General features: G+C 45.3%; 1 protein-coding gene across 1 annotated transcript; it reads right to left on the bottom strand.

The window, feature by feature from the left end:
• Positions 1-24,548: 24,548 nt before the first annotated feature.
• LOC106598776 (dihydropyrimidine dehydrogenase [NADP(+)]) lies at positions 24,549-62,650 on the bottom strand. The gene is given in 7 exon segments (XM_082973060.1): positions 24,549-24,609; positions 26,103-26,296; positions 28,614-28,777; positions 29,185-29,270; positions 55,811-55,893; positions 62,195-62,348; positions 62,643-62,650. Coding segments are annotated over 7 exon segments (750 nt in total).
• Between the last annotated feature and the right edge of the window lie 9,439 nt (positions 62,651-72,089).

Here is a 72,089-nt window from a genome sequence, read left to right as displayed (position 1 = left end):
ACTCACGATAAACGTTCACAAAAAGCATAACAATTATTTTAAGAATTATAGATACAGAACTCCTCTATGCACTCGATATGTCCAATTTTAAAATAGCTTTTCGGTGAAAGCACAATTTGCAATATTCTAAGTAGATAGCCCGGCATCACAGGGCTAGCTATTTAGACACCCAGCAAGTTTAGCACTCACCAAAGTCAGATTTACTATAAGACAAATGTTATTACCTTTGGTGTTCTTCGTCAGAATGCACTCCCAGGACTTCTACTTCAATAACAAATGTTGGTTTGGTCCCAAATAATCCATAGTTATATCCAAATAGCGGCGTTTTGTACGTGCGTTCAAGACACTATCTGAAAGGGTAAATAAGGGTTACGCGCACGACGCATTTCGTGACAAAAAAATTCTAAATATTCCATTACCGTACTTCGAAGCATGTCAACCGCTGTTTAAAATCAATTTTTATGCCATTTTTCTCGTAAAAAAGCGATAATATTCCGACCGGGAATCTCTGTTTAGGTTCAGAGATGAACGAAAATAAAAACATGGGGTGGACTCGTGCACGCGCCTAAGCTACTGGGCAGAAGTAGTAACCAGATTAAATCGGGTACGTTTTTTATCCGGCCGTGTAAATACTGCCCCCTAGCCCTAACAGGTTAACCTGTTGGGGATAGGGGGCAGTACCCGATTTAATCTGGTTATTACCACTGCCCAGAAACTAGAATATGCATATAATTATTGGCTTTGGATAGAAAACACCCTAAAGTTTCTAAAACTGTTTGAATGGTGTCTGTGAGTATAACAGAACTCATATGGCAGGCAAAAACCTGAGAAGATTCTGTACAGGAAGTGCCCTCTCTGACCATTCCTTGGGCTTCTTGACTCTCTTTATTGAAAACTTAGGATCTTTGCTGTAACGTGACACTTCCTACGGCTCCCATAGGCTCTCAGAACCCGGGAAAAAGCTGGCTGGCTGAAAAACATTAGCGCCTTTGGTAAGTGGTCTATCAGAGGACAATGAGACTGAGGCGCGTGCACGAGGCAACCCCATGTTTTTATTTTCTCTCTCTTTGAACTAAAACACAGATTCCCGGTGGGAATATTATCGCTTTTTTATGAGAAAAATGGCATAAAAATTGATTTTAAACAGCGGTTGACATGCTTCGAAGTACGGTAATGGAATATTTAGAATTTTTTTGTCACAAAACGCGTCAGGCGCGTCACACTTCTTTACACTTCGGATAGTGTCTTGAATGCACAAACAAAACAGAGGATATTTGAACATAACTATGGATTATTTTGAACCAAACCAACATTTGTTATTGAAGTAGAAGTCCTGGCAGTGCATTCTGACGAAGAACAGCAAAGGTAATAACATTTTTCTTATAGTAAATCTGACTTTGGTGAGGGCTAAACTTGGTGGGTGTCTAAATAGCTAGCCCTGTGATGCCGGGCTATCTACTTAGAATATTGCAAAATGTGCTTTCACCAAAAAGCTATTTTAAAATCGGACATAGCGAGTGCATAGAGGAGTTCTGTATCTATAATTCTTAAAATAATTGTTATGTTTTTTGTGAATGTTTATAGTGAGTCATTTAGTAAATTCACCGGAAGTTTGCGGGGGGTATGCTAGTTCTGAACGTCACATGCTAATATAAAAAGCTGGTTTTTGATATAAATATGAACTTGATTGAACAAAACATGCATGTATTGTATAACATAATGTCCTAGGATTGTCATCTGATGAAGATCATCAAAGGTTAGTGCTGCATTTAGCTGTGGTTTGGGTTTATGTGACATTATATGCTAGCTTGAAAAATGGGTGTCTGATTATTTCTGGCTGGGTACTCTGCTGACATAATGTAATGTTTTGCTTTCGTTGTAAAGCCTTTTTGAAATCGGACAGTGTCTTTAGATTAACGAGTCTTGTCTTTAAAATGGTGTAAAATAGTAATATGTTTGAGAAATTGAAGTAATAGCATTTCTAAGGTATTTAAAGAACGCACCACAGGATTCCCCTGGCTGTTACGTAGGTGGGACGATTTCGTCCCACCTTCCCTAGAGAGGTTAATTTCTGTTTAGTACCTGACAGAACTGTTTGGCTGTCATTTTTTTGTTTAAAGTGTTCTATCTTTAATAAATTCATGATGAGCACTAACCACGTTGCGCCTTGGTCTACTCTCTTCAACGACGGCCGTTACAGAACTACCCACCACAAGACGACCAAGCAGTGGGGTAAGGAGCTGGAGAGGAGCTATCTAGAGTCCTGGACTTGGGAAGAGATACTGGACGGAAAGGGACCCTGGAGACAGGCTGGAGAATATCGCCGCCCGACGGAGGAGATAGAAGCAGCGAAGGCAGAACGGCGTTTCTGGGAGGATCGGCTGGCACGGCAAGAGGAGGTGAGGCAGCCCCAATATTTTTTTTTTGGGGGGGGGCACACGGGATGGTCGGCGGTGCCGAGGATGGAACTTGAGCCAGTCGGGGTGAAGTTAGTGGTGAGCGAAGGGAGCGAAGCAGAGACAGTGAAGGAGTTGATGGGGAGATTGGAGGAGAGAGATATGAGAGAGCTGCTGTGTTGCTGCATGAGGCACGACATTCGCCCACGACATTCGTCCTCGAATTGATGTCACCTGAGTCAGCTCTCCATACTCGTCCTGAGGTGCGTGCTAGCCGTCTGGTGAAGACTGTGCCAGCCCCACGCACCAGGCCTCCTGTGCGCCTCCCCAGCCCTGCACATCTTGTGCCTGCTCCCAGAGCCAGGCCTCCTGCATGTCTCCCCAGCCTGGTGAATCCTGTGCCAGCGCCCAGAGCCAGGCCTCCTGCATGTCTCCCCAGCCTGGTGAGTCCTGTGCCTGCGCCCAGAGCCAGGCCTCCTGCATGTCTCCCCAGCCTGGTGAGTCCTGTGCCTGCGCCCAGAGCCAGGCCTCCTGCATGTCTCCCCAGCCTGGTGAGTCCTGTGCCTGCTCCCAGAGCCAGGCCTCCTGCATGTCTCCCCAGCCTGGTGAGTCCTGTGCCTTTGCCCAGAGCCAGGCCTCCTGCATGTCTCCCCAGCCTGGTGAGTCCTGTGCCTGCGCCCAGAGCCAGGCCTACGGAAAGTCCCCGTCCAGAGCTTCCGACGACAGTTCCCCATCCAGAGCTTCCGGCGACAGTTCCCCGTCCAGAGCTTCCGGCGACAGTTCCCCGTCCAGAGCTTCCGGCGACAGTTCCCCGTCCAGAGCTTCCGGCGACAGTTCCCCGTCTAGAGATGACCCTCAGTCCGGAGCCTGCAGAGACGGCCCACAGTCCGGAGCCTGCAGAGACGGCCCACAGTCCGGAGCCTGCAGAGACGGCCCACAGTCCGGAGCCTGCAGAGACGGCCCACAGTCCAGAGCCTGCAGAGACGGCCCACAGTCCGGAGCCTGCAGAGACGGCCCACAGTCCGGAGCCTGCCGAGACGGCCCACAGTCCGGAGACGGCCCACAGTCCGGAGCCAGCCGAGACGGCCTACAGTCCTCCGGCGCAGCCAGAGTCGCCCGCCTGTCCTCCGGCGCAGCCAGAGTCGCCCGCCTGTCCTCCGGCGCAGCCAGAGTCGCCAGCCTGTCCTCCGGTGCCCGCGGTGAGGGACCTCGCTCTAGAGGTGCCACCAAAGTGGGGTGAGCCAGTGGTGGAGCGGGGTCTACGTCCCGCTCCAGAGCCGCCACCGCGAAGTAATGCCCACCCAGACCCTCCCTTATAGGTTCAGGTTTTGCGGCCGGAGTCCGCACCTTTGGGGGGGGTACTGTCACGCCCTGACCTGAGAGAGCCTTTTTTGTCTCTATTTAGGTTCGGTCAGGGTGTGATTTGGGTGGGCATTCTATGTCTGTTTTTCTATGCTTTGTATTTCTTTGTTTTGGCCTGGTATGGCTCTCAATCAGGGACAGCTGTACATCGTTGTCGCTGACTGGGAGTCATACTTAGGCAGCCTGTTTTCCTTTGGGGTTTGTGGGTAGTTAATTTCTGTTTATTACCTGACAGAACTGTTTGGCTGTCGTTTTTTTGTTTAAAGTGTTCTATCTTTAATAAATTCATGATGAGCACTAACCACGTTGCGCCTTGGTCTACTCTCTTCAACGACGGCCATTACATAAAAACCACCATTTGAATCAGTAAATAATTCCAGTGAAAGAGGTGAACAAGTAAATCAGTATTATAGACTCATAATCTCTCGGTTAATTCTTGTAAGCAACAAAGCATGAGGGGGTGTGGCATATGGCCAGTATATCACGGCTAAGAGATGTTCTTAACCACAACCCAACGCGGAGTGCCTGGATACAGCCCTTAGCCGTGGTATATTGGCCATATACCACAAACCCCTGAGGTGCCTTATTGCTATTAGAAACTGGTTACCAACGTAATTAGAGCAGTGAAAATAAAGGTTTTGTCATACCCGTGGTAAAAAAAAACGGTCTGATATACCATGGCTGTCAGCCAATCAGCATTCAGGGCTCGAACCACCCAGTTTTTAATATACTTTATACTCTACGTGATGTGTGCTCCACACATACTTTGGAGCAATCTCATTACTACTCTGTCATCACATTTTAGACAGAGTGCATTCTGGATGTTTGCCATGTACAACTGTCAGTGTACATTGTAAAGCGTCTATCATTGTCCAAAACGTGGTACACACAGCAGTGTTTTAGAATATTAGACCGTTCGTTTTCATACTTTTCGAATTCTCAGCGCAGCTCAAGCAATTTCTCCAACCTTTGTCACATTCAAATGAAAAGAGGATGCGTACCGGGAGCAGTGTTGGTTGGGAATTCTGGGGCGTTGCGCGATGGTGGTGTCAGAGCCACGTAGCTATGTCACAATGGGACGCTGGATTATCGTGTCTCTGCGTCTGAGGACTATGATCTATGCTTAAAACTCCAGCCTTAGGGCTACCAAGATGTATAATACCAAAGTCATATCACGATGATATACATACAGTAAGAATAAAAAAAAGATTTGATTGCACAATAGTGAATGGTATTTTACTTTACTGCTGGAATACGTTACCTCTAAGAAGTTAATAATCAAAGATAGGTGCAATCAAATTTGGTCCAATTTGCCCTTTCATAAAAAAAACGTAAAGTTTGGCCAATACACTGTCAATAGCTTATAGTTAAAGAGGTGTTGTGTTAACCCTATTGACTGTGTCAATTACTGGTTGATGAATAGTGATGAACAGTGACTGATGGGCCGTGAGTTATACAGAATAGCTTGAAGGTCAATCTGAATGATTACCTCAGACCCCAGAGCTATTCTACCTCCACCCTCATTTGGCACTACTGACTGCATGTGTTTGCTGTCATTTATAAGGTTAAAGGCTGCGAGGAACCAATCAGATCTCTTTATGTACATCTTCTTGTCTCATTCATTTCTTCAAATAAAATGGGCAGATTGGATAACCTTGGCAGGTCATTTTTAGATTGTAATGGTGTATTCCTCTGACTACTCTTTTATGTTATCTATCAAGGCTGCAAATGTTTTCTTTCCTTCATCGATTATTCATTAGCTGACCAACCTCTCTTTAATAAAAAAAGCTAAATGTTAAACCAAGATGCAATGAAATTCCATGCAGTAATCTTTAAAATGAAATGCGATAATCATATTGTATAAAATTAATCTGCAGTTATATACTCAATATACAGGATGTATAACATCTCAATATAATCAATATACGGGAAGTATTACATATTAATATACTCAATATACAGGAAGTATTACATCTCAATATATTCAATATACGGGAAGTATTACATCTCAATTTACTTTCCAGTAAAATCCCAATAATTCAAATACAGAACTGCACCTACTATGTATACTACCTACCTACTGTACTAGAGAACATAACACAGTGTGCCACTGCTAACTGTGCTTAACACTGAGCAAGATCCTCCAGTAGAGTAACAGCATGCTTACCTTCCTCTGTGTCGGCACTGACAGATGCTACGAGCTCACTCTGTTAGTTTTATACACCAGGGTCGCCATTTGTGTTCTGTGCAAAGATGTAAAATATGAATAAGGTTAACAAGGTGAAGGGGAAATAAATGCTATGAAGAGAATAAAAAAGTGTACTTTAACAATAACAGCCCGGACAATGACATCTACTCCATATTAATGCACTCTCATTTTTCAGGTGTGTGCATCCTATATGACTGGGGAAAGGTGCTTTGGCTCCAGAGCCGTGCGGAGAGACGCTAGGATAATTCATCATCGCAGGTGGCTTCACTCCCACTCTGACTCTCTCTCAATGCTCGGCCGGCTCGGCCTGGCCAGTCCTTGTGTATCACGCACCATCGACCACTGTGGCGTTGGCTGATGGTGAGTAGTGCTACTGTAACCAGTGCTTGACTTGGGCAGGAGCACACCGAAGCTGAGTATTGGCACCTCAAATGTTCTACTGCTTGAGCTCCTGCACCTCATAGAATAGTAGCAAAAAAGATTGTGGAGCTCCTGCACCCAGAATGAGTACCGGCACCTATTTCAGTCTAAGTCAAGCACTGAGTGTAAAGTTACTGTGATTTCTCTGTAAGAGTTATGTCAGGTTAAGTACCCATGGGTATTGGACAAGTCACTGACCTTAAACCAATGTGTAACTGTGAGTCAAATAGCAAGTCTTACAGCTGCTAAGTACTGTATGTTTTGTTACATTGAAAAACTACCCATGTTATGCTATGGGCTAAGTTTAGTAAGGAGAATCAGCCAGCATAATGTCTGTTTATAACCCAAGAAAACTCAGGAGGCTGAAGAAATTTGTCTTGGCTCCTAAGATCCTCACGAACTTATACATATGAACCATTGTAAGCAATCTGTCGGGCTGTTGACGCTCTATTGGTTACACGGACTCTTGGCCTCCCATCCTATTCTAACCACCTCTCGCCGGCATTGTATTCATGTTACCTGATGAAATTGCTGTACAATATGATCTTGTTGCCATCTAATGCACATTCAAATGTCATAAATCAACACCGCAGAGCTCTCCCTGTTCTCTGCCGTACCCTGATTGTATTACTGCTGACAATATCTGGAAATGTGCATGTACACCCTGGCCCATCTACTGTTGCTAGCCCCAATTCTGACTTGTCCTCTGCTATCTGCTTCACTGATTTCTGCTCTCGAAAAAGCCTGGGTTTTCGGCATGTTAACACAAGAAGCTTATTACCTAAAATGGATCAATTGAAAGTGTGGGTCCACAGCTCCAATCTAGATGTGTTGGTCAGTGCTGAGACGTGGTTAAGGAAGAGTGTTTTGAGTGTTATAACCTTTATCGGCAAGACAGATCTTCCAAAGGTGGTGGAGTGGCAATCTTTACCAAGGAACACCTTCAGTGCTCAGTTGTCTCCACCAAGTCTGTCCCCAAACAATTAGATCTTCTGGTTTGAAGCATTAAACTTTCAAATAGCTCTTTGTTGACTGTTGCTGCGTTTTACCGTCTTCCATCAGCACTGGCCTGTACCCTACCTGCCCTAAGCTCTCACCTGGACCCTTACACTAAGTCTGAATTTGTCCTGCTAGGTGACCTAAACTGGGACAGGCTTAAACCACCTGACCAAGTCCTAGAGCAATGGGACTCCCTAAATCGTTCTCAGATTATTACCAATCCCACAATATATGACTCTAAAACACCCAGAGAAGGCTACTCTCTTTGATGTTATCTTCACAAATAATCCTGATAGGTATCAGTCTGGTGTTTTCTGTAATGACCTTAGTGATCACATTTTTACAGCCTGTGTTCGTAATGGCTGCTCAGTGAAACGACCTGCCCTGATTTGTCATAGACACGTGGTAAAAAGCTTTAATGAGCAAGCCTTCCTTCATGACCTGGCCTCTGTAAATTGATATAGAACCAGCTCGATCCCCTCTGTCGAAGACGCTTGGACGTTATTTTTTTACATTTTCAGTGGTATTGTTAACAAAACACACTCCCATTAAGAAAATGGGAATTAAAAACAGGTTCAGCCGCTGGTTCGACTGTGATCTTGCAGTTACTCCACCTCAATAATTCCATTTGGCGAAAAGCTCGGCACACGCATACTCAGGCTTACTTGCTCTCATTCAATGACAAATAAGTGCACTCAGTCTATCCGGAAGGCCAAAGTTAGTTCCTTTAAGGAGCAGTTCTCTCTCTGTGGGTCTAACCCCAAGAAGTTCTGGAAAACTATTAAAGACCTGGAGAATAAACCCTCCTCCTCAAAGCTGCTCATGACCCTTAATGTTGATGATGTGCTTGTTACTGACAAGGAGCACATGGCTGAGCTCTTTAATCACCACTTCATTAAGTCAGGATTCCAATTTGACTCAGCCATGCCTCCACCTCTTCTAATGCGACTAGCTCTGATGCTCCTCCCTCTTTTTTCCCCCGTACAAAATTTCTCCCTGCAGGCGGTCACTGAGTCTGAGGTGCTAAAGGAGCTCCTTAAACTTGACCCCAAAAAAACATCTGGGTCAGATGGTTTAGACCCTTTATGCTTTAAGGTTACTGCCCCTATCATCGCCAAGCCTATCTCTGACCTCTCTGGGGAAGTTCTCATTGCTTGGAAGGCAGCCACGATGCATCTTTTATTTAAAGGGGGAGATCAAGATGATCCAAACTACTATAGGCCATTTTCTATTTTGCTCTGTTTATCAAAAGTGTTGGAAAAACTTGTCAATAGTCAACTGACTAGCTCTCTTGATGTCTATGGTATTCTGTCTGCTATGAGATCTAGTTTCCGCTTAGGTTATGGATGTGTCACTGCAACCTTAAAGGTTCTCAATGATGTCACCATTGACCTTGATTCTAAGCAATGTTGTGCTTCTATTTTTATTGACTTGGCCAAAGCTTTTGATACGGTAGACCATTCCATTCTTGTGGGCCGGCTAAGGACTATTGGTGTCTCTGAGGGATCTTTGGCCTGGTTTGCTAACTACCTCTCTTAAAGAGTACAGTGTATAAAGTCAGAACATCTGCTGTCTCAGCCACTGCCTGTCACCAAGGGTGTACCCCAAGGCTCGATCCTAGGCCCCACGGTCTTCTCAATTTACATCAACAACTCAGCTCAGGCAGTAGGAAGCTCTCTCATCCATTTATATGCAGATGATTCAGTCTTATACTCAGGTGGCCCCTCCCCGGATTTTGTGTTAAACGCTCTACAACAAAGCTTTCTTAGCGTCCAACAAGCTTTCTCTGCCCTTAACTTTGTTCTGAACATCTCCAAAACAAAGGTCATATGGTTTGGGAAGAAGAATGCACCTCTTCCCACAGGTGTGATTACTAGCACTGATGGTTTAGAGCTTGAGATAGTCACCTCATACAAGTACTTGGGAGTATGGCTAGACGGTACACTGTCTTTCTCTCAGCACATATCCAAGCTACAGTCTAAGGTTACATCTAGACTTGGTTTCCTCTATTGTAATCACTTCTCTTTCACCCCAGCTGCCAAACTATCCCTGATTCAGATGACCATCCTACCCATACTAGATTACGGAGACGTAATTTATAGATCGACAGGTAAGGGTGCTCTCGAGTGGCTAGATGTTCTTTACCATTCGGCCATCAGATTTTCCACCAATGTTCCTTATAGGACACATCACTGCACTCTATACTCCTCTGTAAACTGGTCATCTCTGTATACCCGTGGCAAGACCCACTGGTTGATGCTTATTTATAAAACCCACTTAGGCCTCATTTCCCTCTATCTGAGATACCTACTGCAGCCCTCATCCTCCACATATAACACCCGTTCTGCCAGTCACATTCTGTTAAAGGTCCCCAAAGCACACACATCCCTGGGTCGCTCCTCTTTTCAGTTCGCTGCAGCTAGCGACTGGAACGAGCTGCAACAAACACTCAAACTGGACAGTTTTATCTCCATCTCTTCATTCAAAGACTCAATCATGGACACTCTTACTGACAGTTGTGGCTGCTTCGCGTGATGTATTGTTGTCTCTACCTTCTTGCCCTTTGTGCCGCTGTCTGTGCCCAATTATGTTTGGATCATGTTTTGTGCTGCTGTCATGTTGGGATTCTGCCATGTTGTGTTGCTACTATGTTGTTGTCATGTTGTGTTGCTACTATGCTGTGTTGTCATGTATTGCTGCCATGCTATGTTGTTGTCTTAGGTCTCTCTTTATGTAGTGTTGTGGTGTCTCTCTTGTCGTGATGTGTGTTTTGTCCTATATTTTTATTTTACTTTTTAATCCCAGCCCCCGTCCACACAGGAGGCCTTTTGCCTTTTGGTAGGCCGTCATTGTAAATAAGAATTTGTTCTTAACTGATTTTTCAAGTTAAATAAAGGTTGAATAAAAATAAATCATAAAAAGTATCACTGCCTGGTATGGCAACTGCACCGCCAGCAACCGCAGGGCTCTCCAGAGGGTGGTGTGGTCAACCCAACACATCACCGAGGGCACACTGCTTGGCCTCCAGGACATCTACAGCACCCAGAGTCACAGGAAGACTCCGGGAAGACCTCATCCACCAAAGCCACGGCCTGTTCTCCCCACTACCATCTAAAAGGCGGAGACAGTATTGGTGCCTCAAAGCTGGGACCAAGAAAATTGAAAACAGCTTCTATCTTCAGGCCATCAGACTTTTAAATAATCACCACTAGCCGGCCTCCGCAAGGTACCATCCCCTACACCTTAGACACTGACACTAACTGACACGATACCACTCGGTACTCTACCCTGCACCTTAGAGACTGCCACCCTAGGTACGTAGAGTCATTGAACACTGGTCACTTTAATAATGTTTATTGTTCTGAAATAGTTTATGTAGTTAGATACAGATAAGAGTGGCATTCCTGCAACACAATTCCGTAGAAATTATATTTGATATCTGAGAAACTGATTACCCACTTTATATGTACAGTACATACTGTGTTCTCGACATAGCTCATCCTATATAACTACAGCTGTACATACCTTTTTCCTACTTAAAATATTGTCCACTCTGTCTATACACATCACATATTTATATTCTAGACTTTGACATCGCTCGTACTTATATTTCTTAATTTCTTCTTCTTTTCTCTTGGTTTTATTTGTGTATTTCACTGCACCTGCTTATCTGTGTACGCAACAAATAACCTTTGATTAGATTTTTTACTATGTTTTACAGCATACTTTTACATCAAACACAATATTTGTCAAAAATGCAGCCCTTTCCAAACCTGTTTGAAACCCGTTCAGTGGACCTTTTTTTTCACCAAAGGCTCTTTTTCTTCATTTGATGTCCTAAATGCACCTCTTTCATACAATTCCAGCCACAGCACGTCAGTGTACTTCCTTTCAACCTCACTGTTGGGAAGAGCTGCCATCAAAAGCTTGTTTTATGGAATATGACACTCGTTCCCACAAAGTAATATTGTGTGCATTGCAGAATTTGTAGTCTATACAACCTGCCTGACTTCATGCCTTTGATGGAAAGAAGCCATTCTTGAAAAGGCACCATCAGAAAAATAAGCTTGGGCTTTGAACAATTGGAACAAGAGAGTGACACAAAGATCCCACTGCTATAACCACAATCAGTAAGGACAGTCAGCAACACAACAACAGCGATAGGTACAAACCCTGCGTGTGTTAGCTAGTGCACTTAACTGCCCGAGAAATAACCCTTCTTGTCTATGCTCTTCAACCTGCTCTGAACAGTGGGAAACATATGCATGTCAATCTCAGCAGAGGGTTTGAATTTAGAAAAAAAAATACAGAACTGGTAAAAAAAAAATGAGACTCTTCATTTTCTTTCTGAAATCCAATTCCTTTGTGTTCTGCTGTGAGACAGAAAAAAAACAGAAAATACATCCCTGAATAGTTTGAAAGTAGCTCCATGCTCTAATTACCAAACCAGGCACCAACAGGTTCCAAACATAATAAATGCTACCCAGCTTCTTTTCATTACAATAAAGGAAAGTCACACACACACCACGCAGCTAGGCCTCCCACCAGGGGTATTTGAATTTCCTTAAATCAAATCAGTATAGGCATGGCAGGGTTTATTCACTTACATATCTAAATATAGACTTTCATTTGAAACCAAATTGCTTCAGTGTACCATCTCCCTTTACTTGTGTGAGTAAGAACAAGGTATTACATGAGCTAACGAGCGATACTGTTAACTATGGTCACCATAGGAAGAGAAGGAAAGTGACAGCTGCGATAGGAGACTATAGTATATATAGACATGAAAAATAAGCCCCTTGTTATACTCTACTGTAACGAGAATGAGAGAGAGAAAATGAGAAGAAGGAAAAAGGAAGAAGAGCAGAGGACTGGTGAGGCAGATAAATATATGAAGTAGACAAAGGAAGAAAGACTGCTAGTACAACAGTGGGTTTCACTACAGCATTCGTTACTACAGTAAGCACTGTGCGGTAGGTAGCTCTGTCTCACTTTGGTCCCATGAAAACCAAATGGAGCAGGCAGAAGAAGTCTGAAATGAGAAAGGTAGTGGTTGGAGGACACCTCCCTTTCTCCCAGACAGACCACCTCATCATGATTGCAATGGGGGACTGTGGCACAGAGCAGGACTAACCTAGCTGGCATACTGGAGATTTTATGAGTCTGTGGTGCCCTTAGTGTAAGTACAGTAGTCTTGTAGTCATGCATCCTATTGTACATACAAGAGGTCTTGTTCCGAAAACGATCTGAGGCTTTTCTCCCAAGACCCTAATATATATTTTTTTATATGGGCACCTGTCCGAATGGACCTGAGGACAACTAGACCCGTTCCCTTATAGACCCGGTCCATTCAGAGTATTAAGTAGCAGCCTACCTGTTGACTATTGGTCACTGTAGCCTATCCTTCTCATTTAACTTTTAATTGCATCATTTTAATTCCATCTTCCATTGATCTCCTAACTTGCTTGCTGTGGCACACACAGAGCCAGAGGCTAGTGCCGCTTTGATGACTTGTGATTGGCCGACAACAAAAAGCTACACACGCCACTCTCGTGAAAATCCTGTGCAGCAGTATAAAAGAGAAAAGTTTCTCTCTCTCTCTGTTGCAGAAGTCGCGGTCGTGTCTGTACGGGTCGTTACCGGCAAATCACTTATAATTACACATACTCGAGACCTGTGACAATCAAATCAGATCCAATTCGGATCCGAGGGTCAACTACAGAATTTCAGACCTGTCTGGCCTCCGTTATTTGGGTTCCGGTGGACCAATTAGACCTCTAGTACATACATCCGAGGGACGGGCATTTGACATTTTTTGACTCTTTGAGAACTCACATGATTTTTATTTGAGTACACGAGTACTGTAATGTATTTTTTTTCTTCTATTTTTAGAACATATGTGCTCATTTATCTATATGCCAACAGATTGCGACAATGCCTAATTTATCATAACCATTACAGATAACAAATCCTAGTTGCTAAATTGCCCCATATAAACTGAGTGTACAAAACATTAGGAACACCTCCTCTTCCATGACATAGACTGACCAGCAGGGATGTCACTAGACATTCAGAACATCCAGGACAGGGCCTCCCGAGTGGCGCAGTGGTCTAAGGCTGTGCCACTAGAGATCCTGGTTCGACTCCAGGCTCTGTCGCAGTTGGCCGAGACCGGGAGACCTCGGGTTAGGGGAGGGTTTGGCCAGCAGGGATATCTTTGTCCCATTGCGTTTTAGTGACTCCTGTGGCAGGCTGGGTGTATGCACACTGACTCGGTCGCCAGGTGTACGGTGTTTCCTCCGGCACATTGGTGTGGCTGGCATCCTGGGTAAGCAGGCATTGTGTCAATAAGCACTGCAGCTTGGCTTGGTTGGGTTGCGTTTTGGGGGAAACACAGCTCTCGACCTTCTCCTCTCCCGAGTCCGTACGGGAGTTGCAGCGATGAGACAAGACTGTAACTACCAATTGGATACCATGGAACTGGGGGTAAAATAAAATACATAAAAGAACATCCGGGGCTTAGCCCTGAAGACCTGGGGCTGACTCCAGGTGTTCCTAATGTTTTGTACACTCAGTGTCTATTCAGTCAATAAAAAAGCAAGTGCCATTTAAGATGCATTTATTGAAACCATCATTTCAGTTGATTATATTATGTTGTAGAACACAATCAGTAACCTCAGCAGTGGCGTTTGCTTGTAGAAGCTTATGGATGTGCAATGGCATAGCCTTGTTTTGTTTATTTAGCAGAAAAGATGCTCTTATTTCCAGAGCCCTTCTCACAGTCAAGACACATCTATTTTATAGTTAAAAAATATGACGTAGTATAACAAAATAAAATATAACACAATATTTTCCCAAATGAAAAAAAGTTACCAGTGCGAAGTGATGCGTATCTCGTGCCTGGAACAGTTATTCTCAAAGAGTGATCATTTCAGTGGCGTGTATTCATGGGGCTAAGGGAAGTCAGGCTTCCCCAAAAAATGTACCCCAACAAATAAAAAGAACTTTGGCATGACCCTGGACAACACGCTGTCGTTCTCTGCAAACATCAAAGCGGTGGCCCGCTCCTGCAGGTTCATACACTACAACATCCGTAGAGTACTACCTTACCTCACATAGGAAGCGGTGAGGGTCCTAATCCAGGCACTTGTCCTCTCCCGTCTGGACTACTGCAACTGTTGGGTGTGCTGTTGGGTGGGCTCTCCGATTGTTCCAACAAACCCCTGCAACTTATCCAGAACGCAGCAGCCCACCTTGTACTCAACCTTCCCAAGTTCTTTCATGCCACCCCGCTTATCCGCACACTCCACCGGCTTCCAGTCGAAGCTTGCATCCACTAAAAGACCATGGTGCTTACCTACGGAACAGCAAGAGGAACTTCCCTTCCCTACCTTCAGGTTATTCTCAAATCCTACGACCCAACCCGATCCCTCCGTTCTGCCACCTCAGGTCTCTAGGCCCTCCTACAGCTCCTGCTCAGACCAGTCCAAGCTCTTCTCTGTCCTAACACCCCAATGGTGGAACCAGCTCCCCCCTGAAGCTAGGACAGCAGAGTCCCTGCCCATCTTCCGAAAAACATCTAAAACCCTGCCTCTTCAAAAAGTATCTTAAATAATCCCCCTCCTCAACTCGACCAAAATAAAAATAAAAATAACACTTAACCAGCACTTGCACTTGACCCCCCCCAGCTCTGACTCTACTGATAGCTATGTTGATGATGAACAATTTACATTCTATGCTTGTGATGTGGTTGTCCCACCTAGCTATCTTAAGATGAATGCACTAACTGTAAGTAGCTCTGGATAAGTGTCTACTAAATGACTAAAAGTTCAATATGTAGCTAGATGTAGTAGGCTAATGTTAACTAGCTGGCCTGGTGCATCATTGCCCATGAAAGGAAGTTTGGCTAACGAGCAAGCATTTTAGCCAGGTAGCCTAGGACAACTAAAACTAAAAGTGTGTACTGTATGACAGAGTCATAGACCATTTAGGCAACATAAAGAGGAGGATGGCTTTGGCTTTTCTCTACAAGTAGTGTGAGTCAACATGTTTTTTTTCTACTTGCAAGCCCACACACACACACAGAAATCAGTGCCATGGACAGCCACATAATATTTATCTTACGTTGATTGGACTAAATAGTTTTTGGTGTATTTTAGTTGTCACTGTATTAGACTAAGCATAGGTTACTAGATAATGTTGAAATGTTGAAGTTGAAATGGTGCTGGATTAATGGAGCCAGCGCCTGTTTTCTTAGCGAGTTGCGGTAACTCTCTCTAGTTCTAAATCAATACTTGTTTAGTAGTCTGAAAATGTCAGAAAAAATAATTGCTTGACCATGCTGTAGGTTTGTTTGTTACATGCAATGTGTTTTGTGGACTCCACCGGACAGATGTTGCTCTCCGGTTTTGTGATGAAACAAAGGTGGGGTTGAATTTATTCTGCCACTGTCTTCTTATTGTCTCAGCCTTAGGCCTATATATCACAGTGTCAAGGCACATGAACTATGAGGTTATAGACCAAACAACGCAATTAACACAACACATAGGTTGTAATATGTTTTTTTTCTGGCTTGGCTTCCCCAGTGATTTTACCCACGCACCACTACTGGATTATCTGAAACGGGGCTCAATTTGGCGAGTTGAAAGAAAAATAAATCTGGGTTACAAACCAAAATCTGTCTTCTTTTCAATATTCAGATGTTCAATTTAGTGTATTCTGCTTGTTATTTGGACTTTTTTTAATGGATGAACAATTCCACATGGTGATAAATTACAGCCACGACATCTATTTGGTGAGCGTATGCTTAATGATTCTGATGAAAATATGGTCTTTGTCTTTATCAAACTAATGTTTTTGCATATTTAACGTTTGGAACCTGTCTATGTTTAGGGGCGTTATAGCCTAGGCTAACCAATTCTAAATGGCCCTAGCAGTTCACAAGTACACTACATAGCCAAAAGTATGTGGATACACCTTCAAATTAGTGGATTCAGCTATTTCAGACACACCTGTTGCTGACAGGTGTATAAAATCAAGCACATAGCCATGCAATCTCCATAGACAAACATTGGCAGTAGAATGGCCTTACTGAAGAGCTCAGTGACTTTCAATGTGGCACCCTCATAGGATGCCACCTTTCCAACAAGTCAGTTCGTCAAATTTCTGCCCTTCAAGAGCAGCCCCGGGTAACTGTAAGTGCTGTTATTGTGAAGTGGAAAGCTCTAGGAACAACAATGGCTCAGCCGTGAAGTGGTAGGCCACACAAGCTCACAGTACAGGACTGCCGAGTGCTGAAGCACGTAGAGCGCACAAATTGTCTGTCCTCGGTTGCAACACTCACTACTGAGTTCCAAACTGCCTCTGGAAGCAACGTCAGCACAATAGCTATTTGTCCATGCCCAATGCCAAGTGTTGGTTGGAGTGGTGGAAAGCTTGCCACCATTGGACTGTGGAGCAATGGAAACGCATTCTCTGGAGTAATGAATCATGCTTCACCATCTGGCAGTCCGATGGACGAATCTGGGTTTGGCAGAGGCCAGGAAAACGCTACCTGCTCCAATGCATAGTGCCAACTGTAAAGTTTGGTGGAGGAGGAATAATCTGGGGCTGTTTTTCATGGTTCACGCTAGGCCACTTAGTTCCAGAAAAGGGAAATCTTAATGCCACAGCATACAATGCCATTCAAGAGGATTCTGTGCTTCCAACTTTGTGGCAACAGTTTGGGGAAGGCCCTTTCCTGTTTCAGCATGACAATGCCCCCGTGCACAAAGCGAGGTCCATACAGAAATGGTTTGTCGAGATCGGTGTGGAAGAACTTCACTGGCCTGCACAGAGCCCTGACCTCAACCCCATCGAACACCTTTGGGATGAATTGGAACGCTGACTGCGAGCCATACCTAATCGCCCAACATCAGTACCCGACCTCACTAATGCTCTTGTGGCTGAATGGATGCAAGTCCCCGCAGCAATGTTCCAACATCTAGTGGAAAGCCTTCCCAGATGAGTGGTGGTTGTTATAGCAGCAAAGGGCGGACCAACTTCATATTATCGCCCATAATTTTGTAATGAGATGTTTGACGAGCATTATTATTCCTAAACTGCAGCTCGTTGTTGGAACACATATTATCCTACTTCAATTAACCAGTCCATTTTGAATTTGTGATAAAGCTGTCGTCATTTGGCAATTAATGTAGCTTGTTTATCCCATCAGTTAGATACATTTTTTAGGCTTTTATTTCTGTAGGCCTAACGGGAGCTGGTATATCCCATCAGTTAGATACGTTTTTATAGGCATTTATTTCTGTAGGCCTAACGGGAGCTGGTATATCCCATCAGTTAGATACGTTTTTATAGGCTTTTATTTCTGTAGGACTAACGGGAGCTGGTATATCCCATCAGTTAGATACGTTTTCATCGGCTTTTATTTCTGTAGGCCTAACGGGAGCTGGTATATCCCATCAGTTAGATACGTTTTTATAGGCATTTATTTCTGTACGACTAACGGGAGCTGGTATATCCCATCAGTTAGATACGTTTTTATAGGCTTTTATTTCTGTAGGCCTAACGGGAGCTGGTATATCCCATCAGTTAGATACGTTTTTATAGGCTTTTACTTCTGTACGACTAATGGGAGCTTGTGTGCGCACTCAGCACGCCGTTTGGTGTGTGGAGGGAGTGGTCGGAACGCAATTTGTCACACCCTGATGTGTTTCACCTGTCTTTGTGATTGTCTCCACCCACCTCCAGGTGTCTCCTGTTTTCCCCATTAGTCCCCGGTGTATTTATCCCTGTGTTTCCTATCTCTCTGTGCCAGTTCGTCTTGTTTTGCCAAGTCAACCAGCGTTTCTCCTAGCTCCTATTTTTCCCAGTCTCAGTTTTTTCCTAGCCCTCCTGGTTTTGACCCTTGCCTGTCCTGACGCTGAATCCTCCTGCCTAACCACTCTGCCTGTTCTGACCTCGAGTCTGCCTATCACCTGGTACTGTTTGGACTCAGACCTGTTCACTAAACCCCTGCCTGTCCTGACCTCGAGCCTGCCTATCACCTGGTACTGTTTGGACTCGGACCTGTTCTCTGAAACACCCTGCCTGTCCTGACGTCGAGCCTGCCTATCCCCTTGTACTGTTTGGACTCGGACCTGTTCTCTGAACCCCTGCCTGTCCTGACCTTGAGCCTGCCTATCCCCTGGTACTGTTTGGACTCTGACCTGGTTTTTGAACTCTCACCTGTCCCCAACCGGCCTTTTGCCTACCCCTTTTGCTGTAATAAATATCAGAGCTCAACCATCTGCCTCCTGTGTCTGCATTTGGGTCTCGCCTTGTGCCCTAAAGGGAATTTAGGCAGGAGAATGGTGTGATGCTTAGCTTGGTTTATTTTTTTTATACAAACGGAACACTAGAGTCAAAGCAAATTAACGTTGTCTTCAGGACAACATTTTACTTGCCCGGGCAGCAACAAAGCACATTCCACCAAATAGTTTTACAGTATAAAATGTTTAAAAAACATCTCTGGTTAAAGATCGAGTTTTGCACAACAAGCTACACTATATCTTATATTTTATGTAAGGTAAGACATGAAAGATGCAAGTGACTAACCAATTCCAATGAAGACAGCCTGGATTTCCTTGTCTTTCAGGGAGTTCAGGCTCATCCCGTTCATACCCAGTCCCTTCTCTCTGACAACCTGAAAGTGGGCAAGTTATGGATTTTTAGGGTTGAGTTAAATGTGTGTCTGATGTAAGTGAATAATCAGTGACATTCATCATATAAAATACACACAGTGATATTCAGAGACAGAGACAATAGGACCATGGTCGGGTAACATTCCTCTGGGGTTCGATAACTACATGGAAAAGACAAATGACACGGCCATGACAGCGGCCTATTTGTTTGTGTTTGTCACTGGTGTAATAGAGTGAAGTTGGGACAACGTCTTCCTTCTCATTTCCCTCACACTCTTTCTCTTAATTAAATTAATTGAGAGGCCATCTTAATGGAATTCATTTCTGGAGATTAATAAAGCCTTGAAGAAAAGGTCAGACGGCAAGAAGCATTAGCTAACTCCCCTCCCTTCATCCCCTCGCTCCTGTCTAGCCAACCTCAAGGAATGTTGTCTCACTCTCTCTCTCTTTTATCTCTCTTTCTTTTCCCCATGCTTCCCTTTCTTCTCTCTCTCCATCTTTCTTTCTCACCCTTCTCCCTCTCCACCTCTTTCAATAACCCATCTATTTCTCTCTCTCTCTTCCATTACTTTTTCTCTCTCTCTCCCTCTCTCTCTCTTCCCTTCTTCTTTTCTCTCTCTCCATCAAATAAATAAATAATTAGGAATAAATCAAATTAATCACGGTTAGGTGAGCTGGATGAGTAATATTGATTGGCCTTTTTCCTGGCTATGGCATTCAGACAATGACCAGATGGATGCCCCACGCCGGAGGAAGTGTCTTTGTCACTTAGCTTTCCCCACTGTAGCTTCTAATTGATTTCTCTGCCCTGTACCTGTTTGTTTAGAGCTTTAGGTTGCTTTTGTCGTTATTAATGTCACAGACATTTTCCTGGTGATGGGTGCATAGCTCTTGACAGTGAGAGTGTTGTGTGTGAGCATAGTGTGTCTATGGTTTGGTGAGTGTGTGTGTAAGTGGTGAGTGGTGAACCTAAAGAGGACCAGGCTCTGAGGGGTGGCCAGTCCTCTTCTGGCTGTGCGGGGTGGAGATTATAACAGTACATGGCCATTAAGGCCAGATCGTTCTTCAAGATGTTCAAACATTGATAGATGACCAGCAGGGTCAAATAATAATAACTGTGGTTATAGAGGGTGCAACAGGTCAGCACCTCAGGAGTAAATGTCAGTTGGCTTTTCATAGCCAAGCATTCAGAGGTTGAGACAGCAGGTGCGGGAGTGAGGGAGCGAGAGAGAGGGTCGAGAACATCAGGTCTGGGACAAGGTAGCATGTCCAGTGAACAGGTCAGAGTTCTATAGCCACAGACAAAACAGCAGAAACTTGATCAGCAGCACGACCAGGTGGACCGGGGACGGGGACAGCCAGGAGTCCTCAGGCCAGGTAGATCTGAGGCATGGTCCTAGGGCTCAGGTCCTCTGGGAGCGAAGAGAGAGAGAGAGAGATATGGGCGAATTAGACGGAGCATACTTACGTTCACACAGGACACCAGATAAGACAGGAGAATTTTACGTGATCCGAGCTCCCTGGCACATAGACTATTGCAGCATATATACTGGAGGCTGAGTTGGGGGGGAACTATGGCCCTGTCCGACGATACCCCGAGACAGGGCCAACCAGGCAGGATATAACCTCACCCACTTTGCTAAAGCACAGCCCCTACACCACTAGAGGGATATCAACAGACCACCAATTTACTACTCTGAGTCAAGGCTGAGTATAGCCCATGAAAGATCTTCTCCACCGCACGAGTGTGACAGGAAGATCACGTCAGTGACTCAACCCACTCAAGTCGAGTATAGCAAAATAATCCTGGAACGAAGTGACGCACCCCTCCTAGCGACGGCATGGAAGAGCACTACTAAGCCAGTGACCCAGCCCCCGTCGTACGCTCAGAGGCACAGAATCCCAGTGGAGAGAGGGGCGCTGGCCAGGCAGAGACAACAAAGGCAGTTCACCACTGCCTGGACCAGACTACACTCAATCATAGGACCTACTGAAGAAATTAATCTTCAGGCAAGATTTATAGATTGAGACCGAATCTGCGTCTCTCAAATGGATAGGCAGACCATTCCACAAAAATGGAGCTCTATAGGAGAAAGCCCTGCCTACAGCTGTTTCTTTAAAAATTCTCAAGACAATAAGGAGGCCTGGGTCTTGTGACCGTAGTGTATGGGAAGGTATGTACGGCAGGACCAAATCGGAGAGATAGGTAGGAGCAAGTCCATGTAGTGCTTTGTAGGTTAGCAGTAAAACCATGAAATCAGACCGAGCATTAACAACAAGCCAGTGTAGCATTGGACTAATATGATCGAATTTTGGGGTTCTAGTCAAGGTTCTAGTAGCCGTATTTAGCACTAACTGAAGTGTATTTAATGCTTTATCTGGGTAGCCGGAGAGTAGGGCATTGCAGTAGTCTAATCTAGAAGTGACAAAAGCATGGATTAGTTTTTCTGCATCATTTTTGGACAAAAAGTTTCAGATTTTTGCAATGTTATGAAGATGGAACAGAGCTGCCCTTGAAATATTATTGATATGTTCTTTAAAGAGTGATTTGGGTCCAGTGTAAAGCCAAGGTCTTTCACAGTTTTATTTGAGACGACTGTACAACCATCAAAATTAATTGTCAGCTCAAACAGCAGAGCTCTTTTATTCTTAGGACCTAGAACTTGCATCTCTGTTTAAAACTAGTTTAAAAGTAAAACGTTTGCCGCCATCCACTTCCTTATGTCTGAAACACTAGCTTCCAGGGTTGGCAATTTTGGTGCTTCACCATGTTTCATCGAAATGTACAGCTGTGTGTCGTCCGCAAGTGTCACAAGGGTCGTATTGAGTGGAGCAAAACGCAGCGGGTAAAGTGCTCATCTTCTTAATTTTATTAAAGAAAACACTTAATCAAAATAAACAAACGACAAAAATAGTCCAATAAGGTGCACAGACTATACTAGAAACAACCACCCACAAACACAAGTGAAAACAAACACAACTAAATATGGCCTCCAATTAGAGACAACAACAACCTCTAATTGGAGGTCATTGCCAAAACTCACATAGAAATAGAAAAGCTAGATTAAACATAGAAATAGTAAAACTAGAACCTAAACCCACAATAACCAAACACACAAAACAAACACCCCCCTGCCACGCCTTGACCAACTATAATGACAAATAACCCCCTTTTACTGGTCAGGACGTGACAGTACCCCCCCCAAAGGTGCAGACCCCGAATGCACCTTAAACAAAGGGAAGGGAGGGTGGCCACCGTCGAGGAGCGTCGCTGGAGACTCAGGGCTGAGGAGCGTCGCTGGAGACTCCGGGCTGAGGGCCATCGCCTGGAGACTCCGGGCTGAGGGGAACCAAAATGTTGTTTTGGTTCCAAATAATCCATAGTTATATCCAAATACCTCCATTTTGTTTGTGCATTCAGGTCACTATCCGAAGGGTAACGCGCGAGCGCATTTTGTGACAAAAAAATTAAAAATATTCCATTACCGTACTTAGAAGCATATGAAATGCTGTTTAAAATACATTTTTATGCTATTTTTCTCGTAAAATAGAGATAATATTCCAAACGGGCAACGTTGTATTCATTCAAAGAGAGAAAGAAAAACGTGGCGAGTTCTCGTGACCGCGCATCTCCAGTCTCACTGTCCCCAGGCTGACCACTTACAAACTCTGCTCCTATACTTTGCCCAGAGACAGCAGACACCCCATTCCACTTTCTGGCAGCTTTAGAGAGCCAATGGAAGCCTTAGAAAGTGTCACGTTACAGCACAGATGCTGTAATTTCGATAGAGATGTAACAGAAGGGCAACAAATTGTCAGACAGGGCCCTTCCTGCATGGAATCTTCTCAGGTTTTGGCCTGCCAGTTCTGTTATACTCACAGACACCATTCAAACAGTTTTAGAAACGTTAGAGTGTTTTCTATCCAAATCTACTAATTATATGCATATTCTAGGAGTAGGAGTAGTAACCAGATTAAATCAGGTACGTTTTTTATCCGGCCGTGAAAATACTGCCCCCATCCCAAAGAAGTTAACACAAATACCTTCATCATTCTTCATATTGTATTCACAATATATTGGATGAAAACTTGACAGATAAAGGGGGTATCCTTTCCAAGTTACAGTATTTGGTCCATACAGTTTTTAATAACATCACAATATGACAGTAGTTTTCTACATTTCCCCGCTGACCATTCCCCACATTCTTTATGTTAGAATTATTGTTCCATTATCCACGTTTGGACGTTAGAGTTTTGTGTGGGCAAAAGTCCCTCTAGACAAAGGCATTCCTTTGATTGATACTAAAGGGTAGAGAGGGAGTTCTCTCGCTTAAATTTACTTCTGGGTGTGGAGGTGTTAAAACCACCACAGTTCCCTCCTCCCCCCTTTGCGGGTGGGAGAGGATCTGGTTATTGTCAGCCATTTCCAAGCTGATCTGACCCATTGTGATCCTCACAGGACAGTGATGACACCATCTACACCATCCCGTTTTAGCCTCAGCCAGCACCATCTTCAGATTAGCCTTTATGTCGGTAGCCCTGCCCCCTGATTAACAGTGTATGATCGCTGAATGATTCTTTTCAAGTTTAATAAGTTTAATATTGCGGGTAATAGAGTCACGAATGACTAGGGTTTTCAATTTGTCAGAGCTAATGGTGGAAGGCTTCGGCAGCTCAGACCCCGTAACGGGTGGAGGAAAGACCTGAGAAGGCTCGGGCTCTGACTCCGACTCGTTGCTTAGTGGAGAAAACGGCTGAATGACAGACACCGGTTGAGCATGCAGAAAGCATTTCATTCCAGAAGCCATGAGAAAATTGTCTGGCTGCGGGGACTGGGCAGGGGGATTAACACTACTACCTGTATTTACTGGTGTCACAGACACTGTATCATCCTTTCCTGCACTTAAATTGCCCTTGCCTAACTGTTGCATCTGAAGCCGAGCTTGCAACTCGGCTATCCTCACCATAAGGCAATAGTTCTCCTGTATATTAAGAGTACAGCGACTGCAATGAGAAGGCATAATGTTACTTCACTTTTTTTTCGGCCGGAGGAGGTCCTGCAGATCTATCTCCAGATAGATCCGGGGTGAAAAGGTTGAATAAAAAAAGTTGTGTGAGGACAAAACTAAGACCCTTGGTAAACTTGTTAAATACAGAGTTTGATTAAATAGTTGTTAAAAAGAGACAACACGGAAAAGTCGCTGCTGCGACATGTTGAGGAGGTAAAGTAAGGTGCGGTATCAGGGGTGGCTATAATCAGTGTGGTGTTTGTAAGCAGTCAGGTGTGGTGAGGTGGTGTGTGTGCGCGTGTGCGCTTTGCAAGTCTTTGTATACGCATGTGTGTGTGCATGCACGCAATGCAAGTGTTTGTACGTGTGTGTATGTGTGTGCGTGTGTGCACATGCATGTGTGTGTACTCAGTGTGGTGTGTGTTTAATACCATCACCCCCAGGTCTTTCCTCAGATCAATCTCAAACTCCATCACCTCATAGGGCAGGAGGAACTGAGGGATGGCAGGAGGAACTGAGGGATGGCTGCAGTACTGAAACAGAGGAAAAGAGGAAGACATAGAACATGATTACTAAACACAAATTATTAAACAATGCTTTTGTAGAAAGGGCTTATCTATAAAATTGTCAAAATGTTTGAATGTTGAAAACATTACACCCTGAACAGCTTCTACCCCAAGCCATAAGGTTGCTAAACTGTTTATTTTCTGTCCTGTTTTCTTGTCACTTTATTACTAGTTATATGTACATAAACTATATATACAAAAGTATGTGGACACCCCTTCAAATGAGTGGATCCGGCTATTTAAGGCTCACCCATTGCTGACATTTGTATAAAATTGAGCACATAGCCATGCAATCTCCATAGACATACATTGGCAGTAGAATAGCCTTACTGAAGAGCTGAGTGACTTTCAAAGTTGGCACTGTCATAGGATGCCACCTTTCCAACAAGTCAGTTCATAAAATTTCTGCCCTGCTAGAGCTGCCCGGGTCAACAGTAAGTGCTGTTATTGTGAAGTGAAAATGTCTTGGAGCAACAACGGCTCAGCCGTGAAGTGGTAGGCCACACAAGCTCACAGAACAGGACCACTGAGTGCTGAAGCGCTTAGCGCATAAAAATCGCCTGTCCACGGTTGCAACACTCACTACCGAGTTCCAAACTGCCTCTGGAAGCAACGTCAGCACAAGAACTGTTTGTCGAGAGCTTCATGAAATGGGTTTCCATGGCCAAGTAGCCACACGCAAGTCTAAGATCACCATGCACAATGCCAAGCGACAGCTGGAGTGGTGTAAAGCTCATTGCCATTAGACTCTGGAAAGGCGTTCTCTGGAGTGATGAATCACACTTCACCATCTGGCACTCCGACAGATGAATCTGGGTTTGGTAGATGCACAGTGCCAACTGTAAAGCTTGGTGGAAGCTGAATAATGGTCTGGGGCTGTTTTTCATGGTTCAGGCCCCTTAGTTCCAGTGAAGGAAAATCTTAATGCTACAGCATACAATTACATTCTAGATGATTCTGTTCTTCCAACTTTGTGGCAATAGTTTGGGGAAGGCCCTTTCTTGCTTCAGCATGACAATGCTCTCGTGCACAAAGCGAGGTCCATACAGAAATGGTTTGTCAGAACCCTGACCTCAACCTCGATCGAACACCTTTGGGATGAATTGGAACGCTGACTGCGAGCCAGGCCTAATCGCTTAACATCAGTGCCTGACCTCACTAATGCTTTTGTGGCTGAATGGAAGCAAGTCCTAGAGCAAGGTTCTAACATTTATTGGAAAGCCTTCCCCAGAAGAGTGGAGGCTGTTATAGCAGCAACGGGCGGACCAACTCCATATTAATGCCCATGATTTTGGAATGAGATGTTCGACGAGCAGGTGTCCACATACTTTTAGTCATGTAATGTATCTACTTCGATTACCTCTTTCCCCCTGCACATCGACTCGGTACTGGTACCCTGTGTACATAGCCAAATTATTGTTACTCACTGGAAATTAGTAATACTAATTGAGCCCATCTACCTCAATCCTCCAATATATGTCTGTTAATTGAACACAGTGATGTCATACCCCAGTCTGGCCAGGTATGAGGCACAGTTGAAGGTCACCGGGGGACAGCCAATCATAGCGGTCTTGACATGAAAGCTCTCCGACATCTGATCTGGAGGCAGCAAGTCAGGATTACGAACCTCAGGAATTACCATCTTGCTGAAAACCTGGAATGAAAAACAACAGAATGTCTAAATGTTAAAGCAAAAATGGTGAAGGAGAAAAAGAAAAAAAATATGTACAGTATCCTTTTCAGGGCAGGGAGAAGTTAATATGGACTTGACATTTATGGTTGTCACATTGGACAAAGGTCAGAGCCCTGAGTGGGCTGGGGTTTTAATGTGAGGGGCATTCCAAAAGAGGAATACCACATTAATATGTGACATTTGACATGAGAGGAATTGACCAGCTGAAATTGAACAAAATTATTACAGTCAATCTTTAAACCCACTGGTACTTATTGAGATGGAAGACTGATGCTTTTGGCGGTGGGTCTGTGTAGAGCCATGCTACCATACCTGCAGTTATTGCAGTTATGATAGTTTACATCATAATTGTATTTACAAGGGAACCTCTGACACAGTATGGTCATTGTTTTTATGTGGATGCTATGATAATGGAACCTTAATTAATTATGCACAGCTACAGAATGTGAGCTGAATAGCCTGGATATCGGACAAGTAAGGTCGGCTAAATGAAATACACTACATGACCAAAAGTATGTGGACACCTGCTCATCGAACATCTAATTCCAAAATCATGGATATTAATATGGAGTTGGTCTGCCCTTTGCTGCTATAACAGCCTCCACTCTTCTGGGAAGGCTTTCTACTAAATGTTGGAACATTGCTGCGGGGACTTGCTTCCATTCAGCCACAAGAGCATTAGTGAGGTCAGGCACTGATGTTGGGCGAATAGGCCTGGCTTGCAGTTGGCGTTCTAATTCATCCCAAAAGGTGTTTGATGGGGTTGAGGTCAGGGCTCTGTGCAGGCCAGTCAATTCTTCCACACTTCGCGGCTGAGCCGTTGTTGTTCCTAGACGTTTCCACTTCACAATAACAGCACTTACAATTGACCGGGGTAGCTCTAGCAGGGCAGAAATTTGACGAACTGACTTGTTGGAAAGGTGGTGTCCTATGACGGTGCCACGTTGAAAGTCACTCAGCTCTTCAGTAAGGCCATTCTACTGCCAATGTTTGTCTATGGAGATCGCATGGCTGTGTGCTTGATTTTATACACCTGTCAGCAACGGATGTGGCTGAAATGTCTGAATCCACTAATTTCAAGGGGTGTCCAAATACTTTTGTATATATAGTGTATTTTCAGAATGTTGGGTATTCATTTTACTCTTTCTCCTGTACCTACTGTATAGGGATCCCTGTGTACTGTAGGCATCCCACTCTCTCATTCACTGTTTACACTGTTTACCTGGGCAGGCTGGGATGTCCTGTGACAACTAATGGGATTTGGTGCTCACAGAAGCCCCTTGTTTCCAACTGACTTCAATCGAGGCAATGCCCTTTTCTCCTGTATTGGAGGACTAACCTGAGGAGCGAGTGTATGTGTTTATGTGTGTGTGCGTGTATTATGTGTGTGTGTTTATGAGTGTGTGTGTTAGAGAGAGAGGGAAAGAGAGAGAGAGAGGGAGGGAGAGAGAGAGTGAGTGTGTTTGTGTGTAGGTCTGTGTGTTCCTGCGGTGTTTGTCTGTGTGTGTGTGTGTGTGTGTGTGTGTGTGTGTGTGTGTGTGTGTGTGTGTGTGTGTGTGTGTGTGTGGTGTGTGTGTGTGTGTGTGGTGTGTGTGTGTGTGTGTGTGTGTGTGTGTGTGTGTGTGTGTGTGTGTGGTGTGTATATGGGTGCATGTGCTTGTGTTTGTGGAGGCAGGATAGTGATGGCCCTCTCAGAAGGGGTTATCTAATCATCAGTTTGATAAACATCTGTGACCTTTAGCATTTAGGAAGAGAGGAGCTGTCACTCTGACGGAGACAGGCGTTTTACCACCCCGAGAAGGAAGGAGTGGGACTGGGGAGAGGAGGAAGGGGGACAGGGAAGAGAGGGAGGAGGGAGGACAGGGAAGAGAGAAAGGAAGCAGATTGGGGAGAGAGTGACTGAGTGCTTTTTTTCCGACTACAACAGTACAGGACAGGTAGCAGTGGTTGTTAAATCAGGACCATCGGTACAATTTTACTTTATTTATTTCTTTATTTTACCAGGTGAGTTGACTGAGAATACATCGTCATTTACAGCAACAACCTGGCAACGGTTCACAGATTGTAGTGCAATAGTGTAGCTGAAAGTTCTTAGCATGGGTACCAGTATGTTTGTGCCAACAGTCCACTCCTTTTCATGCCAAACAGCTCTGGATTTCAGCCTACAAAGTTCTGGGCTAGAACAAAAATATGCAAATGTGTTCTCTTTCTATTTTTTTTGCAGTTCAATACTGAGGTCAAAAGGATGCATCTCTCTTGCCAAAACGTAGTACATTACCTCAACAGCAAACTGCTGCAGGCCCCCAATGTTGATGGGTCCTTCCTCGGAGGCGAAGAGGTTGCAGCCCCCCACACAGAGCTCCTACGTGAGGCCCACCATCTCACACGTCAGCCTCACGAAGTTGTCCGACAGGATGGCCTTGGCCGCTCCATAGTAGTTTTGACGCATACAAACACAGACACATATTGATATTGAAGCAACATAGTGAGCTGAAGAATGGGTAACGGTTCAATTGTTCAACTTATTATACATAGTATATGTATTATACATAGTATAATAAGTAGTTCAGAATGAATGTTCAAATCAACATTCATGCATTGTCTTTGAGTTTAACGGTATACAATGGCTATATATATATATATTTGTAGGTGTTTTGACACAGACTGTAAATCAAAGACAGTCACGTGGGAGAGAATTAGTGGGAACAGTTGGGAGTCGCATATGTGGCTATGCTGGGGAATGTTACCACTACACAACGGCTCTGCTCGCAGGTATACAATGTCAATGTATACCTATTACTGTATCTACATTATCATCAAGACCCAGAGAGAAATAGGTTTCTTGCCTATGTTTGAGATGCTGGGGATGAAGGACTTGATGTCCAGGTTGGTGAGGCAGCTCTTCTAGCATGGTGCTTCAGCACATTTCAGACACCTGTGGGGATGAATACATGATTACATTCACAATATACCAATCAACTGATATTGATTAATTTCTCTGTTATGATATGCCACAATTATAAGGAACAGGCATCCATTTTTACATTAAAAGTTAACAAGGCACATATGATACCACACACCTCCCTGTATCACTATAATGTAAAGGCCTAACTACATTAAGGCTGTGAAGAGTCACCAATCCATCCGGCAGTCCTGATTGGATGAGAGAGGTATGGCGTGTCACTGTCTATGCTAACTTAATGATTTGTCCCTTTGTCTCCATGGAGACAGCGGGGTCGGAAAACAAACGGCTGACTGATGATCGGTACGTCCTCGCCACCACGTATCTCTGCACCAACCGAGAGAGAGGCAGAGGGAAGACTAATACTTGTTATAAATACTGATGACTCCATAATGGCGGTGGAGACGCCATATTGGTAGACAACAACAAGCCGCCACTAAATTATACATGGGCTAATTTGGCAGGGCCTGATTAAATATTCATGAAGTAACAAAATGGATGCAGTGCTGCGAGACCTGTCTACAAACGTCAAGACCTCAGAGAGATTGAAAGAGAGAGAAAGAAAGCAGGGGGCGGGATTGAGCAGCCTCTGTGAAGCTTGTTTTATGTTTTCCTTATTGAACTAGTCAACGTAAACAGACTTAACAAATGGACAGATGTTGGTGAGGTAAATTAGGTGTTTTTTGTTGGTTTAATTAATTGACGTTTCTCTTTTCTTTTTCCTCATCAGATGCAGATGCATCACTTTCAAAGTTAACACGAGAAAACTGGCAGATGAGAGATCCTGTCTATCCCTTTATTTCTCTTTACCTTTCCCACTCTCGCGTCTCTGTTTCACCCTCTCTCTCCCTCTCTCGTTCTATCACTTACGCTTTTCTGACCAGCAGCCTGTAAGCTCTCCAAGTGTCAAGTGAAAATAACGCACAGGCAATCCTATTTGATCAGGATTCGTAAATGTCCCGCGGCAGTGTGTGCCAGGATCTTGAGTACCACTAACAAAGGGTCTCTCTCTGAACAGCTCTGAGCTCACCTGTGTTTTTTCAGGCCTGGCGGCCATGATAAAAGGCACAGCACAGACTTCCAAATGCATCCTTAATCACATTAAAAAGGAGATTGAAAATGTGTACCCACAAAAGATGTAGTTTGATGTCTTGTCTAGAATCAGACTTTTGTAGTGAACCTGTTATGAGTGCTCAATTAGCATGTAGAAGTGGGACTGGAATTCACAATTATGACTTTGTGATCACAGCTTGGTTCAATGTCTATACATTTACACAGACGTTTCAACTCCCTCAATGTAAACTCTTTATGTTGAACTTCAAATGAAATCATCCCAGCTCAGACAAACACCAAGTTGATCCTGATTCTGATTCCATTGATCATCCTTCAGATGTTTCTACAACTTGATTGGAGTCCACCTGTGGTAAAATCAATTGATTGGACATGATTTGGAAAGGCACACACCTGTCTATATAATGTCCCACAGTTGACAGTCATGTCAGAGAAAAAAACCAAGCCATGAGGTCGAAGGAATTGTCTATAGAGCACCGGGACAGGAATGTGTGGAGGCACAGATCTGGAAAAGGGTACCAACAAATTTCTGCAGCATTGAAGGTCCCCAAGAACACAGTGGCCTCCATCCTTCTTAACTGGAAGAAGTTTGAAACCACCAAGACTCTTCCTAGAGCTGGGCGCCCAGCCAAACTGAGCAATCCGGGGAGAAGGGCCTTGGTCAGGGAGGTGACCAAGAACCCGATGATCACTCTGATAGAGCTTCAGTTCCTTTGTGGAGATGGGAGAACCTTCGAGAAGGACAACCCTCTCTGCATCACTCCACCAAACAGGCCTTTATGGTAGAGTGGCCAGACAGAAGCCACTCCTCAGTAAAAGGCACATGCCAGCCCGCTTGGAGTTTGCGAAAAGACACCTAAAAACTCTCAGACCATGAGAAACAAGATTCGCTGGTTTGATGAAACCAAGATTGAACTCTTTGGCCTGAATGCCAAGCATCACGTCTGGAAAAAACCTGACACCATCCCTACGGTGAAACATGGTGGTGGCAGCATCAAGCTGTGGGGATGTTTTTCAGCAGCAGGGACTGGGAGACTAGTCAGGATCGAGGGAAAGATGAATGGAGCAAAGTACAGAGAGATCCTTGACAAAAACCTGCTCTAGAGCGACGGGACCACAGACTTGGGTGAAGGTTCACCTTCCAACAAGACAACGACCCTAAGCACACAGCCAAGACAATGCGGGAGGTGCTTTGGGACAAGTCTCAGAATGTCCTTGAGTGGCCCAGCCAGAGCCCGGACTTGAACCATATCGAACATCTCTGGAGAGACCAGAAAATAGCTGTGCAGCGACCCTCCCCATCCAATCTGACAGAGCTCGAGAGGATCTGCAGAGATTAATGGGAGAAACTCCCCAAATACAGGTGTGCCAAGCTTGTAGCGTCATACCCAAGAAGAGTCGAGGCTGTAATAGCTGCTAAAGGTGCTTCAACAAAGTACTGAGTAAAGGGTTTGAATACTTATGTAAATGATTATTTCAACAATATTTCAACAACAAAAATTATACATTTGAAAAAATTCTCAAAACTTGTTTTTGCTTTGTAATTATGGGGTATTGTGTGTAGATTGATGAGGGGGATTTTTAAAATCAATTTTAGAATAAGACTGTAACGTAACAAAATGTGGAAAAAGTGAAGTGGTGGTACTTTCCAAATGTACTGTATATACAGTACTAGTCAAAAATGTGGACACACCTACTCATTAAAGGGTTTATCTTTATTTTTTACTATTTTCTACATTGTAGAATAATAGTGAAGACATCAAACTATGAAATAACACATATGGAATTATGTAGTAAACAATAAAGTGTTAAACAAATCTCCAACTGCTCTTAAACTCAGTAAAACTAAATGCATGCTCTTCAACTGATCGCTGCCCACACATCACTACTCTGGATGGTTCTGACTTAGAATATGTGGACAACTACAAATACCTAGGTGTCTGGTTAGACTGTAAACTCTCTTTCCAGACTCACATTAAGCATCTCCAATCCAAAATTAAATCTAGGATCAGCTTCCTATTTCACAACAAAGCATCCTTCACTCATGCTGCCAACCTACTGATCCTTGACTTCGGTTATGTCATTTACAAAATAGCCTCCAACACTCTACTCAGCAAATTGGATGCAGTCTATCACAGTGCCATCCGCTTTGTCACCAAAGCTCCATATACTACCCACCATTGCGACCTGTATGCTCTCGCTCCCGCCTTTCCTTCCAGTTCTCTGCTGCCAATGACTGGAACAAACTGCAAAAATCACTTAAGCCGGAGACTGATATCTCCCTCGCTAGCTTTAAGCACCAGCTATCAGAGCAGCTCATAGATCACTGCACCTGTACATAGCCCACCTGTAATTAGCCCATCCAACTACCTCATCCCCATACTGTTATCTATTTTATTTATTTTGCTCCTTTGCACCCTAGTATCTCTATTTTGTACACTCATCTTCTGCACATCTATCACTCCAGTGTTTAATTGCTATTTGGTAATTATTTCGCCACTATGGCCTATTTATTGCCTTACCTCCGTTATCCTACCTCATTTGCACACACTGTATATATACTTTTTCTATAGTATTATTGACTGTATGTTTGTTTATTCCATATGCAACTCTGTGTTTTTGTTTGTGTTGCACTGCTTTGCTTTATCTTGGCCAGGTCGCAGTTGTAAATGAGAACTTGTTCTCAACTAGCCTACCTGGTTAATTAAAGGTGAAATAAATACAAATATATATTTTATATTTGGGATTCTTCAAAGTAGCCACCCTTTGCCTTGACAACAGCTTTGCACACTCTTGGCATTCTCTCAACCAGCTTCATAAGGAAGTCACATGTAATGCATTTCAATTAACAGGTGTGCTTTGTTAAGTTAATTTGTGGAATTTCTTTCCTTCTTAATGCGTTTGAGCCAATCAATTGTGTTGTGACAAGGTAGGGTTGGTATACAGAGGTCAGCTAGCCCTATTTGGTAAAAGACCAAGTCCATCTGCCCCCAGCTGTGCTTTGGACACCATATGTGAACTGATTGCCCCCCATCTATCTTCAGAGCTCATGCTGCTAGGTGACCTAAACTGGGACATGCTTAACACCCCAGCCATCCTACAATCTAAGCTTGATGCCCTCAATCTCACACAAATTATCAATGACCCTACCAGGTACAACCCCAAAGCCGTAAACACGGGTACCCTCATAGATATCATCCTAACCAACTTGCCCTCTAAATACACCCCTGCCGTTTTCAACCAAGTACTCAGCGATCACTGCCTCATTGCCTGCATCCGTAATGGGTCAGTGGTCAAACGACCTCCACTCATCACTGTCAAACGCTCCCTGAAACACTTCTGCGAGCAGGCCTTTCTAATCGACTTGGCCCGGGTATCCTGGAAGGATATTGACCTCATCTCGTCAGAAGAGGATGCCTGGTTATTTTTTTTAAACGCCTTCCTCACCATCTTACATAAGCATGCTCCATTCAAGAAATGTAGAACCAGGAACAGATATAGCCCTTGGTTCTCTCCAGACCTGACTGCCCTTACCCAACACAAAAACATTCTGTGGCGTTCTGCATTAGCATCGAACAGTCCCCGTGATATGCAACTTTTCAGGGAAGTAAGAAACCAATATACACAGGCAGTTAGAAAAGCCAAGGCTAGCTTTTTCAAGCAGAAATGTTCTTCCTGCAACACAAACTCCAAAAATGTTCTGGGACACTGTAAAGTCCATGGAGAATAAGAGCACCTCCTCCCAGCTGCCCACTGCACTGAGGATAGGAAACTCAGTCACCACCGATAAATCCACTATAATTGAGAATTTCAATAAGCATTTTTCTACGGCTGGCCATGCTTTCCACCTGGCTACCCCTACCCCGGTCAACAGCACGGCACCCCCCACAGCAACTCGCCCAAGCCTTCCCCTTTTCTCCTTCTCCCAAATCCAGTCAGCTGATGTTCTGAAAGAGCTGCAAAATCTGGACCCCTACAAATCAGCCAGGCTAGACAATCTGGCCCCTTTCTTTCTAAAATTATCTGCCCGAAATTGTTGCAACCCCTATTACTAGCCTGTTCAACCTCTCTTTTGTGTCATCTGAGATTCCCAAAGATTGGAAAGCAGCTGCGGTCATCCCCCTCTTCAAAGGGGGGGACACTCTTGACCTAAACTGCTACAGACCTATATCTATCCTACCCTACCTTTCTAAGGTCTTCGAAAGCCAAGTCAACAAACAGATTACCGACCATTTCGAATCCCACCGCACCTTCTCCGCTATGCAATCTGGTTTCAGAGCTGGTCATGGGTACACCTCAGCCACGCTCAAGGTCCTAAACGATATCTTAACCGCCATCGATAAGAAACAATACTGTGCAGCCGTATTCATTGACCTGGCCAAGGCTTTCGACTCTGTCAATCACCACATCCTCATCGGCAGACTCCATAGCCTTGGTTTCTCAAATGATTGCCTCGCCTGGTTCACCAACTACTTCTCTAATAGAGTTCAGTGTGTCAAATCGGAGGGCCTGTTGTCCGGACCTCTGGCAGTCTCTATGGGGATGCCACAGGGTTCAATTCTTGGTCCGACTCTCTTCTCTGTATACATCAATGATGTCGCTCTTGCTGCTGGTAAGTCTCTGATCCACCTCTATGCAGACGACACCATTCTGTATACTTCTGGCCCTTCTTCGGACACTGTGTTAACAACCCTCCAGATGAGCTTCAATGCCATACAACACTCCTTCCGTGGCCTCCAACTGTTCTTACATACAAGTAAAACTAAATGCATGCTCTTCAACCGATCGGTGCCTGCACCTGCCCGCCCGTCCAGCATCACTACTTTGGACGGTTCTGACTTAGAATATGTAGACAACTACAAATACCTAGGTGTCTGGTTAGACTGTAAACTCTCCTTCCAGACTCACATCAAACATTTCCAATCCAAAGTTAAATCTAGAATTGGCTTCCTATTTCGCAAAAAAGCATCCTTCACTCATGCTGCCAAACATACCCTTGTAAAACTGACCATCCTACCGATCCTTGACTTCGGCGATGTCATTTACAAAATGGCCTCCAATACCCTACTCAATAAATTGGATGCAGTCTATCACAGTGCCATCCGTTTTGTCACTAAAGCCCCATATACTACCCACCACTGCGACCTGTACGCTCTCGTTGGCTGGCCATCGCTTCATACCCGTCGCCAAACCCACTGGCTCCAGGTCATCTACAAGACCCTGCTAGGTAAAGTCCCCCCTTATCTCAGCTCGCTGGTCACCATAGCAGCACCCACCTGTAGCACGCGCTCCAGCAGGTATATCTCTCTGGTCATCCCCAAAGCCAATTCCTCCTTCGGCCGCCTCTCCTTCCAGTTCTCTGCTGCCAATGACTGTAACGAACTACAAAAATCTCTGAAACTGGAAACACTTATCTCCCTCACTAGCTTTAAGTAGCAGCTGTCAGAGCAGCTCACAGATTACTGCACCTGTACATAGCCCATCTATAGTTTAGCCCAAACAACTACCTCTTCCCCTACTGTATTTATTTATTTTGCTCCTTTGCACCCCATTATTTCTATTTCTACTTCCACTGTAAATCTACCAAATCTACCATTCCAGTGTTTTACTTGCTATATTCTATTTACTTCGCCACCATGGCCTTTTTATGCCTTTACCTCCCTTATCTCACCTCATTTGCTCACATTGTATATAGACTTATTTTTCTACTGTATTATTGACTGTATGTTTGTTTTACTCCATGTGTAACTCTGTGTTGTTGTCTGTGTCGAACTTCTTTGCTTTATCTTGGCCAGGTCGCAATTGTAAATGAGAACTTGTTCTCAACTTGCCTACCTGGTTAAATAAAGGTGAAATAAAAAATAAATAAAAAATATTATGGCAAGAACAGCTCAAATAAGCAAAGAAAAATGACAGTCCATCATTACTTAGAGACATGAAGGTCAGTCAAGAACTTGTAAAGTTTCTTCAAGTGCTGACGCAAAAACCATCAACCGCTATGATGAAACTGGCTCTCATGAGGACCGCCACAGGAAGGGAAGACCCAGAGTTACCTCTGCTGCCGAGGAGAAGTTCATTAGAGTTACCAACCTCAGAAATTGGCAATTAACTGCTCTTCAGGTTGCAGACAAAATAAATGCTTCATGGAGTTCAAGTAACAGACACATCTCAACATCAACTCTTCAGAGGAGACTCGGTGAATCAGGCCTTCATGGTCGAATCCCTGCAACAAAACCACTACTAAAGGACACCAAAACTAAGAAGAGACTTGCTTGGGCCAAGAAACACGAGCAATGGATACTAGACTGGTGGAAATCTGTCCTTTGTTCTGAGTCAAAATGTGACATTTTTGGTTCCAACCTCTGTGTATTTGTGTGACGCAGTGTAGGAAAACGAATGATCTCTGCATGTGTGGTTCCCACTGTGACGCATAGAGGAGGAGCTGTGATGGTGTTGGGGGTACTTTGCTGGTGACACTGTCAGTGATTTATTTAGAATTCAAGGCACACTTAACCAGCATGGCTACCACAGCATTCTGCAGCGATACGCCTTCCCATCTGGTTTGAGCTTAGTGGGACTATCCTTTGTTTTTCAACAGTACAATGACCCAAAACACACCTCCAGGCTGTGTAAGGGCTATTTGACCAAGAAGGAGAGTGATGTAGTGCTGCATCAGATGACCTGGCCTCCACAATCACCCGACCTCAACCCTATTGAGATGGTTTGGGATGAATCGGACTGCATAGAGAAGGAAGAGCAAACAACAAGTGCTCAGCATATATGGGAACTCCTTCAAGACTATTGGAAAAGCATACCTCCTGAAGCTGGTTCAGAGAATACCAAGAGTGTGTAAAGTTGTCATCAAGGCAAAGGGTGGCTACTTTGAAGAATCTCAAATATAAAATGTTTTCATCAAAATGCCCACTCAAGACAAATCTTGAAACTGTCTGTCAGCCTACCAAGGTATTTACAAACAGCACAGAAATTAAATCATCCACATGTATTGATTACATCTTTACTAATGCTGCAAATATCTGCTCTAAAACAGTATCCAAATACATTGGATGTAGTGATCATAATATAATAGCCATATCTAGGAAAACCAAAGTTCCAAAGGCTGGGCCTAATATAGCTTATAAGACGTCATACATTAACTTTCATAGTGATTCCTTTGTTTAAGATGTAAATAATATTTTCTGGTCTGTGGTGTTTAACGCGGAGCAACCAGACACTGCAACCAATAAGACAATGAATATAAAAACTGTTAAATCCCCTTGGATTGATGAGGAATTTAAAAATGTTATGGTTGAGAGGGATGAGGCAAAAGGAATTGCAAATATGTCTGGCTACTTGGCCGATTGGCAAACATACTGTAAATTGAGAAATCATGTAACTAAATTGAACAACAAAAAGAAGAAACTGTACTAATATGAAATTATATGAAGAATGATAGTTAAACGCTTTGGACCACCCTTTACTGATTCCAACAGCCGACCAATCAGCCTGTTACCAACCCTTAGTAAACCGTTGGGGAAAATTTAGTTGACTAAATATAATGCTATTTCACAGTAAACAAATTAACAACAGATTTTAAGCATGCTTACAGGGAAGGGCATTCAACATATATGGCACTTATACAAATGACTGGCTAAGAAAAAATAATACAACGTTTGTGGGAGCTGTTTTGTTAGACTTCAGTGCAGCTTTTGACATTATCACCATAATCTGCTGGTGGAAGAAAAGTATGTGTGATGGCTTTCATCCCCTGCTAACATTAATCATATGCATGTCAAGCTCTCTTGGCTCAAAGTAGAGTAGCGATTCACTTCATCACTACTTGTATTTGTGAGAAGTACTGACATGTTGAATGCACCTAGCTGTCTGTTTCAACTATTAGCACACAGGTCAGACACCCATGCATACCTCACAAGACATGCCATCAGAGGTCTCTTCACAGTCCCCAAGTCCAGAACACTATGGGACTATGGGAGGCGCACAGTACTACATAAAGCCATAACTGTATGGAACTCTATTCCACATCAAGTAACTCGTACAATTAATAAAATCTGATTTTAAAAAACGTAGAAAAATACATATTTTACTCTTGTTCATGTAATGTATATATACTGAATAAAAATATAAACGCAACATGAGATGGCAAAGGGGGTAATGTGGGCCTTGTTCAATAATTAGGTTGAGGTTCAGTTGTGTGAATCCTTTTGGCATAGCTTCAATGCCTCAGTAAGCCTAGACAAAAATGTGCAGGTGTGTGTCTAAATTATATATATACCCCCCCCCACACACACACACACACACACAGATGCACAAACACCCCATATTATCAAGGGATGGAGAGAGATTATGGCATGCTTAAGGGATGTCGTTGTAGCTGTCAGAGCTGTCAGTGCAGTAGACTGGAAGTCCTTAGAGGAACACTGGAGAATGTCTACCAGCTGCACACAACGCCCACTGAGTCTGGCCCTGTCATAGGAGACACACACACACACCGTCTATTCTAATACTAGGACCAACCCCACACCTGCAACCCACAAGGGAGATCTTGGGTAGCAGGTGGGGGAATCTGGGGTGTGTAGGGGGGTATGGTGTGTATGTGTGTGTGTGTGTGTTAGCCTACAGCTGTGCCTTAAGGCTGTTTTAAAGGCTGCTATCCTTTACTGTTCAGCTTTAGATATACTGTAGGTTGTATTAGGGACATCACAAACCATATTGCCAGTTTTTACGCCACATACTGAGACAATACAAGAATACTGATTGAAAAACAAATGTATATCACTACATTTATGTTCCTTGAAGGCCATTGACATTGACTTACAGCTCTCTCTCTCTGACAACAGTATTCTTGAGTAAGGCATACGATCTTTCCACAAAACTATCATTCGACATTAAACAAATAGCACACAACATTACAGACTAGTACTTGGACATGAATGTCTTTAAAAGTGCTTCAACAGATTAAAGCCTCTGGGGATCCGCTCACTCCTTCAAATGGGACAGGGGCCCTGTAATAAAAGCCATCGTCGGCCATCGTTGTAATGAGAGCTCTGGGGAGCGTGTCACAAATGTCTGGAGGGACGAGACGAGACCTTCGAGACCGTCCACTCCACAACCAGGCACTGTCATCTTAATTATACAAGCTGCCTTAGGACGTGACCAATTAAGATTGGCTTCAGTATTAAAGTACCCCTCCTCTCTCTCTCCTCTCAACGTCCTGCTGTCTCTAGCTACTTGTGCTGGTAAGTAAAGCAGTGGAAAGGGACACTTTCTTATCTTCTTCTCATAATGAATCCACGTTTCTTTGTCCTGGTGTGATGCCAAAGAGAGGAAGGAGTGGAGGGGAGAGGAGGGAAGAAGAGAGGTACGGGACTTCAGTCGGTAGCCTAATGGAGTCTTTGAGGAAGACGATGTGTTGCTCTTCCTAATTAGCGACAATGTAATGTCTCGGGGACTAATGATCGCATTTTACTTCAATTGCCAGGGTTTCAGTGTCTCTGTGTTGAAAGCCTTTCTGTCTGGTCACAGGGTCCTTAGCGGCTTCAAATACTCAATGTTGATTTTTATAAAGGGGAAAAAAGAGATGACAGAAAAATGAGCCAAATGGCGAGCCCTCTACAGAAAGACACTGATGGTTGACAATACACTACACACCACATAACATTATCTTGTACTGTATATATACGATACATGTGAAGAGTTTCATTCCAAAACGCTACATATCGATTTTCAGATTTTTTTTTTACAATTATTTTTTTGAATTTATGAAAGAGATTGATGTGTTTCCCCCCCCCATCTAATCGTGGCATAGGGTTGTTAAATGACAGAGATGTATTTGTTTGAAACCTATCACTAGATTGTTTGTCTCTCTGAAATAAAACCATAACATTTTGTAGCAAAATAAGATAAATCTGCATAACTCTCAGAGAAAAAGTAGCTAGCACTGCAATGTTTTACACAGTCAAATGTGACGAAAAGAACTGTAGAAACTATACATTTGTGACATCAATATTAATATATATATATAAAATGTATCAATACTGTAATATGAGATCTGGGCTCTACATTTTTGTCATTTTAGCAGACGCTCTTATCCAGAGCGACTTACATTTTCTTCCCGTACTGGTCCCCCGTGGGAATCGAACCCACAACCAGTGGCGTTGCAAACACCATGCTCTACCAACTGAGCCACACGGGACCACACTAGTCAAAAGGTGTGCACTGTTTAGGGAATAGGGTGCCATTTGGGACAAGACCTACCTCTAACCAAAACACTAGCATAAGGCTAGATTTGTGATCTGTTGAATTGATATGTTAAATATACGGAATACGAACATTCCATTCCATCCAAACAATGGATTGATAGTAACACACATCTGACATGTATGAATAAAAATCCTGAGGACAGTAATATTTTACACATATATAAAGGTAGCCATAAGCACTCATTTCTCATGAAAAACACAAATGGGAAAATTGGTGGATATACACTCTTATAAAAAAGTTTCCAGTAGGGTTCTTCAGCTGTCCCCATTGGAGAACCCCTTTTGGTTCAAGTTAGACCACTTTTTGGTTCCAGTTAGAACTTGTTTTGGCTTCCATGTAGAACTCTGTGGAAAGGGTTCTACCTGGAACCAAATAAGTTCTACCTGGAACCAAAATTGTTTCTTCAGAGTTCTCCTATGGGAACAGCTGAAGAACCCTTTTAAATTGTAGATAGCACCTTTTTTTCTAAGAGAGTAGCGTTTTGGAAATAAACTCTGCATGTACACTCTTTTATCCGGTTTCTAACAAGTTTGCATAGAGTTCTTCATTAAACAACCCATGCCCAATCCACCTCACCCTAAGCCGTGTCTGTATGCTGTGTCGGTAATTGCACAAACCTGTTGCTGAGAACTAATGGTGCCCAGGCCTTAACAAGGGATCCACTTCCTGGATCGTGGATGACTCAACATAAGTAATGAGAACAGGGTGTCAGCAAGCCGCAGGAGTCCGTGGCCCCTGACAACACTCCCCACCAGCCCCACAACCCCCCGTCCCTCACCCTCAACTCCTCAATCGCCCTACCCTAGGAGGAACACACACGCGCCCACACACACACCACTCAATCTCCCTAGTCTCTACCCTAGGAGGATCACCTCCCCCCACCTCCCTCTGACTCTCCATCCCTTCCTTAGCCACGGAGAGATGAAGGCACGCCGGCTGGACTTTGATGTCAGACATTATTAGCTGTCAGGGAACCTGCATTTTTCATAAGCATTGCAGGTCCCTCACAGCGGGGAAGATCCTAGCCCACTCACACAGATACTATGACATTTAGCTGGGTTAACACAGTATAGACCTTGGTACAGACCACAGCGTGCACTGCCACCAGTGTGTCTGTCTCTCTTGTCTCTCTCTATTCCCAACTCTCATCCCCTACTGTGAAAGGAAAACAAATGTTAGTAACATGTTAAATAGGGATGACTTTTGGCCTATGTATGCCGTGTGGTGTTATGGAATCAGCCATGGAAACACATAAGTCTGTTGCACGTTTAACAGAAGTACAAATTGCTCAATACGCTGGAAAAGTTAGATGTCACAACGCCATAGCTTTACCTTACAACCCAACTGACCTTCCCACTACTCTGGTTGTGTTGACTCAGCAAACAGAGAGAAGCATAGTCCAAAAGAATAAAGTTCCCTTTCCGTTTCAAAACAGTTCCGATAGGTTTTGATTAAAAGCACTGTGTGAAAAGAATGGAAAGATGTTTGGGTCTTTATGTGTAAAAAAAAAAGATACACGTAAATATCACTATGTGATGCGTCGAATACGTTTTTAATATGACGCGTCAAATAACAAAATGCTATTATAGAATGTTGTGTGTGCTGAATTTGCATGCACAAGCCAAGTGCCACCACTGCAGTCAGTACAAAAGTCTGCAAACGAGCACGCACAAAGGCCGAAATGTGTTTACTATGTGTTTACGATACTGCAATGGTAATATATATATTTTATTTATTTATTGAACCTTTATTTAACTAGGCAAGTCAGTTAAGAACAAATTCTTATTTACAATGACGACCTACCAAAAGGCAAAAGGCCTCCTACGGGGGGGATTAAAAATAAAATAAAAATATTGGACAAAACACACATCATGAAAAAAAAGACACAGCATGGTAGAAACACAACATGACAACAACATGGTAGCAACACAACATGGCAGCAGCACAACATGGTAGCAGCACAAAACATGCTACAAACATTATTTGGCACAGGCAACAGCACAAAGGGCAAGAAGGTAGAGATAATAATACATCACGCGAAGCAGCCACAGATGACCAGTTTACAGAGGAGTAAAGAGTGCAGTGATGTGTCCTATAAGGAGCATTGGTGGCAAATCTGATGGCCGAATGGTAAAGAACATCTAGCCGCTCGAGAGCACCCTTACCTGCCGATCTATAAATTACGTCTCCGTAATCTAGCATGGGTAGGATGGTCATCAGAATCATGGTTAGTTTGGCAGCTGGGGTGAAAGAACAATTATGATAGATGAAACCAAGTCTAGATTTCACCTTAGCCTGCAGCTTTGATATGTGCAGAGAGAAGGACAGTGTATTGTCTAGCCATACTCCCAAGTACTTGTATGAGGTGACTACCTCAAGCTCTAAACCCTCAGAGGTAGTAATAACACCTGTGGAAAGAGGGCCATTCTTCTTACCAAACCACATGACCTTTGTTATGGAGGTGTTCAGAACACGGTTATGGCAGAGAAAGCCAAATTGGTGCACAAAATAAGCTAGTATTTGTTCGACCGAATGGGAAAACAACTGCGTGAGCATTTGACATGAGATCAGGATCAAACGTGCAGAATTTTTTTTTTAAAGGCTCAGTTGTCCAACAGATAGATAACAAACTAAACAAGCTAGCCATCTACCTAGCCCTGTTAGCCCAAGCTAACGTTATGACAACAGTGTTTTCCACAAGTAGATAGATGAGCCAGTCAAATAGAAAAAGTAGCCAGCCAGGCATCCCCGAAATAACTATATTTTGGTGGCCTCTAGCACATTCTAATGCATGGCTCATCAACTACACCGAACAACAATATAAACACAACATGTAAAGTGTCGGTTCCATGTTTCATGAGCTGAAATAAAATATCCCAGAAATGTTCCTTATGCACAAAAATATTATTTCTCTCATATTTTGTGCACCAATTTGTTTACATCCCTGTGAGTGACAATTTCTCCTTTGCCAAGATAATCCATCCACCTGACAGGTGTTGCATAGCAAGAAGCTAACTAAACAGCATGATCATAGCACAGGTGCACCTTGTGCTGGGGACAATAAAAGGCCACTCTAAAATGTGCAGTTTTGCCCCACGCAACAAGTTTTGAGGGAGCGTGCAATTGGCATGCTGACTGCAGGAATGTCCACCATAGCTGTTGCCAGAGAATTGAATGTTCATTTCTCTACTCTAAGTCACGTCCAATGTTGTTTTAGATAATTTGGCAGTGTGTCCAACCGGCCTCATAACCACATGTAACCACGAAAGCCCAGGATGACAGCATGTTCCAGTTCCCGCCAATATCCAGCAACTTCGCACAGACATTGAAGAGGAGTGGGACAACATTCCACAGGCCGCAATCAACAGCCTGATCAACTCTATTCGAAGGAGATGTGTCGCGCTGCATGAGGCAAATGGTGGTCACACCAGATACTGACTGGTTTTCTGATCCACGCCCCTACCTTTTTTTGTTGTTACAGTATCTGTGAGCAACAGATGCATATCTGTATTCCCAGTCATGTGAAATCCATAGATTAGGTCCTAATGAATTAATTTCAATTGACTGATTTCCTTATATGTACTCAGTAAAATCTTTGAAATTGTTTTATGTTGCGTTTATATTTTTTGATCAGTGTGAACAGCTGCGGGCTGTTTTTGTGCATGGTCGTGGGTCCGGAACATAATGACAAATAATTTGTAGACTGCAAACTGATACACTGCTCGCTTAACCCGGAAGCCAGCCGCACGAATCTGGCGGAGAAAACATTGTCCATCTGGCTACCGAAGTCAGCTTGCAGGCACCCGGCCTGCCACAAGGATTCGCTTGAGTGTGATGGGACAATGAAATCCCGGCCGGCCAAACCCTCTCCTAACCCGGATGACCCTGGGCCAATTGTGCGCCGCCTCATGGGTCTCCCGGTCACAGCCGGTTGTAACACAGCCTGGGATGCTTACATTTGTCTCTCTATTATGGTGGGAACACTTGGTAAAATATTTCCAAAATTAAAATCACTTCCTGGTGTTTTTGCAGTGTTTTATGTCCAACAATGTTTTTTTTATTTTTATAAAAAAATAAATATATAGTACCAGTCAAAAGTCTGGACACACCTACTCATTCAAGGATTTTTCTTTATTTTTACTATTTTCTACATTGTAGAATAAAAGTGAAGACATCAAACCTGTGAAATAACACATATGGAATCATGTAGTAACCAAAAATGTGTTAAACAAATCAAAATATATGTTAAATTTGAGATTCTTCAAAGTAGCCACCCTTTGCCTTGATGACAACTTTGCACACTCTTGGCATTGGAGTGTAGAATTTTTTGGGTGGTATTTTGTAGAAAGACATGACTTATAAATTACTGAAAATGTATGAATTCAGTGTATTTTGTAGGTCTAGGCAGATATGATCAGGACTATTTTCTAAGGGAACATTAAACCTTTTTTAAGATTTAACCTGTCTAATCTTGAGATTAAAGAGATTAATTTCTTATTTACAGTTTTACTGGAAGATATGAATTGCCCCATGATGTTTGTTCTTTATAAAAAAATAAATAAGTAAAGTAAATAGCCCAAATTATCTTGAAAAATATCTAAAAGTTTAGTTTTTCCAGGTTTCCGCTTTTCCAGGCTACTTTGCAGTTAACATTCAATTGAAAAGGTTTTTGAGAAAGCCTTTCATCTACCAGAAAACTGTTTTCATTAGCAGCATCGCTAACCGATACGCAAAGTAGTAGATGTGCGCACTGCACACACACAGGGAGGTGCATTCCCATTGCCTCTTCAGAAAGTTGCAGGAAGTATGAATCACTGATGCATTATGTTAATGTCTTATGATAAACCTGGGCAAATTAATTAATTTTCTAAACATTTAGTTGATTCCCTACTAAGGTCAATACATTTCTGAATACTGTTTTAATGCTTTTATTCCACGAGGAACCTATTTATCATATTTAAACCAGAATGAGGCTCTCCACTACCTATTGATCCTGCAGTGATGATTCACTATCTTCTTTGGATGTTTTAATTCAATGTTTTCATTTATCTACAGATAATCGCCAAAAAGCCTAGGCCTACCAGTAGCCAATGCAAATCACGGAGCCAAATGAATGGCTCTCTCACCGATGCGATTCGATTGGTTACACTCACTGACTGATGAAAGGAGAGTCACTCACTTTAGCGTCACTGTCTGACAAGCCCCGACATCCTAGGAAAGGAAACCTAGGAAATGATTTGGTTTACTTGTAGCAATGCGATACAATGGACATACACTGAGTATACTAAACATTTGGAACACCTTCTCAATATTGAGTTGCCCTCAGAACAGCCTCAATTCGTCGGGCATGGACTCTACAAGCGGTGGAAATGCGTTCGACAGGGATTCTGGCCGATGTAGACTCCAATGCTTCCCACAGGTGTGTGAAGTTGGCTGGATGTCCTTTGGGTGATGGACCATTCTTGATACACATGGGGAACTGTTGAGTGTGAAAAACCCAGAAGCATTGCAGTTCTTGAAACAAACCGGTGCGCCTGTGTAGTAGAGTTAAAATGGTTATTCCAGCAAACTTCAAATTATTAGAATAGTACACAACGCAGAACAGAACAATCAGGTTGAGGGTCAGTGGCCAAAAGCCCGCGAACAGGAATGTTCCAAGTTCAGACAGAAGGGGGGAGTCAGATCGCCAGGAACTTTACTTTTGGTTTCTAATTTTAATTGTTGCGCTACTGGTGATGCCTGTTGATGTTAGGTAGGCAGCTACAGTAGCTGAATGATGTTAACATCTTCAGGTTTTGTTTCATTAAATGTATTTTATTTTATCTGGGTGCTTACGTCACCTACTAACACCCTGGTACTACCCATAGATCCCGCTCTCCTCAGTCTGAGAAAACACTGAGAGAGAAAGAACAACTTGTCAGGTGGTGCATTGGAGACTGATGTGTTCCTGTCCTGTCTTTTCATAATACTATTGCAGATCAACATAAAAGCCTAAAAGACAGCCGTGGTGTCGCTCTTCATTTCTTGGTTCTCCTGTGGTGCATAAGAAACCCGCTACAGATTGGTGCCGTGACCCGGATCAACAGATCAGCTGCAGCAGATCGCCGGGGGACCCCTAAACAGAACTGGATCGACATCACACGTTTAAAACATTTGAGGGCAAGGTGAACTTTGGACAATATGTTGCATATGCCTCAGTTGTGTGAGATTACAGAACAGGAGAGAGAAGACATATCAGGTTTTGGTGATAACAATGTACATGTTACTCCGGTTGGTGTTACTGTGAGAGGTTCACAAGGTATGGCCACTGGGGTGGGGCGGGGGGCTCAGTTGGCCAGTATGGGGGAACATAGTGCTAGAGCCAGTCCTCTTAGATACCCAGCAGTCGACACTAGAGTGCCAAGTGTCAGTAGTAGCCAACCAGAGCATGTTAGCAGTAGCCAACCAGGCAACGATGACAGTGAAGAGTCCCAGAAGGCCGTAGGGGGAGAAAATGAGAACCGAACACAATTGCAAGCCCTAGCAGAGTTACTCAAACAACTGGGCAGTGAAATAGGTAATCAAGTTGCCGCTAGTCTAGCAGGGGCTGGTCCAAGCACTTCCCCTCCCCAACCAATAGTAGAAATACCTGATTGGTCAAAGGTCAACCTAATTCTGAAGTCAGACGTCAGAGAACCACCACACTTCCGGGGTGATAGCACAGACCGGTGCACAGTAACTGAATGGCAAGAACTTATGCAAGCTTACTTGAAAAAGAAGGGATGCAGTATATCAGAACAGGGGCAAGAAATACAGGACAGACTAATGGGGCGGGCTAAAGACATAGTCAGAATTGGGCTCCGTGGAAACCCCCTTGTTAACATAAGCAGAGATCCTGAAGCCATATACAATATCTTGAGGCAGCACTTTGGAGAGGCAATCTCATCAACAATCCCATTAGGATACTTCTATGAAACCTTACCAAGACAGGCAGAGAGCTGCTTGGATTATTGGGTTAGACTGAACAAAGCAATTGACCTTGCCAATGAGTGCTTGCAAAGACAGGGAAAAAGAGTGGATGATCTAGGTCACGAGGTGACCATGATGTTTGTTAAGCACTGCCCTGATCCGGCACTATATGCCGCTCTTAGGTGCAGGCCTATTGAAAATTGGACCGTTGGAGATTTGCAGGCAATGATTGACAGCCATCACCGAGACAAACAATCAGCCAGACACAGGGCGCAAAGTACTGCCAAGGTAGAAGTTGTGATGACCCCCGACGCTTGGTGTATGACTCAACAACAAGCAGTCGGTCAAAATAATTCAGCCACACCCACTAACAGCGATCAGGCTCCATTGAACAAAGTGATTTCTCTCCTGGAAAAGCTCCTGTCAACCCAGGAACAAAATCAAAGGAGAACTTCAGCCAGAACGCCACAAACTAATACTGCTGCTGGTCCCTGTACAATTTGTAAGGCCTCAGACCATTCAACTCAGTCGCACTGCTTTAAGGAGGGGTTATGTTTCAAGTGTCACAGGACAGGCCACAGAGGCTTTGAATGTCCAGCAAGAAAACAAGTTGGAGAGGCAACCGCCGAGGCTCCCCCTGGCCCCGCTTTAAACTAACATGCTCACGCCAAGAGGGGGGCGGTGTGGGCGAACATGTTACACCTCCACAGAACACTACAGATATAAGGACTGGAAACACAATGAAAACCGAGGTGATTTATCCAAAAATAGAGAGTAATGACAGTCTTTTCTATGTTCCAGTAATGGTGCAAGAAATTGTAGAACTTCAAGCTCTGATAGATAGTGGGTCTATGACCTGCACGTTAAGTGAGTCAGCTGAAGACACACTTCTGAGATGTAATGTGATAAAACCAGAGTCTAGAAAGCCAACTCAAGTAGTTCTTGTAGGCTGTGGGGGCAACCAGGCACAGCCTAAGTATGAATATGACTTGAACATTGATCTTTTAGATTGCAAGATGGCAGTGTCTGTTTTAGTTGTACCTGGACAGACAGATGACATGATAGTTGGATCGAACGCCATAAAACACATAATGCAACAGGTTAAGAAAACAAAGTGGTATTGGGACAGCCTCTCCAAACCTGCCAAAGGAGATTCACATGGACTTTTACTCAGCATGCTAGCCAACGTGAACCGTTGGCACGGTGACAAAATACCAGACAAAGTGGGAACTGTAATGCTCAAGCAGAGTGTGACTCTCATGCCTCAACATGAACATTTGGTCTGGGGAAAACTGAAAGAAAAGGTACCGCTATCAGTCGGTAGTACTGTAGTCATAGAGGCCACTACAGCACGATCTGCACCAAGAAATGTCCTAGTAGGACGCACTGTATGTCCTTTGAGGGGTGACAAGTGGGTCCCCATGAAAGTGATCAACATGTTGGACCACCCTATTATTCTCCGCCGTAACACCAAGTTGGCCGATGTGCACCCATGCCTAGCCCTAGAAGACCTAGAGCTCTATGCCAGCCATGCTGAGAACCCCAGTAAGGTCCAGTCTGCCCTTCAGAATGTCACCCAAGCTGGGGAAGGATGTTCATTTGGTGGAAAAAGGGCAAAGAAAGAGTATCTACAAAAGTTGGAAGAGTTGGGCTTAAAAGAAGTTGACATAGAGTCCTGTGAAGTGTCTGACATGTGGAAAGGAAAACTAGTGGACCTTATTGCTCAGTATGAAGGCATCTTCTCCAGGGACCGACTTGACTGTGGAGAAGCGAAGAATGTCATCCACCGTATCCGACTCAAAGATGAAAAGCCTTTCCGGCTGCCGTACAGGAGGGTCTCTTCATCCGACTACCAGAAACTGAGACAGACGCTGGAGGAAATGGAGGAGCGGGGCATCATCCGAAAGTCCAGTAGTGAGTGGGCCTCCCCCCTTGTCCTGGTTTGGAAGCCGTCAGGAGAGTTGAGAATTTGCACTGATTTCAGATGGTTGAACCAGAGGACAGAGAAAGATGCATACCCATTGCCCCATCAAGCCGATGCTCTCGCTGCTTTGGGGGGGAACTGCTTCTTCAGTACTATGGATTTGACTTCGGGATTCTACAACATCCCCATACATGAAGATGACCGCAAGTACACAGCGTGCACAACACCCACGGGTTTATTTGAGTACAACAGAATGGCTCAGGGGTTATGTAACAGCCCAGCAACATTCGCCAGAATGATGACCTCGATCTTCGGCGACCAGAACTACTTGTCCCTCCTGTGCTACTTGGATGATCTCCTGGTTTTCGGGAAGACTGAGCAGGAAGCCCTGGACCGTCTCGAAATGGTGTTCTCCCGCCTTAAGGAACACAACCTGAAGCTAGCGCAAAAAAAATGTTACCTCCTCAGAAAATCTGTCAAGTTTTTAGGCCATATCGTCACGGCAGAGGGCATTGCAACCGACCCAGGAAAAGTGTCTGCAATCAACGACATCACAGCAGCTGACCTGATGGAAAATGATGGGAAAACACCTTCACCCACCAAGGTCAGATCATTTCTTGGTATGGCAAACTATTATTCCCACTTCATTGCGAGTTTCTCAGGTTTAGCCAAACCACTGTTTCGTCTGATTGCAGGACAGAAAAGTAAGCGGAAAGGAGAAAAAGGAAAACCTCATGGCATGGCCCATAAACGTCTGAAACCTGAAGACTGGACTTCTGAATGTGGGGAGGCGCTGGAGAAGCTAAAAGCTGCTGTCTCCCAAAAAGCCGTGCTGGCTCACCCAGACTTTAACCTGTTAGGGCTAGGGGGCAGTATTTGCACGGCTGGATAAAAAAATGTACCCGATTTAATCTGGTTACTAATCCTACCCAGTAACTAGAATATGCATATACTTATTATATATGGATAGAAAACACCCTAAAGTTTCTAAAACTGTTTGAATGGTGTCTGTGAGTATAACAGAACTCATTTGGCAGGCAAAACCCTGAGACATTTTCTGACAGGAAGTGGATACCTGATGTGTTGTATTACCTTTAAACCTATGCCATTGAAAAACACAGGGGCTGAGGAATATTTTGGCACTTCCTATTGCTTCCACTAGATGTCACCAGCCTTTACAAAGTGTTTTGAGTCTTCTGGAGGGAGATCTGACCGAACAAGAGCCATGGAACGATGATGGCCCATTAGACACCTGGCGCGCGAGTTCATGTTGGGTACCCTCGTTCCAATACGTTATAAAAGAGAATGCATTCGTCCACCTTGAATATTATTCATGTTCTGGTTAAAAAAGGCCCTAATGATTTATGCTATACAACGTTTGACATGTTTGAACGAACGTAAATATATTTTTTCCCCTCGTTCATGAAGTGAAGTCCGGCGGGCTTAGATCATGTGCTAACAAGACAGAGATTTTTGGACATAAATGATGAGCTTTTTTGAACAAAACTACATTCGTTATGGACCTGTGATACCTGGAAGTGACATCTGATGAAGAGAATCAAAGGTAATGGATTATTTACATAGTATTTTCAATTTTAGATCTCCCCAACATGGCGGCTAGTCTGTATCGCAACGCGTATTTTTCTGGGCGCAGTGCTCAGATTATTGCAAAGTGTGATTTCCCAGTAAGGTTATTTTTAAAACTGGCAAGTTGATTGCGTTCAAGAGATGTAAATCTATAATTCTTTAAATGACAATATAATATTTTACCAATGTTTTCTAATTTTAATTATTTAATTTGTGGTGCTGACTTGAATGCCGGTTATTGGAGGGAAACGATTTCCTGAACATCAACGCCACAGTAAAACGCTGTTTTTGGATATAAATATGAACTTGATAGAACTAAAAATGCATGCATTGTCTAACACAATGTCCTAGGAGTGTCATCTGTTGGAGATTGTAAAAGGTTAGTGCATAATTTTAGCTGATTTTATGGTTTGGTGACGCCTGTCTTTGAATTGGCACAACATTACACACGACTCTTGTAAATGTACTGTCCTAACATACTCTAAATTTATGCTTTCGCCGTAAAACCTTTTTGAAATCGTAAAACGTGGTTAGATTAAGGAGATGTTTATCTTTCAAAGGGTGTAAAATAGTTGTATGTTTGAAAAATTTGAATTTTGACATTTATTTGGATTCAAATTTGCCGCTCTTGAAATGCACCTGCTGTTGATGGAGTGCACCACGGGTGGGACGCTTGCGTCCCACCTAGCCCATAGAGGTTAACAGACCATTTCTCCTATCAACAGATGCATCAATGTATGGCTTAGGTGCAGTACTTAGCCAGACATTTGAGGGTGAGAGTAGGCCCAGACCAGTAGCTTTTGCAAGCAAGACTCTGTCGAGGTCCCAGTCCCGTTACCCAGCACACAGATTAGAGTTCTTCACTCTTAAGTGGGCTGTGTGTGATAAGTTCACCCATTGGCTGAAGGGGAATAGATTCACAGTCCTAACAGATAACAACCCCCTGACATATATAATGACGAAACCAAAGCTAGATGCCTGTGAGCAGCGGTGGGTCTCTAAACTGGCCCCCTTCGACTTTGACTTGAAGTACATCCCCGGGCCCCAGAATGTCCCAGCAGACCTGCTTAGTCGACAGCCATTCGTTGGAGCTAGGAAGGCAAGTGAGTTCCCAGAGTATGTGACTTCAGAGTCCATCCAGGACGCATTCAAACTGTCAGTCAATATCCAAGGTGGTGAGATCCTGGCTCAAGTCTCTTCTGAACGGGTGAAAGCAGTTTTGGAGTCCTGTCTGGAGTGGGATGCGAGTGTGCCAGTGCGCACATTCCAATTAGCCCAGTATTCTGCCAGCATCCCTCAGCATGAAGGGGGAGTGGCTACTCTTCCAGTCCTTTCTCCTGATGTGATACGGAGAAAACAGAAGGCGGATCAGGTGCTGGCCCGAGTGGCGTACTTTGTTGAGAGGAGGAGGAGACCTTCGCGGAGAGAGAGGGCTCATGAGACTGCCCAAGTGTTGAGAATGCTGAAGCATTGGGATAAACTCGAAATCAAGGATGAGATCCTCTACCGAAGATCTAAGGACAGAGTTGTCAAGAAGAGGTACCAGCTGGTGGTGCCAGACTCCCTTAAAGCCATCGTTCTGAGGGGAACCCATGATGAAGCCGGCCACCAAGGCCAGACTAGAACACTCCATTTGGTACGTCAAAGGTTCTTCTGGACTGGAATGGAAGGGGAAGTGAAGAAGTATGTCTCCTACTGTAAGCACTGTGTGGTTGGCAAGACAATGGAGCCAGAGGCTAGGGCACCGTTGGAATCTATTCAGACCAGCACAGCGTTGGAACTGGTGTGCATAGACTTCTGGTCAGCAGAAGGAAGGAATGGAGAGAGCGTTGATGTACTCGTCATCACAGATCATTTTACGAAGCTGGCACATGCGTTTCCTTGCCCGAACCAGACAGCAAAGGTGGTTGCCCAGAAGTTATGGAACCAGTTCTTCTGTGTCTATGGGTTTCCCCAGCGGATACACTCTGACAAAGGAGCAAACTTTGAGAGTCACTTAATCGCAGAATTGCTACAAGTCTCAGGAGTCAAAAAGTCCCATACCACTCCATATCATCCTATGGGTAACGGTCAGACGGAAAGATTCAACCGCACGCTCGGAAACATGATCCGATCATTGCCAGCGAGAGCAAAAGAAAGATGGCCCCAGATGATACAGACGCTCACCTTCTCGTACAACTGTACCACACACGAAACGACAGGATTCGCACCGTTCTTCCTAATGTTCGGCCGAATTCCACGGCTGCCAGTGGACATCATGTTTGGAAGTACCCTGAAAAACGAAGACGTGTTGACTCATGACGAGTATGTTGACTCGTTCCAAAAGGACCTGCGAGAGGCTGTCAGGATCGCTCAGGCCAACACCACTGAAGCTCAGAAAAAGCAAGCAAGGCAGTATAACAAGAGAGTGAAGGGTACTGCCCTGGAGATTGGGGACCGAGTTCTCTTGGCAAACCGAAAGGAAAGAGGAAAAGGTAAACTTGCCGACTTGTGGGATTCAACGGTCTATGTGATCACATGGAAAGACCCGTCTGTGCACATCTACAGAGTCGAAGATCCTACTACCCTACACCTGGCACCTACTACCATTCTCCGTTCAAAGGCACTTACATATTTTGTCTTGACCATTCACCCTCTAAATGACACACATACATAATCCACGTCTCAGTTGTCTCATGGCTTAAAAATCTCATTAACTTGTCTCCTCCCCTTCATCTACAATGATTGAAATGGATTTAACAAGTTACATCAATAAGGGATCATAGCTTTCACCTGGATTCACCTGGTCAGTCTGTCATGGAATGAGCAGGTGTTCTTAATGTTTTGTATACTCAGTGTATAACCCCGTTTCATGATTTATGAATGACAAAGGGATATAGGGATCGACTTTATTCAGTCAGTTCGACACTTTTATAAACTAGTCAACACTTGCTGTTCAGTTGTCAATCAACACACAGTAAATATCTTAGGCCTACTTGGCGCCACGACTCTGCGTAGCTGGCTATGTGATCAATGATTGTGTCAGAAAACAATAATTAGGCTATTGGATTTAGACTCATCGTTACTACTTACATTACATAGGACGTGCAAATTCACGAGCATCTTGCTCTTTCTCCCTCCGCCGTGTAAATAAACTGCAACCAGAGATCTGTATATAATGACAATATGTTTATGTCTCCGCCTAAACAATGGGAGTCGTTGTCCCAAAGGTGGGAAGGCAGTTTAGGTACAACATAAACCCATAGAAACGCATTAGGCTTATTTTGGACAGATTTTGGCGAGTGAAACCTCTCACTTTGCCTCTGCTGCGTTTCCCTGTCATCGCTCGCTTTGTAAAAGATCACTAGAAGATGCATATCGTTCAATCTACCGGGAGAGGGCTCAACGGACTAGCGAATTGAAACTTTTAAATGAAAAGTAGCCTAGTTAATATGAAGTGGAAAATGTAGCTGCCTGAAAATAAGTGTGTAACCGGCTGATTAGCCAACAACTGGCGCTAATGGGAAACACTGTGAACAACTAGCTAGCTTCATCTGGCTAGTGTGGCTTGACTGGACCGGGTCCGACTATCATCAACCAAATACAAAAACAGTTTTAAAAATGAGGGGTATTTTAGATGATGACACCTCGTTACATAATTAGCTAGCTAACTATAGCTACTGAAACAGATGATATCGTTTTGCCATCTTTTTGGGGGAGAACATTGTTTGCATCCATTAGCTAGCTAGCTTTATTTCTGACTAGCATTGTCCCAGAGCTTGCAGCGGCAGGTGCGCAAGACAAAACTTTAACAGCATCATAGCATAGGTATCGGTGAATTGCTGTGACATATGAAATAGGAGTGATAGTGTAATCAATGTGTAATAACTACGTACAAAATTATTGAACATGTTAAATTATTATGTGCGATCATATTCAGGTCCTGATTGGTCAACAAGCTTATTTGACGTGTCAAATAGTGTTATTTGACATGTATCTTTTTTGACACGCAAAGACCCAAATTATGTTCCATAGAAAAGTACTACTGCTATCTTGTTTCAAAACTATGAATCTTGGAAAGTATTATTGGCTGCTCCAATTATATTCACAAGTATAAAAACCTCACCATATGCAGTACTGTATGCTACTGAAAATGGCTTGAAATGAGTTGGTATGAACAGTCTATTTATATGTATTGGTAATGTAATTAAATGTACTTCTACTTACGGCAGACTTTGAGATGTGTTCATGTCATTTGTCCCCGTGGAATGAAATCAGTCCGCGATATACCTAGCCATGTGTTAAAAAAGCAACCGTCTTCACACGAGAAAACAGATTGGCAATCTTGTCACAATGTCAAAGGTCTCCCTCCTGTGATTTCCAATGACTGCTAAATAAATCTCAAGCTCTAATTGCAAACACCCTTATGATTCAATGCTTAAAGTACTCCGATATTGCCTGGGGACTCCACATAAGCATTATTTTCAACAAATGAAACATCTTTTTTTTTACAGCGTGTAGCCAATCTTGGCGTTCCCCTACAGAAAAATGAATCCCTCCGAGAGGGAGAGGTTGAATGGTGACTATAAAACTAATTTGTTCCCCCAATAATTAGGAATGACTAAGAACACCCCCCCCCAAACCCCTCCATCACCACTCCTGTTATTGCGATGGTGACGTTTCCATGGCGACCCATTCCCCTTTTCTCATTTCCTCCTCCTTTCACCTGAACGCCTCACAGAGTGCCCAGTGTTCGCTTAGAGTCATGTGCTTGATATCGTCAAAGTTGTTCTCCAACTTCCCACAGCTCTGGAGAAAGAGAGGGGTAAGTGCGAGAGGGAGAAAGAGGGAGAAAGAGAGAGGAGAGGAAAAGAGAGAGAGAGATAGAGATATATGTTAAATACTGTAGATGACGAGTCCATCCCAAGAAACAGAGGCAGAAGAAATACTATAAAATCTGAACGCATTGCGCACTTCTTCATTATAATGTACCATAGCAATGGAATGCGGTTTTATATATGACCTTTTAGGATGAGTACACCACTGAGTAATGCACTATAGCCAAAGATACAGGCCTCTTATAAATTCTTGTTTCAAATAAGGATGATTAATTTGAGCTATTTAACATAGTAACGCGACACGGTTTACATTATCTGAAGGGAATCTATAGGGATCCGTTTTATTCCGTCGACAAAGTTCACCATAAGCTGTTTCCTTTATTTAATAACCTAATACAGTTCAGGCCTATACACTGTTCACTGACTTAATCCTCTTAATGATGCACAATGGGAGAGTAAATACAGCCAGCACAGTAGGCCCATTTTAGATTAAAGAGCAGGGAGGTATTTGGGAGCTCAGTGGAGAGTGGATGGGAGTTGGATACGGAGTGGGTTGGGAGACATTTAAAGCTAATGCATATATAATTTTATTTCACCTGCCTCCACCATCAAACACACCTTGAGGCACTCTGATAATTGATATGTACATTTAAATGCCGATATAAAAAAATCCCTACCTCACATTTGGTATGTAATAAATTGAGCTTCAAATGTAAATCTGCCTCACCTAAAGTCCATTCTTGTGGGAAGCTGCTATAGACCACCAAGTGTTAACAATTAGTATCTGGATAATGTGTGATATGCTTGATAATGTGCATTCGGAAAGTACTTTTTCCCTTTTTGTTACGTTACAGCCTTGTTCTAAAATGTATTAAATATTTTTTTCCCTCATCAATCTACACACAATACCCCATAATGAGAAATCAAAAACAGGTTTGTAGACATTTTTGCAAATGTATTACAAAAAAAACAAAAAAATATGTTATTTACATAAGTATTCAGACCATTTACTCTGAATACTTATGCTGCCAAAGGTGTTGAAGCACCTCAAGTCTTCTTGCATATAAGGCTACAAGCGAGGCCACACCTGTATTTGGGGAGTTTCTCCCATTCTTCTCTATAGATCCTCTCAAGCTCTGTCAGGTTGGATGGGGAGTGTCGCTGCACAGCTATTTTCAGGTCTCTCCAGAAATGTTTGATCGGGTTCAAGTCTCAGCTCTTGCTGGGCCACTCTAGGACATTCAGAGACTTGTTCCGAAGCCACTCCTGCATTGTCTTGGCTGTGTGCTTAGGGTCTTGTCTTATTGGAAGGTGAACCTTCGCCCCAGTCTCAGGTCCTGAGTGCTCTGGAGCAGGTTTTCATCAAAGATCTCTCTGTACTTTGCTCTGTTCATCTTTCCCTCGATCCTGACTAGTCTCCCAGTCCCTGCCGCTGAAAAACATCCCCACAGCATGATGCTGCCACCACCATGTTTCACCGTAGGGATGGTGCCAGGTTACCTCCAGACAGGATGCCTGGCATTCAGGCCAAAGAGTTCAATCTAGGTTTCATCAGACCAGAGAATCTTGTTTCTCATGGTCCGAGAGTCCTTTAGATGCCTTTTGGCAAACTCCAAGCGGGCTAACGTGCCTTTTACATAGGAGTTTCTTCCGCCTGGCCACTCTACCATAAAGGCCTGATTGGTGGAGTACTGCAGAGATGGTTGGCCTTCTGGAAGAAGGAATAAGAAGAACTCTGGAGGTCTGTCAGAGTGACCATCGGGCAGTGGTGGAAAAAGTACCCAGCTGTCATACTTGAGTAAAAGATAGAAAATGACTCAAGTAAAAGTGAAAATCACCCAGCACACTTCAACACTCAGACATAATTTACAAACTAAGCATTTGTGTTTAGTGAGTCTGCCAAATCAGAGGCATTAGGGATGATCAGGAATGTTCTCTTGATAAGTGTGTGAATTAGACAATTTTCCTTTCCTGCTAAGCATTCAAAATGTAACTAGTACTTTTGGGTGTCAAGGAAAATGTAAGGAGTAAAAGAAAAGGTACAATATTTTCTTTAGGAATGTAGTGAAGTAAAAGTAAAAGTTGTCAACAATATAAGTAGTAAAGTAAAGTACAGATACCCCAAAAAACAACTTAAGTAGTACTTTAAAGTATTTTTAATTAAGTACTTTCCACCACTGCCATCGGGTTCTTGGTCACCTCCCTGACCAAGGCCCTTCTCCCTCGATTGCTTAGTTTGGCCAGCGGCCAAATTAATACAAAATGAAAAGCTGAAATGTCTTGAGTCCATAAGTATTCAACCCCTTTGTTATGGCAAGCCTAAATACGTTCAGGAGTAAAAAAGTATTTTAGAAAGTCTCGTAATAAGTTGCATGTGCTCAATCTGTGTGCAATAATAGTGTTCAACATGATTTTTGAATAACTACCTCATCTTTACACTCCACACATACAATTATCTGTAAGGTCCCTCAGTCGATCAGTGAATTTCAAACACAGATTCAACCACAAAGACCTGAGAGGTTTTTCAATGCCTCGCAAAGAAGGGCACCTATTGGAAGATGGGTAAAAAAAAGCATACACTGAATATCCTTTTGAGCCTGGTGAAGTTATCAATTACAATTTGGATGGTGTATCAATACACCCAGTCACTACAAAGATACAGGTGTCCTTCCTAACTCAGTTGCTGGAGAGGAAGGAAACCGCTCAGGGATTGTACCATGAGGCCAATGGTGACTTAAAAACAGTTAAAGCGTTTAATGGCTGTGATAGGAGAAAACTGAGGATGGATCAACAACATTGTAGTTAGTCCACAGTAGTAACCTAACTGACAGATTGACAAGAAGGAAGCCTGTACACAATAAAAATCTTCTAAAACATGCATCCTGTTTACAACAAGGCACTAAAGTAATACTGCAAAAAAAAATTGGCAACGCAATTCACTTTTGTGTTTGGGGCAAATCCAATACAACTCATTACTGAGTACCGCTCTCCATATGTTGAAGCATAGCGGTGGCTACATCATGTTATGGCTATGCTTGTAATCATTTAGGACTGGGCAGTTTTTCAGGATAAAAAGAATGGAATGGAGCTAAGCATAGGCAAAATCCTAGAGGAAAACTTTCAGTCCTGCTTTCCATCAGACACGTAGAGATGAATTCACCTTTCAGCAAAACAATAACCTAAAACACAAAACCAAATGCTTACTAAGCAGATCGTGAATGTTTCTGAGTGGCCGTGTTGCAGTTTTGACTTAAATCTACTTGACAATCTATGGCAAGACCTGAAAAGGGTTGTCTAGCAATGACCAACAACCAATTTGACAGAGCTTGAACATTTTTTTAAAGAAAATTCGGCAAATGTTGCACAATCCACGTGTGGAAAGCGCTTAGAGACTTACGCTGCCAAAGATGCTTCTACAAAGTATTTACTCAGGGGTGTGAATACTTATATAAATTAAATATTACTGTATTTAATTTTCAATAGATTATGAAGTACATATAAAGTGGGTAAAACAGTATGCAAACATTATTAAAGAGATCAGTGTTCAATGACTCTATGTACATAGGGCAGCAGTCTCTAAGGTGTAGGGTAGAGTAGCCAGCTAGCAATAGTGTCTGAGGTTCAGGGCAGGGTACTGGGTGGAGGCCAGCTAGTGGTGACTGTTTAACAGTCTGATGGCCTGGAGATTGAAGCTGTTTATGAGTCTCTCGGTCCCAGCTTTGATGCACCTTTACTGTCCGCCTTCTGGATGATAGCGGGTGAACAGGTCGTGGCTTGGGTGGCTGGGGTCCTTGATGAACTTCTTGGCCTTCCTGTGACACCGGGTTCTGTAGATGTCCTGGAGGGCAGGCAGTGTGCACCCGCTTATGTGTTGGGCCGACCACAACACCCTCCGCAGAGCCCTGCAGTTGTGGATGGTGCATTTGCCGTACCAGACTGTGATACAGCCTCACAGGATGCTTGCAATGATGCCTCTGTAGAAGTTTGTGAGGTTCCTGAGGTTGAAGAGGCGCTGTTGCTCCTTATACACCACAGTCGGTGTGAAGGGACCATTTCAGGTCGTCAGTGATATGCACAGGGAGGAACTTTAAGCTTTTGACCTTCTCCACTGCTGCCCCGTCGATGTGGGTGGGGGCGTGCTCTCACTGCTGTCTCCTGTAGTCCACGATCAGCTCCTTTGTGTTTTTGCCGTTAAGGGAAAGGATATTCGCCTGGCACCACTCCACCAAGGCACTCACCTACCTGTAGGCTGTCTCATCATTGTTGGTTATCAGGCCTACCCATGTTGTGTCGTCTGGAAGCTTGATGATTGAGTTGGAGACATGCGTGGCCAGGCAGTCATCGGTGAACAGGGAGTACAAAAGGGGGCTGAGCATGCACCCCTGTGGGGCCTCCGTGTTGAGGATCAGCGTGGTGGATATGTTGCTGCCTACCTTCACCACTTGGGTTCAGCCCGTTAGGAAGTCCAGGACCCAGCTGCACAGGGAGGGGTTCAGACCCAGGGCCCTGAGCTTAGTGATGAGCTTGGAGGGTACTATGGTGTTGAAGGGTGAGCTGTCGTCGATGAACAGCATTCTTACAGGTAGGTATTCCTCATATTCAGGTGGGATAGGGCAGTGTGCAGTGCAATGGCGATTGCATTGTCCGTGGATTTGTTGGGGCTGAATGCAACCTGTAGTGAGTCTAGGGTGTCAGGTAAGATGGAGGTGAAATGGTCCTTAACTAGCCTCTCAAAGCACTTCATGATGACAGAAGTGAGTGCTATGGAGTGATAGTCATTTAGTTCAGTTACCTTCGCTTTCTTGGGTACAAGAACAATAGTGGACATCTCGAAGCAAGTGGGGACAACAAACTGGGACAGTGAGAGATTGAATCTGTCCGTAAACACTCCAGCCAGCTGGTCTGCGTATGCTCTGGGTACTCAGCTTGGGATGCTGTCTGGGCCGGCAGCCTTGCGAGGGTTACCATTAAAGGCTGCATTAACAGTACTTAAATTGTGCTGATTATATTAAAAGCGGGCATGTTTGTGCTTTAGGATGAACTAATAATAACGTGTATGGAAAAATCAACACAAAAACCCTCCATGTGTTCCCGTTCTGGCAGATCGCTGCTCTCGCTCCCTCATTCCCTTCCCTCAGGGTACTCAGATTAGTCTACATATTGTAATCAGCTGTATTTGTCTCCTCCTAACATGAATTGTTGAGGGGATAGGATGTCTATCATCCAGCCTCCATCTCCCTAGGTACAATGAGGGGGGCAGGGGGGGTGATAATACTTATCCTGGGGGGTCCTGCTATTGCTAAGCTATATTACAGCAGGTGGAGAGCTTCTTCTTCCTCTTCCCATGTGCATTACACTTCCTCCCCCATCAACCTTTCCCTCTGACCTCTTAGACAGCACAATGAGTACACTGCGAGTCAGCCTTATTAGACGATGCCCTTACAAAACCAACACCTCAATGACATTTCAGCCGGGGTTACGAAGAGGCACAAGCTTTCATTAAGAAACCTTGCCAATGCCAATTTAGGGTGTTGAGAGGGAAGCACAGTGGACAGTTGAAAAGTCCTTTATGATTTAGGACCTGCATCTGGAAAGTCTCCCGACATGTTAGCCAAGCTCATTTGCGCTATACAATGCAACATAATTACAATTCCAATTACAACCGCCCGCCACGGTCGCCACAGGGATAACCATTGACATTTTCACTCGAAATTAGTAGTTGCATTTATATTCTGCAAAGGATTTGTCTAATCCAACATCTAGGGACTCTATTATTATTAATTAGACAAAATGCTTAGTGTTGGGAATTGCCGACATAATTTAAGCAGCTTATTAATATGCAGTCTCTGGTAACAAGATTTTTTTGTATAGTAGAACACTCGCCACATGGTGCGGTGGAACGGGGGGCATTAAAAATGTGCATTTGAATATGGTTAGAAGCCTCTGAAGCTGGATCTATGAGTCGATAACCAGAGGAAATGTGCAATATTAAACACATTTAGGGCAGCATCTGCTGGGTCTGGTCTTTCTGATTCATGTCCCATTGAAACTGATACTGTTGATCGGCACTCCAAAAGGTTTCAATCAGGAACGGAAAGGGAATTGTGACATTTTGAATGATTGTGATATAAACGTAACTACAGCATCGGATCAGGTTTTTTTTTTTCACTAAGTGACCTCTCCAGGGAAAACTCAGGGCCCTAGTTATTTTACCTGGGTCTAGAGTTTTCCTGGTGTTGTCATTGGGTCAGGAAAAACGGGGAAGAGGGTACACATGACGGACTTCCATCACAGCTCTTCTCTGGGTTTCTATTCCAGCGTTTCTTCTCGTTCTTCTTCACGGCTGTCTAGTGGATGGCAGCGTGGGTCTGCACCCTCGGGTTCAGGGACAGGATACTGTGTGTCACTGTCACGCTGGCTCCCGCTCTTCAGGCGCCAGGCTGCCCTGCATTACGCACTCCTGCCACCATCATTTACGCACCCCTGCCTTCCCTCGTCACGTGCTTCAACGATATTGGACTCACCTGGACTCACTCAATCACCTGTTTATTACCTCCCCTATATTTCTCAGTTCCCCAGCTCTGTTCCCCGCTGCTGCATTGTTTGTCATATGTGCGTGTTACCTGTGCGCTGACGCTGTTCCTGTCTTGTTCTATGTCTGTTCCCGAATACATGTCTGACTCCCCGTACCTGCTTCTCCTGTCCAGCGTCGGCTCTTACAGGCACATTGAACATAGCTCATTAACGCAGTGCGGCCTTATTGAACTAATACACTATCACAGCTTATTGTGAACTAGACAATGTCGTTGCAACACCACAGGGGTCTCAGTATTGAGTGGGTTTGAGAGTAGTACAGAGAAGCAAATAAGAGAGGGCATTGAGGCACATACAGTAGGAATTGTTTTATGAAGAATCATCAATGGTAGGACAGAATTTTGATGTGTTTTAATATAGCATATGTTTTTCTTAAGGCTACATGTTTATGGAGAGAAAAATATATTTCTACACTCTGCAAATAATCATAAAGTCAATCATTTTATAAATGTTCACAGTGAAATTAAATGTGTAACTCTAATGAGAGAAAATGTCTAATTGTGGCAAAACACCATCGGATTGTGACAACAACCTATGTTAATCACACAACACATTAATGTAATTCCTTTTTTATGACTAACATCAAGAAATAAAGTACCACCTAGGCCTAGTTTAGATAAGGAGGCAAATGCACTGTGAAAACAGAGACACATTGAGGCTGAATAGATTCCGATACTGCATTGCCTCCAGCTCTGACACACAGCGCCCATTGATTCAAGTTGCCAGTCAAATTATCATGGTACGTTCAAGTCTTTCAAGACTGGCACAAATGTAAAGTAGGGTCCTCTGTTCTGATGGCAAACACAATTAGCAACCAGTGCTAAATGAGGGAAAGGAGGGAAGGGGGGGTGGGCCTGAAGAGAAAAGGAAACAGCCATTACCGGCACACTAATACTAATTTAATGCTCTTTGCAGTGTAAAGGGAAACCATGTCTGTATTCATTTCAGTGCACACGGAGAGAACGATCAGACAAAGAGCAGAACAGAAGGACAAGCACAAATTGAAATGAGCCTCCCTTTGGTCCTGGTCCCAAACTGGGGCTTGAAGGCAGCGTGTGAGGTTGGTGCCAGACAGATAATAGTAATTGAAACGCACGATAACACACAAAGCAACCAGATCCAAGATGTGAGTGCAGGCTGCTGTCATTCAACTGGCAAAGTTGAGGTATTTATAATAAATAAATAAAAATTGTATTAGATAATGTATATACTATTATTGAAGGCACTCGTTAAATCCACTTCAGTCAGTGACGCGTTAAAGACATGGATTGTGTATTTGTGCCATTCAGAGGGTGATAAAGGGCAAGATAAAATATTTAAATGCCTTTGAACGGATTATAGTAGTAGGTGCCAGGCACACACGTTTTTGTCAAGAACTGCAACGCTAGTGGGTTTTTCACGATCAACAGTTTCCAGTGTGATTCAAGAATGGTCCACTACCCAAAGGACATCCAGCCAACTTGACACAACTGTGGGAAGCACCGGAGTCAACATGGGCCAACATCCCTGTAGAACGCTTTCGACACCTTGTAGAGTCCATGCCCCAATGAATTGAGGCTGTTCTAAGGGCAAAAGGGGGTATACAATTCAATATTAGGAAGGTGTTCCTAATGTTTTGGTACACTCAGTGTATGCTATATGTGAGTCGTTTCAGGAAACTAGGCGTATGTCGCGCGTCACTACTTCCCAGAAGAGCCATTTGAACAGAAATGCCTTCTGGAACATGTGAACTTTCATGTGCCTTAATTACAAACTTGTATGCCATCTGTAAATATGAATAAAATTGTTAAATTACGAGCCTAGTTGATTTAGCCACAGAAAAAGACAGCAACCGTCCCGCTAGCCATGAATGGCTGAGATAATGGATGGGCTGGATATGCCGAGAGATGAGTTCGGATTGGTCTGCCATGTAGCACGCTTGTATCTATAACATGAGCTGGTCAGTATGTGTAGGTAATACTTTCTAACACAGTTTTTTTTAACGTTATCACGTAGTAGAAGTGCATAAGTGTTACTCTCCACTTTTTGAAGGACCGAGATTGGAGTATGGTAGTTAGGGAGATGGAGAAAATTCTGCCGTTTGATTGCAAATATGCAGACGGAGTCGAAAAGAGAACAAACAGTAAGCTGTTGTTTAAAACAACTGTCTCCGGAATACATCTTCAAACTAAGGGCAACCATGGCATCCGTGACAGAGAGGGAGAAGCGTCCATCCATGTATAAGGGTAAGATAGTTTAGCTAGCTACATTTTCAGATATTACGTTTCTAATTTTGTCAAATCAAATCAAATGTATTTATATAGCCCTTCGTACATCAGCTTGTCACGCCCTGACCAGGTGAACTCTTCTATTTTGGTCAGGGTGTGGAATTTCTATAGTTTATTTTCTATGTTTTTGGTATAGCCTTGCTTTGGGGCGTATTTCTATGTTGGGTTCTGTCGATTCCCAATCAGAGACAGCTGTCACTAGTTGCCTCTGATTGGGGAATCATATTTAAGTTCCTTTTCCCCCCACGATGTTTGTGGGTTGTTGTCTCTTTTTGTTGGAGCAGTAGCGATACGTTTATTCTCTGTTTTGACCGTGTTATTTCAGTCTGTAATAAATAACATGAGTTCGCTCCCAGCTGCGCCTTGGTCCACTTCTTCCTTCCTGCACGACGATCGTTACAGAACAACCCACCAAACCAGGACCAAGCAGCGGGAGGAAAAGGAGCGCGAGAGATGGGCTCGCGAGGGAAAGGAGTTCTGGACCTGGGAGAGATCATGTCGGGGAAAGGACCCTGGCGGAAGGATTCCCAGGTCGAGGAGGTGATGCCAGCCGGTGGAAGGAGTCGCAGGCGGCGGTCGAGGAGGCCCGGAAGACACCCCCAAGAAAATTTTGGGGGGTGGCTAATGGGGTGGTCCGGAAGGGCAGAGGAAGAGCCCAGACCACTGCTCTCGTGGGGGATAACGGCGAAGGAGGAGGCAGAGATGTGGCAGGTCCTGGAGGACCTGCGTAGGGACAGCGTGGAGGAAGAGCCTTGGGTGGCAGAGGTGCGCACGGTATCGCCAGTGCGCCTGCACAGCCCAGTGCGCTCTGTGCCAGCGCCCCACATTTGCCGGGCTAGGGGGAGTGTTCAGCGAGGACGTGTTGTGCCGGCTCAGCGCTCCTGGCCTCCGGTGCCCCTTCTCGGTCCGATGTATCCTGCGCCGAGGACGCGCACTGTGTCTCCGGTACGGCTGCAAAGCCCAGTGCGTTCTGTGCCAGCGCTCCACACTTGCCAGGCTAAGGTGGGTGTTGAGCCAGAACGGGTGATGTCAGCTGTGCACTCCAGACCTCCAGTGCGCCTCCTCGGTCCAGGATATCCGGCGCCGCTTATGTGCACTGTGTCGCCGGTGTGCGGTCACAGTCCAGTCCGGCCCGTCCCTGCTCCCCGCACCAGGTTAGTGGTGCGTGTCCACAGTCCTGTCCGGCCCATCCCTGCTCCCCGCACCAGGTTAGTGGTGCGCGTCCCCAGTCCAGTCCGGCCCGTCCCTGCTCCCCGCACCAAGCCAGTGGTGTGTGGCCCCAGTCCAGTCCGGCCCATCCCTGCTCCCCGCACCAGGTTAGTGGTGCGTGTCCCCAGTCCTGTCCGGCCCATCCCTGCTCCCCGCACCAGGTTAGTGGTGCGCGTCCCCAGTCCAGTCCGGCCCGTCCCTGCTCCCCGCACCAAGCCAGTGGTGTGTGGCCCCAGTCCTGTCCGGCCCATCCCTGCTCCCCGCACCAGGTTAGTGGTGCGCGTCCCCAGTCCAGTCCGGCCCGTCCCTGCTCCCCGCACCAAGCCAGTGGTGTGTGGCCCCAGTCCAGTCCGGCCCGTCCCTGCTCCCCGCACCAGGTTAGTGGTGCGTGTCCACAGTCCTGTCCGGCCCATCCCTGCTCCCCGCACCAGGTTAGTGGTGCGCGTCCCCAGTCCAGTCCGGCCCGTCCCTGCTCCCCGCACCAAGCCAGTGGTGTGTGGCCCCAGTCCAGTCCGGCCCGTCCCTGCTCCCCGCACCAGGTTAGTGCTGCGTGTCCTCAGTCTTGTCCGGCCCATCCCTGCTCCCCGCACCAGGTTAGTGGTGCGCGTCCCCAGTCCAGTCCGGCCCGTCCCTGCTCCCCGCACCAAGCCAGTGGTGTGTGGCCCCAGTCCAGTCCGGCCCGTCCCTGCTCCCCGCACCAGGTTAGTGGTGCGTGTCCCCAGTCATGTCCGGCCCGTCCCTGCTCCCCGCACCAGGTTAGTGGTGCGTGTCCACAGTCCTGTCCGGCCCATCCCGGCTCCCCGCACCAAGCCGGTGGTGCGTGTCCCCAGTCCAGTCCGGCCCGTCCCTGCTCCCCGCACCAGGTTAGTGCTGCGTGTCCTCAGTCTTGTCCGGCCCATCCCTGCTCCCCGCACCAGGTTAGTGGTGCGCGTCCCCAGTCCAGTCCGGCCCGTCCCTGCTCCCCGCACCAAGCCAGTGGTGTGTGGCCCCAGTCCAGTCCGGCCCGTCCCTGCTCCCCGCACCAGGTTAGTGGTGCGTGTCCCCAGTCATGTCCGGCCCGTCCCTGCTCCCCGCAACAGGTTAGTGGTGCATGTCCACAGTCCTGTCCGGCCCATCCCGGCTCCCCGCACCAAGCCGGTGGTGCGTGTCCCCAGTCCAGTCCGGCCCGTCCCTGCTCCCCGCACCAGGTTGGTGGTGCGTGTCCCCAGGCCAGTCCGGCCCATCCCTGCTCCCCGCACCAGGTTAGTGGTGCGTGTCCCCAGTCCTGTCCGGCCCATCCCTGCTCCCCGCACCAGGTTAGTGGTGCGCGTCCCCAGTCCAGTCCAGCCCGTCCCTGCTCCCCGCACCAAGCCAGTGGTGTGTGGCCCCAGTCCTGTCCGGCCCATCCCTGCTCCCCGCACCAGGTTAGTGGTGCGCGTCCCCAGTCCAGTCCGGCCCGTCCCTGCTCCCCGCACCAAGCCAGTGGTGTGTGGCCCCAGTCCAGTCCGGCCCGTCCCTGCTCCCCGCACCAGGTTAGTGGTGCGTGTCCACAGTCCTGTCCGGCCCATCCCTGCTCCCCGCACCAGGTTAGTGGTGCGCGTCCCCAGTCCAGTCCGGCCCGTCCCTGCTCCCCGCACCAAGCCAGTGGTGTGTGGCCCCAGTCCAGTCCGGCCCGTCCCTGCTCCCCACACCAGGTTAGTGGTGCGTGTCCCCAGTCTTGTCCGGCCCATCCCTGCTCCCCGCACCAGGTTAGTGGTGCGCGTCCCCAGTCCAGTCCGGCCCGTCCCTGCTCCCCGCACCAAGCCAGTGGTGTGTGGCCCCAGTCCAGTCCGGCCCGTCCCTGCTCCCCGCACCAGGTTAGTGGTGCGTGTCCCCAGTCATGTCCGGCCCGTCCCTGCTCCCCGCACCAGGTTAGTGGTGTGTGTCCACAGTCCTGTCCGGCCCATCCCGGCTCCCCGCACCAGGTTAGTGGTGCGCGTCCCCAGTCCAGTCCGGCCCGTCCCTGCTCCCCGCACCAGGTTAGTGGTGCGTGTCCCCAGTCATGTCCGGCCCGTCCCTGCTCCCCGCACCAGGTTAGTGGTGCGTGTCCACAGTCCTGTCCGGCCCATCCCGGCTCTCCGCACCAAGCCGGTGGTGCGTGTCCCCAGTCCAGTCCGGCCCGTCCCTGCTCCCCGCACCAGGTTGGTGGTGCGTGTCCCCAGGCCAGTCCGGCCCATCCCTGCTCCCCGCACCAGGTTAGTGGTGCGTGTCCCCAGTCCTGTCCGGCCCATCCCTGCTCCCCGCACCAGGTTAGTGGTGCGCGTCCCCAGTCCAGTCCGGCCCGTCCCTGCTCCCCGCACCAAGCCAGTGGTGTGTGGCCCCAGTCCTGTCCGGCCCATCCCTGCTCCCCGCACCAGGTTAGTGGTGCGCGTCCCCAGTCCAGTCCGGCCCGTCCCTGCTCCCCGCACCAAGCCAGTGGTGTGTGGCCCCAGTCCAGTCCGGCCCGTCCCTGCTCCCCGCACCAGGTTAGTGGTGCGTGTCCCCAGTCCTGTCCGGCCCATCCCTGCTCCCCGCACCAGGTTAGTGGTGCGCGTCCCCAGTCCAGTCCGGCCCGTCCCTGCTCCCCGCACCAAGCCAATGGTGTGTGGCCCCAGTCCAGTCCGGCCCGTCCCTGCTCCCCGCACCAGGTTAGTGGTGCGTGTCCCCAGTCTTGTCCGGCCCATCCCTGCTCCCCGCACCAGGTTAGTGGTGCGCGTCCCCAGTCCAGTCCGGCCCGTCCCTGCTCCCCGCACCAAGCCAGTGGTGTGTGGCCCCAGTCCAGTCCGGCCCGTCCCTGCTCCCCGCACCAGGTTAGTGGTGCGTGTCCCCAGTCATGTCCGGCCCGTCCCTGCTCCCCGCACCAGGTTAGTGGTGCGTGTCCACAGTCCTGTCCGGCCCATCCCGGCTCCCCGCACCAAGCCGGTGGTGCGTGTCCCCAGTCCAGTCCGGCCCGTCCCTGCTCCCCGCACCAGGTTGGTGGTGCGTGTCCCCAGGCCAGTCCGGCCCGTCCCTGCTCCCCGCACCAGGTTGGTGGTGCGTGTCCCCGGTCCTGTCCGGCCCGTCCCTGTTCCCCGCACCAGGCCCACGGCGCGTGTCCACAGTCCGGCACAGCCTGTGTCCGGTCCACCGGTGACCAGTCCTGTTCCGGTCGGCGGCTCCGCTCCGGAGCCTGAGCATGCCGCTCCAACGTGGTCCAGTCCGGGCCAGAGGGGTAGGGCTAGGGTGGAGGCAGGGGGAGAAACACGCCCGGGGCCAGAGCCTCCACCGAGGGTGAGGCGCCCACCCGGGTCCCCCCCCCCCTAATAAACTTTAGGTTGGTGCGCCGGGAGTACGCACCGTTGGAGGGGGGGGGGGGTACTGTCACGCCCTGACCAGGTGAACTCTTCTATTTTGGTCAGGGTGTGGCATTTCTATAGTTTATTTTCTATGTTTTTGGTATAGCCTTGCTTTGGGGCGTATTTCTATGTTGGGTTCTGTCGATTCCCAATCAGAGACAGCTGTCACTAGTTGCCTCTGATTGGGGAATCATATTTAAGTTCCTTTTCCCCCCACGATGTTTGTGGGTTGTTGTGTCTTTTTGTTGGAGCAGTAGCGATACGTTTATTCTCTGTTTTGACCGTGTTATTTCAGTCTGTAATAAATAACATGAGTTCGCTCCCAGCTGCGCCTTGGTCCACTTCTTCCTTCCTGCACGACGATCGTTACACAGCTGATATCTCAAAGTGCTGTACAGAAACCCAGCCTAAAACCGCAAACAGCAAGAAACCTAGAGAGGAACCAGGCTATGAGGGGTGGCCAGTCCTATTCTGGCTGTGCCGGGTGGATATTATAACAGAACATGGTCAAGATGTTAAAATGTTCATAAATGACCAGCATGGTCAAATAATAATAATCATAGTAGTTGTCGAGGGTGCAACAAGCACGTCCGGTGAACAGGTCAGGGTTCCATAGCCGCAGGCAGAACAGTTGAAACTGGAGCAGCAGCACGGCCAGGTGGACTGGGGACAGCAAGGAGTCATCATGCCAGGTAGTCCTGAGGCATGGTCCTAGGGCTCAGGTCCTCCGAGAGAAAGAAAGAAAGAGAGAATTAGAGAGAGCATATTTAAATTCACACAGGACACCGGATAAGACAAGAGAAATACTCCAGATGTAACAGACTGACCCTAGCCCCCCGACACATAAACTACTGCAGCATAAATACTGGAGGCTGAGACAGGAGGGATCAGGAGACACTGTGGCCCCATCCGATGAAACCCCCGGACAGGGCCAAACAGGCAGGATATAACCCCACCCACTTTGCCAAAGCACAGCCCCCACACCACTAGAGGGATGTCTCCAACCACCAACTTACCGTCCTAAGACAAGGCCGTGTATAGCCCACAAAGATCTCCGCCACGGCACAACCCAAGGGGGGGGCGCCAACCCAGACAGGAAGACCACGTCAGTGACTCAGCCTACTCAAGTGACGCACCCCTCCCATGGACGGCATGGAAGAACACCAGTACGCCAGTGACTCAGCCCCTGTAATTGGGTTAGAGGCAGAGAATCCCAGTGGAGAGAGGGGAACCGGCAAGGCAGAGACAGCAAGGGCGGTTTGTTGCTCCAGCCTTTCCGTTCACCTTCACACTCCTGGGCCAGACTATACTCATAGGACCTACTGAAGAGATAAGTCTTCAGTAAAGACTTAAAGGTTGAGACTGAGTCTGCGTCTCTCACATGGGTAGGCAGACCATTCCATAAAAATTGAGCTCTATAGGAGAAAGCCCTACCTCCAGCCGTTTGCTTAGAAATTCTAGGGACAATTAGGAGGCCTGCGTCTTGTGACCGTAGCGTACGTGTAGGTATGTACGGCAGGACCAAATCGGAAAGATAGGTAGGAGCAAGCCCATGTAATGCTTTGTAGGTTAGCAGTAAAACCTTGAAATCAGCCCATGCCTTAACAGGAAGCCAGTGTAGGGAGGCTAGCACTGGAGTAATATGATCAAATGTTTTGGTTCTAGTCAGGATTCTAGCAGCCGTATTTAGCACTAACTGAAGTTTATTTAGTGCTTTATCCGGGTAGCCGGGGAGTAGAGCATTGCAGTAGTCCAGCCTAGAAGTAACAAAAGCATGGATAAGTTTTTCTGCGTAATTTTTGGACAGAAAGTTTCTGATTTTTGCAATGTTACGTAGATGGAAAAAAGCTGTCCTTGAAACAGTCTTGATATGTTCTTCAAAAGAGAGATCAGGGTCCAGAGTAACGCCGAGGTCCTTCACAGTTTTATTTGAGACGACTGTACAACCATCCAGATTAATTGTCAGATTCAACAGAAGATCTCTTTGTTTCTTGGGACCTAGAACAAGCATCTCTGTTTTGTCCGAGTTTAAAAGTAGAAAGTTTGCAGCCATCCACTTCTTTATGTCTGAAACAGGCATCTAGCGAGGGCAATTTTGGGGCTTCACCATGTTTCATTGAAATGTACAGCTGTGTGTCGTCCGCATAGCAGTGAAATTTAACATTATGTTTTCGAATGACATCCCCAAGAGGTAAAATATATAGTGAAAACAATAGTGGTCCTAAAACGAAACCTTGAGGAACACCGAAATTTACAATTGATTTGTCAGAGGACAAACCATTCACAGAGACAAACTGATATCTTTCCGACAGATAAGATCTAAACCAGGCCAGAACTTGTCCATGTAGACCAATTTAGGTTTCCAATCTCTCCAAAAGAATGTGGTGATCGATGGTATCAAAAGTGGCACTAAGATCTAGGAGCACGAGGACAGATGCAGAGCCTCGGTCTGACGTCATTAAAAGGTCATTTACCACCTTCACAAGTGCAGTCTCAGTGCTATGATGGGGTCTAAAACATTGTTTGTCTTCAGGAAGGCAGCGAGTTGCTGTGCAACAGCTTTTTCTAAAATGTTTGAGAGGAATGGAAGATTCGATATAGGCCGATAGTTTTTTATAATTTCTGGGTCAAGATTCGGCTTTTTCAAGAGAGGCTTTATTACTGCCACTTTTAGTGAGCTTGGTACACATCCGGTGGATAGAGAGCCGTTTATTATGTTCAACATAGGAGGGCCAAGCACAGGAAGCAGCTCTTTCAGTAGTTTA

Source organism: Salmo salar, chromosome 03 (genome assembly GCF_965601325.2).
Source record: "Salmo salar chromosome 03, fSalSal1, whole genome shotgun sequence".
In the NCBI taxonomy this organism is placed as follows: Eukaryota; Metazoa; Chordata; class Actinopteri; order Salmoniformes; family Salmonidae; genus Salmo; species Salmo salar.
Note: the sequence above shows the minus strand (reverse complement) of the source record. Positions and strands in the feature narration are given on the sequence as shown.